The sequence below is a fragment of the Thermobia domestica genome, chromosome 4 (assembly GCF_964235325.1).
Source record: "Thermobia domestica chromosome 4, izTheDome1.hap1.1, whole genome shotgun sequence".
Taxonomy (NCBI): domain Eukaryota; kingdom Metazoa; phylum Arthropoda; class Insecta; order Zygentoma; family Lepismatidae; genus Thermobia; species Thermobia domestica.
Genome location: NC_137457.1, coordinates 58,204,901 through 58,276,989, shown reverse-complemented (window position 1 = coordinate 58,276,989; position 72,089 = coordinate 58,204,901).

The window sequence follows — 72,089 nt, the reverse complement described above, 5'->3', positions numbered from 1 at the left end:
CAGTAGAATGCTCTAGTTTAAAATTTTGGTAGTTGCAGAGGTGTGTCTTCAAGGTACAGAACCCTTTCCCCGAAATCTCTAATTTAAATAAGTTTTGCTAAATTTTAGGGCAAGTTTAAAACTTTTAATGTTATTATTATTATTATTATTATTATTATTATTATTATTATTATTATTATTATTATTATATCAACGCCGTGTATAATCTTTAAAATATTAGCGGTTTGCATCTGAATAGTAAAAGCTAATTGACTGTCGATCTCGGTCGTCGAGAAGTCTTCAGGAGGCAAAGGCATAGGTCACGTTCTGCGTTAGAGTTACGAAGGGACAAGTATTCGGGCTCGAGCAAAAAATTATTAAAAGTTATAGGCTTCAGCCAAACATGTTCAAAACAGCTGGGACCGGGTATAGGCTTCTCAACGGCTCGAGCGGCTCGGCTTAAAGCTCATTAACTACCGAACCGAACCGAGAAGTAAGCCGAGCCAACAGCTCACCCAAACGAGCCGATTTGACTGAGTTGAGCTTAGTTGAGCTGAGTCGAACCGTGCCGATCAACTAGTTTCACTTAGCTCGCTAGAAGCGGTTCACGTGAGCCGAGTAGGTGACCTATCCCAACCGAGAAAGGTCGAGCTATCGGCTCAATTGAGCCGAGTCTATGGATCGTTCCAACTAAGCCGGCTCAGATCATCGGTTTAATTGGGCTGAGCCGACGGCTCATCCCAACCGAGCCGGCTCGAGCCGTTCGCTCAGTTGATACTAGCCGAGCCGGTTGATATCACTACCCGGGTTCGTATTCTGCTTGGGATCAAGAATTCGACCGTGAAGGTCTCAGCCTTGATTTTAAGAACTACAGTATATTGATGGTTACGGCATTTGAGGCTGTCTCGTAATAATAGGAAAAACTCTTGTCCTCTCGTTATCTAGACGAGACAAGATACACTAAAATTGCCCCACGAGATGCACTAAAATTACCAGACAAAATACACCCCTGTCGTGAGCAACACTAAAAGTATTCCACATTATTGCTTACATTTCTCATGGCTTTCGCTTTCCAGTCTAATCAGGCCATTATTTCAAAACGAATTAAAACGAGCTGAACGAGCGAGCGAGCCGTTATCAAACTCGACTCAACTCGAAACTCGACCTCGAAAAAAACGCCTTGGCTCGGAACTCAACTCAAGAAAAAAATACCTTTGACTCGACTCGGATTGAACTTCGGCTCGACTCTGCTCATCCGTATTAGTATTAGTATTTTGTTTAGACTTCAACAATTTCTACTCTTTTTTCTCCGTTTACCTATTGTTTCTAGATTTCTCTGTCGGTGTCGTCCTTTATTTACACCATGCACTATTCTTATTCCCAGCTTGTGACCCGCTTCAATGTCTTATTCAGTTTAGGCTTTTCTCCTTACTTTGACTACAATTCTCACTTTCCGCGCCGGACCGATGAAAAATTATTATTATTATTATTATTATTATTATTATTATTATTATTATTATTATTATTATTATTATTATTATTATACTATTGACGTTGCACGGCGAAATTATTGTATAACAGTAAATTGCTGTAATTTTACTCCATTGTATATTATTTAGTTTAGTAATGGGCATTAAATTGTCTCCAGATCACCGTATAAATTAACTTCGGCATGCACTTTGGTGGAAATATCATTACACGAGCTTTCCGGTTCATTCCAAACATCAGAGCTGAACTTAGCAATATTTAGCTTATGATGTTGCATGAGAAGATAATGTAGGGGTGAAGTGATGGACTTTTGAGTAATCAGTATAGCTTCAAATCCTATTCAAGTTATTTTATTTTCAAAGCAATCATGAAGAATCAAAGAGTGACTTCTCATACTAAATGAGCAATCCTTAGGAAAGTGGACGCAAACACTTATATCATGATAAGGACGATTTACGCATGTTAATTGGGAAAGGGCAAGGGAATTACTTGGACATTCGAAACACTTCGTTCATCTGCAGTATGCACTATTTAAGTTATCGTTTTAAGGAAAATACACTACACAATTTGTTATTGTTAAACTAACTTTGGCTAGTGCAATGGGTGGAATATGAAGGTCTCTGTAATGGGCACGTTTTTGAAAAAGTTTGCCATTGTACAGAGACTCATATGTGTGAAATTCGGAACAATTTCGTTTTATCGATAACCGTCCTGTGATTCATATCCCTGATTAGATATACTTGCTTCCTCATTTTCATTGTATCACTTCTCTAATAAATATCAGTGGAATTTTTACCAAGTTTTCCGTTAACAACTCAAACGGGTAATACGCTCTGTTTTACCACCTCTCACGTGCTGTATGCATTATTAAAAAATCATTCTATTTGTACTGGATTCGAACTTACGTCCTTTGTATTTTCAATCTAGCGTCTTAGCCACTACATTCCTGCGTTCTAAACATCTAGAATATGAGAATTAATTCAGTAGAGAGAAAGCGGAGAAAAAGAAAGTAGAAATTGTCGAAATGGGAACATAAAATATAAATACTAACATATATTCCAACAACTAAACGTTTACCAAGCAACGATCTTCCTATAGTGGTTAAGGCGCTAGATTACAAATCCAAAGGACGGCGGTTCGAATTGCTCCAAGGAGTATATTTTTAGGTTTTAAAATAACGCAAAAAGGACATGAGCGGTAGCGAAAGAGAACATATTATCCGTTTAATACTTTAAGTGAAAAAGAGTTTAAAATTTCGGTGAAATTTATTAGAGAAGTAAAACAATGAAAACGAGGAAGCAAGTATATTTAAACAGGGCTATGTATCTTCAGAAATGTGCCTATCGCAGAGACCATCTAGCCAGAAAAACGGAAAGACAGAGAGAGAGAGAGAGAAAGTGAGAGATATTCCCGGAACTGAGAGTGAGGTGCTTCCATTCAAATCAAGTAGTTGACAAATAGACGCATACATAATGAGAATGTGGCATACAAACAACAAACATCTATAAAACATCAAAGTGATAATTGCAAGCATTATCACCTAAAATTCCGGAACCGTGACGGTTAGTGAAACATGATCCGATGTCGGACGTCGAGAAATAATTTGATAATGAAATGAAAACAGAACTTTAGAAAAGAAATTATTATGATGCACTAGACACAACATGATTGCCTGTTTCTTCTCCTCATGTTAAATTATTTCATTTTAGCGATGCGACACGAAGCCTGTGTCTCGTCTCGTGGCTAACCCAGTGTCATCTCGTGTTTCCGAAATAAGACAATTTGTTATCTCGTCTCCTTTCCTCTAATTTCCTTTCGTAAACCTCTTAACAATAGAAGTAAAATTGGAAGCCATGCAAATTCGAAATGTAAAGAAGTTTACAGGTCACAATTGATAATCGGACAAGAGAGGGCTATGGAATCCTTTCGAGACTTTTAAAACGCGATGAGTCCAGACAAGGACATGTCTCGTCTCGTCTCGGATTTAACAAAGCCTATATTGTCTCTCCCATGCTGAATTGGAAACCTCTCACCAGAATTGAAGTGGTTCTTGTGTCAAGTGAGACATGTGGGTCAAGATGTGTAAGTCGGTTAGTGGGTCGTGGGTCAACAGGATGTGACCCACTGCAATCCACCACCCACCGTTACCCACCATAAGCCAGCGATCCACCATAACCTACAGACTCACTACGACCCACGGACACACTCTGCTTAGTGCAATTGTATATAGCACAATCTGAACAGTAGTGAATATGTCAAAATTTAATTTTAGGGTCTCTATTTTCTTTTTTTTCTTTTTTGGCATTTGTTTCAATTTACTTACCTGAGATGACCATATCTTACAAGGAAAAAGCAGACTTTGTTAAATGAATTTTTGCGAGGTAGCAGTGCATATTTAAAGTGTTAATATTACAAACTGGGAGAACGCAATAACCAGAAATTGCCTAGAAAACGCGTCCTAAAGTTTCGACTCGCCGTATAAATTGTATGACGCCTAAAATTATCAAGTGGTGGTGTGGCAGAGTGTGGAGCTCTTATAATTTCTGTATAAATCCTAGTGTAATTTTCGGATTTTCTCTAATTCTGCATTCTCAAGCTATCTGTATTAAATCAATCTACAGTAAAACATTTGTTCATTGTCATCAAGCAAATTCGTTTTTAATTAGGACTAGTGGTTCAATTCGTGTTGCGAGCCCCTCATTAATTAATTAATAAGCTTTCTTCTCTTAATACTCAAAGAAACATATGTAATACTATTTCATAAAAGTGCCCAAAAGTAAATATATTTCCCCACTCAAATATCTCTGCCTAAAATACGTACACGTACAGTTCAATTCCCGGTCGGAAAAAGTGTATGTCTTTAACCAACTTTTCATCGTTTTTACAACAAAGAAATGTCAAGGCTCAGGCCGCTTTCTTCGAATCGTTAAAGGAAAGCCTAAAATATAAATCCATAACCATTAAGCTACCATTACAGATTTTATTTTCTTATTAGTTAAAGCTCTTCCGTGGTTAAGTTGTGGTGTGAAAAACCCCGGTCAATTCCCCCTTGGTATAAATTTATGTGGTTCTTGGCCTACATTAATATGTAGATTCACTTCTCAAATACCCTTGGTGGTGGAAAAAAAACTCTAAATTTACAATCAATTATATTATAGTCATCTTTACTGACCCTAGTTCCATTTCCAACGCGAACTTTTATATTTCCACATTCAATGTCAAGCAAAAGGATCAGGAGCCTCGATGTTAAAAAGTATATTAAACTAAAATTCAACTCAACTCTGTATGAAATAGTAACATCTGGTTCTGTCTATTAAACACAATACCCTCAACAATACACTTAACAAAACAAAAATATTATGCGCGTCATTTTTTTTAATTTTAAGTGTTCGTTCAAAATCAAAAATTGTTTTAAATATAAAATAAAATTTCAATTAAACTTACCGAAGAACTTAAACAGCCAATAAACAATTTAACAACCACTACACAGAGTAACACAATCACCAGTTAAAATCTTCCGATGCTTACTCTCCACGATCTAAATAGAAAGGAGGGTTGATTATCGTTGTACTATAGTTAATACATATTATGCCCTCTCTCAAAGAGGTGGGGAGAAGAAGATGCAGTCATGCTTTTTCATTGTCACATATGCAAGCGTTGCCGAAATGAATTATATTACTGACCTCTCATCTTCTTACTCATCCTAAGTAAGCTACGGTCTTCACTCATTAAAACCAAACAATTAAATGACAAATTGGCAATGCACTGAGGCCATGTACTTGTTTTCCATATACAATGGAAAATTTCTTCCGTGCCTGGGCGGAGCTAAAGTATAGTTTACATAGATAAGATAGACATGCTCTAACGTTGGTTTTATTTCCTTTCATTTAACTCGTGACTCTTAATCTATATGATTTCATCTGTTGTCCACGGAGTTATCGAGTGCTTTTTATCTTGAAACATTGTTTTCAATAAATAAAACAATATTTTCTTTTTTAAAAACCCAAGTTTATAATCCGATTTTCAATATTGTTAATATGGCTCAATCATTTAAATATATTTGATCTGTTTCAATAAAAAAACATACACCTTGTAAAACACATATGGTTCTCCTTAATCTATAAGTCACACTGTTAAAATTCAAAATCAATCAACACAATTCAAACTTCTCCATTGGTAAGCAAATAGCATACACCCCTTTGGCGTAGGAGATTCTGGTTCAATTGCCGGTGCGGCTCATGTACTTCGGGGCCTACATTAAGCTGTAGGTTTATGTCTCAAATAGCCTCGGTGCTAAAAGAAGCGTTAATTCACAATCATATGAATTGTTGATGTGGAAACCCGAATTCATTTCCATGCGAGAGCTCCTATAATTCATATTCTATGTTAATTAGTAGGTCCGTGTCTCATATAGAATTGGTGGTGTACTGGACGCTATACTCAAAACCAATTCAAACTTATCCGTTAGCCTACGCATCTTTAGTGTCAAAGTTTCCAATAGCCGTTAATAGGTCTATGTCTTATATAACATCTTTGTTTAAACTCAAATAAGCACAGCTCAAGTCCAGTCCGTGGGGTTTCAAGTAATCTAATTTATTTAAAAGTAATGTTCAATTTTCGAAATGGACAACTGCTCAAATATTTTATAGTGGGAGGTATAATTTAATCAGTGTGAAGGATACTCGCTAACGTTCTTGCCTTCGGTGCGAAAAGATCCAAATTCGATTCCGATGTGGCACTCGATCAAAATGTAAAATACTTTTATGTCCTAAATATTATTTTCTGAGGCCAAACAAATGTCTGTATAGAACCTAAGTTATGTACCTCTTACTTTTTCCCTTCCCGTAATAGTGTGTTTGCCAAGAAATGTTATACATAATGGTCCATAAAGCCAAATCTAAATCTTAACTAGTATTATCATAAAACATTCCAATACATGACAATACTAAATGCCATATGCCTTCCACAATATTAGTATTGTACCTCATATAGTATTCATTAATACGTAGTGTTATCACGTAATCAATTTAAAAGTACGTCCAGTGTCATATAATCTAGAAATAATTATAACTATCCGTGTGCATTTTCTAGACGTAATACACAAAAACCATATGAGAGAATGTTAATTTATAAATTTCAACTTAGCTGTCTCTAAATAAAAATGTAAAGTCTCTTCAATTTTTAACAAAGGGGCATCAATCAACAATGCAAATGTATTTTCCGTAGTTCATAACAACGAATCATATATGGTCATTAAAAGTAAATTTCGTTTATTAGAACTTAACAAATAACCACGTAGTTCAAGCTTTTACCGCTAGATGGATCTGTGATAGTAATGAATTTTCAGACATAGCAAATAGTTAGCGTTACAGGTCCTTTTCACTAGTGCCAAAGAAACAGTTATATTAACCATATGTTCCCGTAGCTAAACGGTAAGATGATGGATCAGTAATGCAAGGATTGTGAGTTCAGAACGTGTCCATGCCAACGAAAACTATTTTTATATAATTTAACGCTAGGATCGTTACCAATAATAATAATAATAATAATAGTTAGTCAAGTCAATACTAAGTCAATGTAAACCAATACATAGTTCCAAATAACATATGTGTAACGTGTAATTGTTAAAGCTAACCGTAGTGGCAGTGACGCAAAGTATGCAACAGTAATGGCGCCAGAGCAAAGCTAACGATTGGTACAAGGCAAGTGCCGGTCGGCGGATATACAAAGCGGGCGGGCGGGCAGAAAAACTCGTGACGGTAATGGCGCCAGCAAAAACTAACGTTCGGTGCAACGCGGCTGCGAGGCGGGCAAAGAAAAGTATAAAGACTAATCGCACCAGTACCAAACAATAATGGCGCTAACAGGAAGGTCAAAGCATAAACACAAACATGGACACGTAGAGTAAGTCTACACATATAAAGCTAACCACAGCAGATGTGGATAAACGTAAACATACAAAGTACACCGGTATCTATAAATAAAAATACCATGACCGGCCGGTGCTGTGTAAATGGTGGGTGGCGGATATACAAAGTGGGCGGGCGGGAAAAGTATATAGGAAACTCTCACCATGGTCAAACAATAATGGCGCCAGTGGCTTCATCTGACACGCGTTATCAATCCAGGATAATTGCAATATCATTACTTCAATTAAAATGTAATTAACCTATGTACATCATGCTATATGATGAAATGTCGCCTTTTTAAATAAAAGTTCCGGCTTAATTCCATGTTAATCTCTTGGTTACCTAACGTAATAAGAACATAAAACACAGTAATCATCGGTTAATCCCCTTAGCGTACCTGGGTCAGGTAAAAGAAGGAGACCCCAGTTTAACTCCGGTAACATACGTGGACGCAGTTGGGAAGGCGACGTTGGGACCCCCATACTACTTACATATCATCAGGGCCGACTCCAGGCAATTTGTCGCCCCGTGCAATGGCATAATTTGCCGCCTTCCCCTTTCTCCAGAAAGAATAAATCTTACATGTCCTGATTTTAAGTATGCTTTTCCAGTATGAACAAGGAAGGGGAGGAAGTAAAGTGCACTCGCACTCAGAAAGGCTTAAATACTTACTTAAAATGTGTTGTGTCTGTTTTTTCTTTAAATATAATATATTATGTTATTGAAAGATAAAGCAAACACACCTGTATCTCAATGTATCAGTTTGGATCAGCTTCAATCTCAATGTATCAGTTTGGAATTACAGTACAACTAGCTCTTTGATCTTTATTTCTTGATTTTTGTTCTACATCTGTTAACATTTCTTTAAAAACTTGTTTCTATCTTCAATGATAAGGAACTTGTTTCTGAAAGAAACAAGATTAGTTGTCATATCAATACTGTGATGACTTACTAAATGGAACAGATATTCGCTGCTATTCGAGAATTGAATTCTTGTATTTGACAACAATCAAGTAATTTGTGCTCTGATTTATTCGACCATTTACCTTTGCCATTGACCTTAAACTAATCCCCATCAGGATGCCGCGGTAGGCAGCCGGCACCCGTCCGCGGCGGCACGACGATCTACTTGTTCAAAATTGCCGACCTTTTGCCGAGGCGGCAAGCTGTCGAAAATCGTAAAAAAATGCCCTTTGCCGACTCTTTGCCGACTGTTGCCGACAGCTAGAGTCAGCAAAACAGTCGGAAAGACCTCTTTCCGACCCTCTGCCGACTTCTTATGCCGGCCTCTTTCGACGGCGGCGCCGGCGCAGTTAATGCTAATTACCGACTGTTTGCCGACTGCTCGGCAAGGCAACTTTCCGACGGCGGCGCCGGCGCATTTTATGCGCCTTTCCGGCTGTTTGCCGACTGCTGGAAAGGACCTCTTTTCGACGTCGGCTTCCCCATTCTCCCACAGGCGGCATCCGATTTCTTGCCGCCGTCGAAAAGTTGCCGCCGACTTGCCGCCTAAGTCTTCCTCCATGCTATGATTTCTCGACAAGGAGCACCCTTGGAAGTTCTTGAAGTATAATACTTGCATTTTTTTGTGTGTCCCAGTATAAAATTCGTTCCTTTTTGCTTTTTTGCAGCACTTTCAGCCAAAAAACAAGAAATTGAATAGGACATGGAAGTATTATATACTTTCAGAACTAGCAACTGTGCCCTTCATGAGAAATCATAGCACGGAGGCAAACTTAGGCAAAGCTACTGTAAAAAGTGGTGAAAATTTTGCCTTCCTGAAGAGTTGATATCCAGTCGGCATAGGGCTACTTTTCGACTGCGGCAAGAGGTCGCATGCATGTTGTGGGAGAATTGAGAAGCTGACATCGAAAAGAGGTCCTTTCGAGCAGTAGGCAAACAACCGGAAAGGCGAATAAAATGCGCCGGCGCCGCCGGTGGAAAGTTGCCTTTCCGACCAGTCGACAGACAGCAGAAAAGATGCGTAGCACTGCAATGAAAATCATGGTGGACTCCCACCAGTAATGAAAATGAAATGAAATCTTTAATTTTACGTCCCACGGTTATGCCGGTTAGGCTAAAGGAGACGGTGATGATGAATAATGAATGAAATGGTGGAATGAAGGAAGTGGGAGGAAGCGGGAGAACCCCGAGAAAACCCACGCACACGGTGTTTGTCCACCACAAAGTTCACTTGGCGGGAGCAGGGTTTGAACTCGAGACCCCTAACACCAGAGGTGAACGCTCTACCACTGAGCCACCGTGCCCCGCCCCCACCAGTAATGTCGCACTCGGTACATACGCAGTACATTTCTACAATTCTCAGTACGATTTAAGTGCTATATAGAGGGAAAGTATCTGGGAATGACTTACAAATGCTTAAAAGCGAACTAAAAATAACAACTGAGCAGCTAATGATGAAAGTTAAGAATAATTCAATTAACATGTCTGTGCGCCTAATGTGAAAAACTTATAACAGTCAGTACATTTTCCCCCTGAAAGCACATCTTTCACTATCACGACCACTAGGAACAACACTGTTCTATGCAATCAAAATTTGCTAGTTGCAAACGCTTTCTTCGAAAAAAAAAAGCCGCAGCAATCCGTCGGAAATACGGTCTTTTTAGGTTGTCGTTTTCCCATCAACTATTGGAAAAGGATTTTAAACGTCAATGATTTTCTAAATTTTTTAAAGTACAGGGGTCACACTCCCAATGGAAAATAAGATTTAAATGAAAATTAATGAAGTAAAAATTATAAACAAAAATACTGTAATAAAAGGTATGTGGTGGCGGAGAGATTCAAACCGAGCCTACACTCAAAAAAAAATTACTAGTAAACAAGAAAAAGGTGGACAGTAACCAAGTTAGTTTGTCAATATATGGAAAACAGAGACGTGTGTCCAAGCAGCCAAGCCAAAAAGGTTAACGAGAGAAGGTAATAATAACCTTGCGTTACAGGGTATTATTGCTAGGTTACAGTGTAATAACTCACAGGGGTACGCTAACCGATCACGTAGTTACCACTATCTATCATAGCCTGTAACCGGTAACCTAGTTAGTATGTTGGAATAACCAATTGCTCGGTTAATGAAACAGGGTGCATCAACTGCAGTAACCGAGTATTTTGGTTAATATAACATATTCAATTACTTAAAGTAACCCATTTACTGGGTTAAGGCAATACGGTAGGACAAAAGTATAACCAAGTAGATCGGTTCATATAACAAATTAAATTATTTAAGATAACATATTCACTCGATTAATGTAATAAGGTAGGGCAAATGTTTAACCGAGTAGATCGGTTAATTTAACCTGTTCAGTTAATTGATATAACCAGTTTACTCGGTTAATGTAATAGGGTAAATTAATCCTAGTAACCGAGTATCTCGTCTAATATAACCTCCTTTATTAGTTGAAATAACCATGACTCAATTTGTTATAACCTCTTTTGCTTTGTTGTCCATATATTGACAAAGTTTCCAGGGTTAAAATTGTGTTTAACCTTTCCGAAGGTTAAACTTTTATGCCCAATTCAGAACTGTTCTCGCTTTATAATTTTTGAACCAATTAACGTAGCGATGTGAAACTAACGTTTATATACAAAACTAAATTTTTCTCTTGTTTATAAAACCACATAAAGTGACGTACTTATTTTCAATATGAATCCGAGGACGGTGTCTTATACAGAAAGGTAAAAGCATTGTTTAGAATGATTCAGAATGAATAATTGGAAACGTTAATTAATAATAGTATAGAAAAGGATTATCATTGCAATTCGAAATGGTAATTCCTTAATTTCCTATAGTAATTTGCTAATTGAAATTTGAAAAATTATTTCGGCTGCAACATAACGGATTTCTAAAATTACAGTAGAGGGTCTATTTAATAATCCATAAAATTTTGTTACTACCTTTCTGTATCATTTAAAGAAAGACGAAAAATGTATAGTTTTATAAAAGGGAAAGAATTTAGCTTTGTGGAATTGATTTGTTTCACGTCAAACTTAAGCGGTTCAACGGTTTATACTGGGACACATTTCTGGGTTCGACATAAAAACTTAACCTTAAAATCAATACCAAATTTTAAACCTGAAAAATATAAAGCACTTTATAGTTCTGTAAAATATAAAGCTTTTATAGTCCTGTAAAACACAGTGGAATAGGAGCTCTGTGAGTTTTTACACATTGTGAACAATATGAAACAATTGAAATAAAACAGAACAATGTTATAAAGAGAATTGACAGTATCCCTCCGCGCTTAATGTGAATTCTACTTTCCATTTCCATACTGCAGAGTTTTTGATATTCTGTTCAATTAACTGCAAATAGATGGTGAATATAAAATTAACTCAAAAAATTATTCACAGAGTCAAATAAACTAATTAAAATATAATGATACTGCAAAATATCCGTAAAGCTTAGCCATTAGGGATTATGCGTATGAATCAAGCTTCAAATACTGGCCACAATGTTAAACATTTTTCACTAGCAATTAAACGCCTGCGTCTCTGAATGCATTCATTTTCTTATACTACACTAAAACCAAATATTTCTCTGCATTTGTTGTAACTTTGGTATTAAAAAAAATGGCCGGAGCGATCACTTGTCTGCTTGTCCGGCTATGGTCGAAATTGTGAGGCAATAATTTAAAATCCCCGATACTAATGCATCATGTATGTATTGTTGAAACCAGGGTCAAGGCCGGCGATCCTGGAGGACCTATCCCCCCCCCCCAAAGCTCATGTGGGCTTCCTCGCATTGTATTTATGAATATACCATATTTGATATAATTTGAATGCAATTTGTCTTTAAATCCCTATGTATGCCTTTTGCATGTGGATGCCCCCTCCCCCAAATTTACAGAGAAATCGGCACCCTTGGGCAGGGTACAGCTTTACTTGCACCCAGGGGTAAAAGTGGATTTGAAAAGGTAGGGAAACGCATGAATTCCCGCTTACCTATCTTTGCACATTGTAATTAAGTTAGAAAGTGGGGGGACGCCACGGACATTTCCTGGAAGTGAGGGGACGACGTCCACCCGCATTGTCCACACTTTTACCCCTACTTACACCCATGACTATATTCGTAGGAACCAAACACTTAAATGCACTAAACACAAGTTCTAACGACTAAGCTATCAGTTCTAACTCTATGCCTTAAATATTTATTTAAATACACTTTAAAAGTGGAAATCATATTAAGATAAAATAACAATTAAGTAGGTAACTAATTGTTCATTTAATTCGTTTCTATATGATTTATACATTAATTGTATACAATGAAACAGAAAAATGTGAGAAAATAATTAATATCGTAAATGAAACAGCCACATGTACAGTATACTCAGTGCATACCCATTATATAGAGAAAAAAAGGTCAATGAAGTCATTTACATAAAAAATGAAGTGTTTTAACATAATACTTTGCAAAGATCCTTTGCTTTAAAGGAATTCTTTAAGAGAATACATGAAGGGAAGATCACAATTTTTTCTTGTCTGTATTAGCACGAAAAACACACCAAATTGTATTAACAAAATACAATGCACATCGTATTAACTTATATACATTAGCCTATGTAATGAACCTTATCATCATTTACAAGTTATATGTAATATACCTTCGGATGTACTACTAATATTTTTTAAAACAGAAATTTGTAGCATTTCATAACATTGAGTTTTAACACAGATAGCCTTCATATAGTATGTAAAATCAGAAAAACAAATATATATGAAGTGACTACAATGTTCAAAAAAGCACTATATTATTCTAAAGAATTCCTGCTATCCATATTTTGTCTTGAATAACTCCGCCATTTTTCTTTTTTAGCCCATTGATATATACGAGGAAATCTTCCTCTGTTTCTTTGAGATTTTAAGGGTTTTAATTTTTATTATTTTTCTTCAGGTCTATTTAAATGTCTCTTACTTTGTGGAAATAAAATTCTGTGTTGTATGTTCTTAATATTCATAAATGACATCTAATTTAAATAATAATATACTTATATATACTAAAAGATCATTTTGACAAAGCAAGGGACATTTAAATAGATATTCAGAAGAAATCAGTAAAATCAGAACATCAAAAATTTTATTCATTTCAAAGAAAAGGAAGAATACTTCCCCTACAAATCAATGGGATAGAAAAGAAAGGAGGCGATGGTACTGAACCTCACCGTTAAGGAGCTTGTACTCTGAGAAATATAATTACACTTTCTGTCTTAACTGATTCCACGCAAAAAAAAAGTTAAGAACAATATCAAACAACTGTTGTCTTTATAATTGAAGAAAACTTCAAACCTATGAAATAGTAATGTAGAATTTGAATAGCTCAGAATCAGGATTGTGAGAATATAGAGAGATACAGAAAATTTTACAACACTGCATAGAAAAGATGAAGTAATAATAAAAAAAGAATTTAACGACAAAAACTGGGATAGGGAGACTAAGGTAATATTGGCAAAACAAAAATCAATTTCAAAGCCGTAATTCTCAATATTCGCTTGAAAGGTAAGTGATGACCAAAATTCCCGTGTGATTTGAAATAAACCGCATTAAAATGGGAAATTTTTTACAAATGTTATGATTGAATGAAGTTCACCCGTTCTAAAAGAAAAAAAAAACTGTAGTCCCACATATATCTTACCACTCTTCACAAATATATTTAAGGATGTTAGTACATATGATTTTTGTCAATACTCTCCGTTAGTGGCGTAGGAAAGGGGAGCCCAGAGAGGCCGGCCCCCCAAAGAGGTCCGACAATGTAGTTTGATGTTTGTAATTTTTTATATATTTTTATGTTTATATATATATTATTTCTTTTTTTTTTGAATTTTTCCATATGTACCTATAACAGCACTTGCCCCCCAAAACACACATCCTGGCTACGCTACTACTCTCTGTGGGTCTTCTTCCATTCCAACATTTCTGTATTTCTTGAGCAACATTTCCCCTTGCTTCCAGAAATAAATGAAGTATCTAAAATAGAACAAATATAATTCTTTGTAAAATATACTCTTCAATGTGTACGGCGTTGGCACATCACGTATCGAATATATACTTCATCACACCAAAACCAATCCAAACTACACAGTGTAATAGACCTTGTTGCAATGAACTGGCTTCAACGCTATATGTTAGACTGTATATGTTACAAGAAAACCTGTAAGAGTAATGAAAACTATAGTCACTGATGAAGAATTCAATTACGTCGAAACAGTTAATTTTCACTTAATCTTTATTACAACAGTACGGTCGCCACCCCAAACGAGAATCAGAAAAGAAAAGAAATCCTGCCGTATATCCAATGGTAGGAATTGGAGTTTCTTGAGAAATCTTTGAAACATTACAATGAAGCTGCAAGTTAAACAATAAATCCCTAAGTCCCTCACCAGACAAAAAGATGTATTAAAATAGAATATTATATTTAGTGAAGATAGCATTATATTACTTTGAAATAGAACTTCGATACGCGTCAGGGATTTGCGACACTATTGTATTGGCAATTGAGAATTTTGTATTCGGCTGAATACAAAATATTATATCTTAAAATAAAACCGTGTTAGTGGAACAAATAAAATGCACATATACTTAAATAAACTACAGGTAAAATCGATCAGGTGGGCAAAAATGATAAAAGTTTCAACACAAATACATTTTATGTTCTGCTTAAACACATATCGAAAGAATTCAATCGAATGAACATAACTTTGAGAAACCCTAAAAAACATCAAAATTTTAACTCGACAGCAGAGATACCAACATTTAAAGAATAAGACATAACACATAAACCGTATTACGTTATTAAAAGAATATATTTTATAGCAACGAGAGAACCCCGAAAAAAACCACGCACACGGTTTTTGTCCACCACAAAGTTCACTTGGCGGGGGCAGGGATCGAACCCGGGACCCGAAGCACCAGAGGTGAACGCTCTACGACTGAGCCACCGCAGCCCAAGGGGTTAACACTCGGGGTGACTACTGCAAAAGGTATTGTGGCCAGTTGCACACAACAGGATACCGTTGCGAAACATTCACCCACGACAACTACTAGAAGAAGGCCTGCAAGCAAAGTGACACCCGTAGTCCTAAGGGTTATCCATCGAGTGCTAAGAAAATCTCCCATCTCAACGTGATATGGTCCACAGATTTCACTTCGTACCCTCAACCAGGGTTGGCAAAAACCATGTTTTTTATTGAAAAAAACAAAGAAAACGTTTATTTTTTGTTTAAACCAGGTCTTTTTGGTTTAAATAATTTGCTCTATGTACCTACACCTCATATGGACAGAAAGAAGTTTTTTTTCCTTGGTGTTATTATGCAACAACCGGGTTATGCTAGAAGGGGTCACATAAGCCCAAAGTGGAATCCAAACCACTTCTCTGCTTACACCCGAGAGAAATTGTCCTCCGTTTGAACTCGGAACCAGGACTAATTGACCACAAATGCGATACGTCTGCCGACTCACTCACGAAGGACTCCTGATTAAAAAAAAAAGTTGTACTAATCTTTATATACTTGTTAATATAATTGTCAAGAGTCATTTCCGAAGGAGAAAAGGTAATCAGTTACACAAGTGAAACCATTATACAGAATTACATATTGACAATTACAAAGTACTGCAGAGTACCGGAGAACTAATTTAGTCCAAGTTAGTTCACTACGACTTTTATTAGTCCAAGTTAAAGAAATACAACGACTTAATTTGCATATCAGTAAGAAAAAATGAATAAAGGTACGAATTATTTGAGTCCACTTTGGCTCTGACCCATTTATACATAAATAGTTAGAAAAGATACTTCTGATTTCAATAAATGCCTCTCGTGGGGTTTGTAACCCCCCAATGTATGGCATTCCAATGTATTTTATCAATAGTAAAAATTATTAAAACGAAAAAATATTTAGAATTTCTTTGATTGCAATTGCATAACAATAACAAACTATTAAAAAATCACAAAAGAAACATTCATAAGCTTATATATTTAAAAAAAAAGTTGCTTTTGTAGTATAATCTCTTTGAGTAATGAATGGAGAATTAAGGCCTGAGTATAATACGAATAATATACGGGAGTGAAATGTGATAACCCACAAATGTGTGTTCATCAAGATTTTCCGAACACTTACACTTTTACGAACATTTTTCGTTTTTTGGTTTAAACCAGTTGGTTTTATTGAAAAAACCTGTGCAGGGAGTTTCACTCGTGGATTTATGGTTGTTACGGGATTAAGATATGAGGGTACGTTTATGATACGCAAGGTCGAAGAAAACCTGAAGGTGGATGCCAAATACTTCCAAGAATCCATTCCGATATTTACCTACTGGAGAGATATCCTACAATTGTATCTAACAGACGCGAAACAGGCGATGACCCATATGGACAAGGCTTTGACTTATACGGTCAGAACATCACTACGTTTTAATGAGGAAGTGGCAGAGGAATTAGGTATTCGCGTCATTCTGTTTGAGACATTTGCTGTATTCTGTTTGAAAAGTATTTAGCTGAGACTTTTTTTCTTACAAATTATATAAAATCAAAATTTAAAAAAAAATCTTTTACTTTTACCTCCCACGTATATGCTGACTAGGCTAAAGGAGATGAATCAAATGGTAGAAATAAGAAAGTGGGAGGAAAAGGAAGAACCCGAGGAAACCCACGCACATGTTGTTTTCCCAACACAAAGTTCACTTGGCAGGAGCAGGGTTTGAACCAGGAATCCCATGCACCAGAGATTAACACTCTACAACTGAGCCACCGCGGCCCGCAAAAAATCAAAATAAGACAGTCTGGTGCACTACATTTTGGAAGATTTACAGGTAAAATTCAACACTTTCCATGAAAAAACATGTTTATAAGGAACGAATTTCTACAGGTAACTTAAAAACATACAATGTAATACAACTGTATCTTAGGTTTACTAATGTTAAATCATTACAAGTGCTTTACGAAGAATAAAAGATGAGTGCATATGAAAAATGGCTCTATTAGATGCTATTCTCCGCGGGCGGCTTATTTGTGCACCGTGTACACCGGCATCATATTTCTGCGCAGTATTTTGTTTACAAGTGGAGAGTTACTAATACGAAACCAAAACACGTGCTATTGAAACTCGATCATTTTCAAAACGCACTTACTTCCACTACCCTCACCTCTGCATGTACTCACTATCGCTGACGCGCCTGCTCCCTTCGGACGTATCCCCGCGCGGGCCCACCAGCTTCGCCCTATTAGACTCGGTTAGATAACATTCATGCTATTTAGTGGCTACCCAGCACAGATTGATTTTTTGCGCTATTTTTAAGCTACGTATTTGGAAGCCGTATTTATACGCAAATCGTAAAAGAAATGTAATTTTTCAACAATTATTTCTAGAGGTCCCCTTGAATATTATTTATGCCAAGTAAAATATATTCTGCCCAGTGGAAACCGTCTAGGGGACAATAAAAAGGAAAATGTTGAAACAATTATAATACCAAAAATATTTTAAACACCAAAAATATTTTAGAGAAGCTCAGTTTTATAAAGTCCCGATTTCTAAGATGTGGATAAAGCTAACATATGCTTTGCAGAACAGTTTTCTAGTAGTTAATAAGACACCACAACTTTTAAGTTATACTTATTCGGGTAATTTACATAATGAAAAGCTAACAGGCTTCCAGGTAAAGTTGCCAGATAAAAGAGAAAATCAAGAAAAGTTAATAATGTTTGTACTTTCTGCTTTTAGTTTAAATACTTGCCTATTAACTATATTGCTATAGAGGAGTGTAAGAAAGATGGAATTTCTATCCAGCATGAGTGTTATTTAAAAGAGTGTATACATATTGAGCATGACTGTATACATATTTTACTAATATAAATTCTCTCTTTCTTACTTTTTCAAAAAATATTGATCTTGCACTTCATGGTCTATTGGATATGAGTAATGTTGTTCCAGATTTGTTTCGAAAAAGGGTTTAATATTACCAAACGTTTGTATCCACTAACTTTTCGAGAAGTATCTCCACCTAATAAGGTTTATTAGCAGTGTATTAAGAAGAGAATGCAAGAATTGGAAGAGCTGAAAATACAACAAATGCATGCAGAATATAGAGATTTAAATACGAAGACTGTAGAAGAAAGAAAGGGTATATATCTAGAATTATTAGCCGTTGTAAAAGAGAGAGAACAGCAAGAACAAGAGCTTAAGAACTTGTTTTCTAATTTCTGGTGCAAACTTTATATTGAGTCTTCTTATTATATCTTTGCTTTTACTATTAAAGAGATTGGGTCTTGTAAATATGTAAGACCATTCGTAGTTAAGAAGAACCACCCGTCTAAAATAAGCGTGTTTGTTGTCTAAAAGGTGGTTATAAGAGTATGATTGTAAACTTATATTTCCATATGAATTACCTAAAGAAAGAAGGATTTTGTTTTTGAAAGCATAATGAGCTTACTGTTGTTTATTTAGTTTTGCTACTTTGGTACCCGGTGGTTTAACACTAGAACGCCCAAAGGGATCAATTTGGTCCTTTTGCGAAATTCATATTTTCATATGTACAATATTTTAAGGAATTGTAATGTGGCATTACCTGACTTTCCTAAATTGTTGATGCCGCATAGCGAGAAAATGATATTGTGGTTGTGCAATTTAATAATGTGATATCGATCGATTTGCCTTAAACGCCCAGGGGATCAAATTGATCCTGGAGTTGAAAATATTATTATACTTCCTCGTATCGATTATTATTTTGATTTTCCCTGAGTTGCTTTTATAAAATGATTTAATTTGTCAAACCAAACTTTACGAAATGTTCCTTTCCCGGTACAGGACATCTGTTAGGCACTATTGAGTTACAATGTGCAGTCATAGCGTCATTTGTCATTACGTGGTAGTCACGTGACAACGGGTTTGGCTCAATGCAGCAGTTGACATTTTGTTCGAAGGTGTAACAAATAAAATCTATGAATAAGTAACTTTATAGTGAAGAAGCATCTACGAGAATGGCAAGAGTAAACAATTAAATCCTCGTGAAGTTCTTGAAGAGCTTCAAAGAATATGCGAAGACGAATCTGATTGGGGTGGAATGTCATCGAACTTAAAAGACAATTTGGAATGGGATACTTATTGTAGTGAGCAATCTTCTGAAGAAGTAAATCTTTCAGTTGAAAATGAAACTACCGAATGTGAGTAAATTTTATCTCAATTTGTTTTATTCAACATATGTTTAAATTCTCTACAAGTCAATAAGAAAATCAAATCATTTCAGACATTTATTGAAGAAATGTGATGAAATATTCGTTACATAGTACTGGGATCAACAGTAAATTTTTAGATTTCACTTTCCTGTAATACCAAAATCATAATGTATTACAGGATTTACCTATCATAAAGTTTAGCTAAAATTTCAAATCTTTACTTTGAGCAGAACTGTGCAGTTCAGTTTTATGTACAAGGGCGAATATGCTAAAAAGAAAGCTGCTATCTATCATGTATGTACAGTACTAGAACAACTAACAATCGCCCTTATACAGAAAACAAACAAAAATAAGCACACTGTCACTAAATTGATTCGTATTACTGCTATGTTCAAAGTAAAGAGTTGCCACTAAAATAATATTACGTACGTTGATATATTATATTATTTTTACATTACTCGTAACCATCTCTAACACATGACTGATTCTTCCTATGCAATATATCGATTCCAGGTTCGTCGCGTTGTCTCAGTTTATTTTATAAATGCTAAAACAACCTTACTCATTACGAAAGTAATAACATTTCTTCCTATTTGGTCTCTTGTGAAGTTACATTTTATGGATCAATCATATACTTTACATGAATGTTTTATAATTTCATAAAATAATATAATAAATTTACATTATCTATTTGTAAAATACGAAATTTTCTCTCTGCTTTTTCTGCAGGCGTCCAGTACATAATGAAGTGAGATTAGAACAAGGTGGAAACATGTGTGGATGTTCAGGTGAAGGCATCAGTGCGGCGGCGAAATAATATACAGCTCCGGACGGTACTGTATGAGAGGAAATACCTGCTAATGTTAGAAACGCGGGTCGAAAATGTCTTCATAACATTCTAAGAGAAATTCCAGGGCCAACCCCGCATGCCACAAGAAATGTAGGTAGTTAATCTGTGTCAAGTGAATAGCGCTTATTCATAGACAAACGCATACTTACCCACATAAAGTGTACCGAAGCAGAAGCGCGTCTTGTCCTGAAGAACGATACTTGGTCACAAAGTTTATCTCGAAGCTTTCCTAGCAATTCTGTATGCTCGTGGCGTTAGTGGCATTGAAAGTATTGAGGTTCATGCAATGTGGTCGAAGCCTTGAGGATTGCCATTTTGTCCCGAGACTGTGAGCAAAAATCGAATTTGCGAAATAATGAGGTTCCTAAGATTTGATATTAAAGCTGACAGATTGATTCGTGAAATTTGCTCTTGTCTCTCAAGTTTGGTGTAGCTTCACTAAAAATTGTATTGCATGCTATAAACCAGGACAGAACATTCCAATAGATGAACAGTTGCTTCCTAGTAAAACTCGTTGTCCATCGGGCAAAAATTCTGGCTGGCTGGAGTTGTAGATGCGAAGTATATTTTGAACGGCTTCCATTGCGTTGGTAAGGAAGAAGAACGCCCTGCAAATCAAAGAATTCCGGAGTACGTTGTCATGCGTCTTGTGGAGCCATTTTCTGGCAAATGTAGAAACGTTACTGCAGACAACTATTTTACGTCACTAAAGCTCGTTGAAAATCTGAAAGCAAAAGTCATCTACCATTGTTGGGACAGTGAATAAAAGTAGAAGAGAAATACCGAAAGAAATTAAATCAGACAATGCATCTTTGTGCTCGACAGAGATTTTCAAAAGCAAGGACGTAACAATAACGGTTTATCAAGGTAAGAAAAGTAAGAATGTTTTGGTACACCGTGAACATAATCGACAATAATAAGAAAGTTCCTGAAACCATTGCTTCTTATAATGAAACAAAATACGGAGTTGACATTGTAGACAAAATGGCCAAGCAATATACAGTGAAAGTTTCGTCACGAAGATGGCCAATTCATACTTTTTATAATGTACTTGATCTTGCAGTAATTAATGCAGTTGTAATATATAGAGCACTCAATGGAATGAAGATATCACGAAAGGAATTTATTCAAAGCCTAGCAGAAGAATTCCGGACATAATACCTGCTGCTTCGGTCTGAGGATTCAAATGAAGCCACAAGAACAGAAGACGACATAGATTCAAATTCAGAAATACCGCGTAAACGACGTAATTGCCAAATTGTTGTAAACTGCATAAGAAACAAGGCGTATGCAAACAGTATCACTTACAAAAAGGTATTTTGTGGAAAATGTGCTCCTAAAGTATGCAGAAAATATGAGTAATCTCGGTCACACCGGCACAGTATTGAGTATCATATTAGTGAACAAAGACGAAGGAAAGTTGTAAGCAGAACCATAAATAGAAGTAGTTACAGAGCTTCCAAAATAAATTTTTTAATGAGATGTAAGTAATGACTACTATCTTCTTATGTGGTAAACACTCCAAAGATATATGTTCACATTTTACATGCATACACACACACACACACATATATATATATATATATATATATATATATATATATATATATATATATATATATATATATAAACTTGCTAATAAAACTTTACTGGAACTTGGTTTTGTTTTCTTAGACAGTGAAGAAAGAAAAAAGCTCGAATAGTGTTTAGCAGAAAGGTAGGTATATACAGAAAGAAGCTAGATATCAAATTGATCCCTACGGGCGATCTAGGTGAAACGAATTTCCGGGCGTTCTAGTGTTAAGTTATTTTAATAGTTATTATTTTACATGCATTAGTAGTGTTATTGTAGACGATAAAGAAGAATAATGATAAGTGTAATTGGAACCTCGACACATTCGACGAGATCGATACTCTATTAATGGGAAAAATACAAACTAATTTTAAACTGAGTTAGTATTATTCGATGAGGTACAATATAGGTACCAAATTTCACAAAATTAAATCCCCACGATGAGCGGGTTTGCATATCCAGGCTCCTAACTACGAAAACATTTAGCTCAGTCCAACCTCAATCATTTCACGAATTCAAACTGTTTTACGTATGTTATTAGGACATAATATCGATTGTGATTTATTCTAAAAACACTTTTATACATTGCAAGAGCTGTAACGTTCAAATATTTACTGAGAACTCATAGTCGTATCGGAATAAACAAAAGTGAGTATGGAACCGTAAACTGCTATAACAAAAGGCAAAAGAAGACATACAAAGGCATACAAAACGGTCGAGTGGTTTGGGTCGATACACTATCAATCACATGTTTGTGTGTTCAAACCCGATAATAAGTTGTTTCTTTTTTAAGTGTCTTCCTATTTTCATCCGGAGGCTGAAAATATTTTTTTAGTAACTCATTGAAAACTTCTTTTGTTTCAAATTCGATTAGAACGGAACATTATATGAATTGCGAATCTTAAATCCATAGCTAAAAAAATGAAGTATACTCGCTACTCTATTCTCCTCTGATTTGTAACGAAAAACTATTTATAAACAGTGGTGACTTCAGAAAATTATCCTCGGGGGGAATTTCAATATGCGGGGGGAGGGCAAACATTGGTAGTCCACATTGAGCACGATCGAATATATGGTCCTGAAGGCGGAAATTTCTTAGCTCGAGAGGGGTCTCAAATTCTCCCTCAGATCACGTCCTGAAAGCATCATTGCTTAAAAGCTTTTCGTAACAAATATAATATTACACTTGTTTCTCGTTCACATTTAGAATTGGTAAAATCATAACTTATAGAGGATTATAATAAAAGTATAAAAACTACAATACCAATCATGTATAAATTGTCTTGTAAGTTACCAACTTTGGGTCAGATTAAAACTCAAATATTTGTTTTCGGATTGCACTTAGAAGTAAGTCCTCTCTATATAATTCTGATTGGAAAGCCATGTTTAACACTAATTAATTAATCAATATTTATACAAATATTTTTTTTTATTTTACTATTTTTACTATTCAATATTATATACACTTCATTTCCAAAATCAAAATCTCGAAAATGTATATTGCACGAGTGCAGACTCGTAAATAAATGATTATTTATCATATATATTGGTCTCTATTCGAAATTCTATTTAATCGAATCCGACAAGAACACAGACAGAAACAGGTGAAAAAAAAGAGAGAAAAAGGCGTTATAGCCGGCGGAGACTCGAAGTAAGTTCGAATGGTGCTTTAGAAGCCGAATGCCTTAGACCACTCGGCTATGGTAACAACTAGTGACTGTAGCAAAGGCTTCGAGTAGTAGTTCTTATTACAGAATAACATTTTCTATTGCCTAAAATTTAAACCTAATTTACTTTGATATAATATATCTATTAATTTGTTACATGAACACGTTTTCGTTACTTTGATGAATGATGTATGTTGTTGATATAGATTCTATTATTACACGTTCTTTCGTAAATATTATAGAAAGTATCAGGGTTATTTATGATCTTTCATGGTAATTGACTGGCGCATGCGCAGTACACAGACAGTTCAATTGGAAGGCGAGGAAGGAAACGCTAACACAGTGTTAGAATGTTTCATCGTTGTGAAGTATAAAGAACAGCTAAAATGTATTTTACGCTTGTCATTGCGTAAAGAATCACCAGGTTAATGTTTGTCCAAGTTCTTACTAATCAACTGGACTCATGAAAAATAATTAATATTGTCATTACTGCACAATATGAAGAATAAAGAACGTATATTACACCACATTGTTCTCGAATTCGAACTTAGCTAAGGAAGGGACAATAAACAAAATGTGACTTATTCATTCGAATTGAGATAATTCAATGAAACTAGAAATTACACAATCAAAAGGAAAAATATCGTTAAAAGACAATAATACTTTTATCCGAGATGTGAAATAAAGTTATTAATTAACTGAAATGAAAGTAATATTGGGCATGATATAGAGTAAGAAAAAAAGTAAATGTATTCATAGAAACGTTCAAAGTAAATTCACAACTACTTTTTGAAGATATACTGCTCTTCCTTTATGTTTTAACGAACTAATAAGTAAACAAGCAAAGGAAAAGAATGAAAAACGAAAGTATTGCTCTTGAAAAAATATAATAAATAAATGAAACTTAAATAAATGTTTACACAAAAAATAACACACTAGTAATTCGTATAGTCACCTCCAGAGTCAGTAACTTCTTGAAGTCTGGAGGGGATACTAGATACAAGTCTCGAGCAATACGACGGCGTGTCACGAAAATGTTGCCACAGTTCCATAACATGATTTTGAAGAAACGTTTGGTCTCTGTCTTCACGTCTCTCTTTCCATTCTTGCACCATGTAGGCCCACAGATGTTCAATTGGGTTCTAATCTGGGGATAGAGGGGGCCACTCAATACAAATTAACTCTGGATGTTCACTTAGCCACTCTCGTGTTTGCCGGGAAGTTTGAACAGTACTGTTGTCATGCATAAATATATATTCTTCCGGTTCGGGGAAGTTTCTTTCTAAGGACGGTAACAACGTATTTTCGAGGATATTAATGTAAACACTGATGTTCATTCTCTCAGGCACCGCAACCAAATCTTCAGGACCAGCAGCCGTCATGTATCCCCAAAAGTGTGCTGATATTCGTCCTGAACAAGAAGTTCTGATAATATTTTTTTCAGCATACCTGGTTCCGCGCGGTCTATACAATATAACTCTACCTTGTTGGTTAGACTTGAAAATCTTCTCGTCGGTCCAGATGACTAAGTCCCAATATGACTGAGGTTGGGTTATGTTATTCTGTGCCCATTCCATTCGTCTGGCCTTGTGAGTCAGAAGAGTCTTCCTAGCGGGTCGTGATCAGTGTAGACCAGCCCCCAATAATCTTCTCCTTATTGTTTTGTGAGAACAATTATATTCTCTGGCTTTGTCGAAGAGGATTGACGTGTGGCGTAGAGGTCTGTTGATTACTTCTGTAACTAAAGCTTGATCTTGAGCTGCAGTTGTCACTTTTGGCCTTCCACTTCTTGACCGAGACCTGAACCATTCACCACCTTCTTCATGTCGCTGAACCCATTTCTTGACCGTTTTCTTGTCACATCCCAGATCTCTAGCAATCTGAGGCACAGTTTGTCCCATTTTTGCTCGGCCTATGATTTCTCCTCTCAGAGCAACAGACAGTTCTCCACAACCTTTAGAACGAGGCATTTTGAGAACCTGTTAGAAATTTGCGTTATGGCGTGTATGACAAATGTCGGTAAAGTGCATCTTTCTGTTTCTACTGCGCAGGCACCAGTCAATTTTCATGAAAGATAATAAATAATCCTGACAATTGCTGTAATATTTATGAACGAATACGCAATAGAACCTATATTAACAACATCATTCGTCAAAGTAAAGAATACCGTAAACATAAAACAATTTCAACAGACTATTACATCAGGCCAAAATAGGCTTAAACTTCAGAGAATACAAAATAAATTTCATACTGTAACAAAAGATTGAACATGAAACACCCTTACTATATTTTTAACTTGTCACATTAGCCGAGTGGACTAAGGCATTCGGCTAGAGATTCTGAGGCACCATTCAAGAGTAGTTCGAATCCCACCACAGTACATTTTGGTTTTACCTCTTCTTGACGTTTCTGTTTGTGATCCTGCCGGATTCTATTAAATATAATCCCGTAATACGCTAAAATATACGTAATATTTGAAGTTCTTAACCTCTCATTTTTACATTTTTCAAGCTCAATTGAGAAGAAAGAGGGAAAATGAAAGTACAAAGATTTACAATAATTACTTAGCATTTACTGTCATTGTAATTGTGGATATTTTATTTATGGAAATGTATAATGAAATAAAATATATTTAGTAGGTTACATGTCTCAATTTTTCGGTCCTAACTTGAAAGTTACAGTTTAGGCGGTGACATATCGAAGACCCAGGGGGTTGAGGGGGTTGTAACCCCTCCCATTGAAACTTTCATATTCTATTGAAATAAAAAGTGTTTCAGTTTATAATCTTGGAAAAGCAACAATCACTGTGTGTGGAGGACGGTTTATTTATACTACGATTTATCACTTCCAAATGTGTAGAAGATGTGACTGGATATTGTGTATAATCATTCAAGAAATATAAGACAACGGAGGGACTTCGTAAACCCTTCACGCCACCCCAGGAGGACGAAGTGCGTCCCGCCGTCCTTCGGTTGGGAACTACTGCTTGCGAGGGAAACATTCTAACAGTGTGTTAGCGTTTCCTTCTTCACCTTCCAATTAAACTGTCTGTGTACTGCGCATGCGCCAGTCAATTTCCATGAAAGATCATAAATAACCCTGATACTTTCTATAATATTTACGAAAGAACGTGTAATAGAATCTATATCAACAACATACATCATTCATCAAAGTAACGAGAACGTGTTCATGTAACAAATTAATAGATATATTATATCAAAGTAAATTAGGTTTAAATTTTAGGCAATAGAAAATGTTATTCTGTAATAAGAACTACTACTCGAAGCCTTTGCTACAATCACTAGTTGTTACCATAGCCGAGTGGTCTAAGACATTTGGCTTGTAAAGCACCATTCGAACTTACTTCGAGTCCCCGCCGGCTACAACGCCTTTTTCTCTCTTTTTTTTCACCTGTTTCTGTCTGTGTTCTTGTCGGATTCGATTAAATAGAATTTCGAGTAGAGACCAATATATATGATAAATAATCATTTATTTGCGAGTCTGCACTCGTGCAATATACATTTTCGAGATTTTGATTTTGGAAATGAAGTGTATATAATATTGAATAGTAAAAATAGTAAAATAAAAAAATATTCGTATAAATATTGATTAATTAATTAGTGTTAAACATGGCTTTCCAATCAGGATTATATAGACAGGACTTACTTCTAAGTGCAATCCGAAAACAAATATTTGAGTTTTAATCTGACCCAAAGTTGGTAACTTACAAGATAATTTATACATGATTGGTATTGTAGTTTTTATACTTTTATTATAATCCTCTATAAGTTATGATTTTACCAATTCTAAATGTAGAACGAGAAACAAGTGTAATACTATATTTGTTACGAAAAGCTTTTAAGCAATGATGCTTTCAGGACGTGATCTGAGGGAGAATTTGAGACCCCTCTCGAGCTAAGAAATTTCCGCCTTCAGGACCATATATTCGATCGTGCTCAATGTGGACTACCAATGTTTGCCCTCCCCCCGCATATTGAAATTCCCCCCGAGGATAATTTTCTGAAGTCACCACTGTTTATAAATAGTAGGGTGGTCCTTGGGTATATGGGAAAAAATAAATTTTCGAATTTCTTCCGCCGCACCCCCTATTTCTTTTCCTTTGGTAATAGAAACATCATACACAAAATTTCACAAAAATCCATCAACGCTAACCCGTGCCGCAAAGCAGTTGTTTTCTGTAAAAAGAAATCCATTTGAATTTCAATGGCACTCGATTTACTATTTGTCAATGAACGTATAATAATTATCACAAATGTAAATAGGACAATATAAAGCTTTCCTCTGTAATTCAGAATTGACTGGGTTTCAAATACAGTTGGTTGGTTATCAGGCAACAAGCTACAAGCATCATGATCATCGTCCGTATATATAGTACTTATGGTAATGCACAGTGTTATGAACCACTGTGGAAAAGATCTTTGGGTCTGTTTTTCATGCCACTTACTTCGTTAGTAAAATTTACCTGAGTTATAGAAATCAATCAGCAAATAAATACAAGTAAAAAATTTAATGACAATGGCTGATATTCCAAAAAATGGACAAAAAATATATTTGAATCGTAGATCGACTTAATGATAACTTTTACTTTTTACGCAAGGTAGGTTTTCCACATCCTGGAAACAAGTTTCTATAGTCTTTCACCATAGAACTGCATTGTGATTTTCCATTTACTTTCCGCTCTTTCCGCTGCGTCATTTGTAACATGCAGCTTATCAACTACTTTTTTCAGAAAAGAAATTCATCATTTGTCGACCAACAAACCGGATCAAGGTCTAGAAAACCTGTAGAAATCCGAAATCTTTCGAAGAACTTTTTCGAGTTTTCTATCACAAAATCAGCAATCTCTTTTTCTTCAATATCATCTATTTCACTAGCGTGCAGTTCAAATCGATTCTTCGTTTCATATGAACTGTCACTATTTTTAATTTTTTCTGCTATTTTGTGTTTTGTTCATTATTGATATTCTCGTCAAAAAATAAAAGTGCTCACACTCCTCTGAGAGGTACCAAAGACGTTAGGAAAACTTCAATAAAGTCACTCTCGAGACATCAGAGTTTATTTGTTTGTACGTTTGAAGGCTCTTCAAAAATTGTAAATCTTGATGTGGTGAACGAGATGCACTGGGACAAGAAAACCAAGTAAACCAAGCTTTTCAGAACAGGAAAAGTGCACACTTGACGCAGTCCTTCTTCTTCCCGCTCATTTAATTTAAACTGATTACTAAAGAGAAATATTTTTAAACATCATAAGGTTTTTCCCATCCACCTTGCCTGATGTACAGCTCCAGGAAAACGGAAAGAAATACCTCCAGGAGGCATACTTCCTAGAAAAATTACTGTAAGCTCCAAAAGTTCTCCGTAATCTTCTCTACATTTCCAAATTTTGAACAGCAAAAACTAGTTTATCTTTCTTCTTATTCCAAAGAACTGAATTAACACTTCGATTAGAAATTCATGTAACAAAATTGTTGTGATGAAATCTCGGCCACTCTTCCTGGAAACTTTTAACAATTGGCACCTCTGGACCGGAAGAAACTGAAACACATTCTTCAAATACACACTTTAATATCAATTCAAAAATGTTATGCCTAAACAAGATATAAAACAGAAGATATAAAAGATCTTTTTCCAATTTTTGTTCAAGAAGAATACAAGCTCCATTGATACGTCCAGTATTATAAGAAGTTATGTCCCAATGCCTCTGCTGTTGCGACTAATATGCGTATGGAGCTCTATCAATCAATTTATAGTGATCAACAGCCACAACGAGTCGTGGAGTAATAAAACGTACTTTCCCTCTTCTTCTCGAAGATCCTGTCACTATCTCATCAGAATCTACTCCTTCCATTGGAATCGTATTTTCTGTGCTGTGGTGAGTATCCTTGATCGGTATTCTTGCTTTAGACCAAAACATTTCTGTTTCACGAATTGCTAACCGAGCATTCTCTCTTAAAGGTAATTTCACATTCGTATGTTATAAAAGAATGCACCAAGTATTTGTATGTTGGACAGTAACTTACAACCCAATATCTGTTCACTCATATTACCAACAAGATAAATACCACTACGATAACTGATTTCACTAGACACCCAACACATAATGATTACTTTGTTCATTTAATCACATGTAATGATACAAGGCACAAAATGAAACTTCAATTCCCTAAAAATAACAATCATATCAAAAGATGATAAATGCAAAACGAAAGAACGCAAATACATATTACAAGTAGTCTAAAATTATTTTATTTTAAATAACAGTTGTAATTAAGAACAAAGGGGAGAACCATTTAGTTATAAACGGTCGTGAAAAATAATTGTTTGAAATTTATTTATTATTTCCAATTTAATTTTGTTCATAAATCTGCTCCAAAGTACTTAACAAATGGGATTAAATAGAATAATCTAGGTCTTTGAATGTATTGCCATCTATTGAGCAACATAGGAAACTACTGTTTTCTAAATCTTATTCTTATAAGGATTAAAATGTCTTTGCGGCACCATTTATCGTTGTCATAACGAACTCAAATTTACAGATAACACTTTTCTCATTAAAAGGAAAAAGATTAAGGGGTGCGGTCTCAGATATACACAACTCGAGAAATAAGGACCACCCTAATAAATAGTTTTTCGTTACAAATCAGAGGCGAATAGAGTAACGAAGTATACTTCATTTTTTTAGCTATGGATTTAAGATTCGCAATTCATATAATGTTCCGTTCTAATCGAATTTGAAACAAAAGAAGTTTTCAATGAGTTACTAAAAAAAATATTTTCAGCCTCCGGATGAAAATAGGAAGACACTTAAAAAAGAAACAACTTGTTACCGGGTTAGAACACACAAACATGTGATTGATAGTGTATCGACCCAAACCACTCGACCGTTTTGTATGCCTTTGTATGTCTTCTTTTGCCTTTTGTTATAGCAGTTTACTGTTCCATACTCGCTTTTGTTTATTCCGATACGACTATGAGTTCTCAGTAAATATTTGAACGTTACAGCTCTTGCAATGTATAAAAGTGTTTTTAGAACAAATCACAATCGATATTATGTCCTAATAACATACGTAAAACAGTTTGAATTCGTGAAATGATTGAGGTTGGACTGAGCGTAAATGTTTTCATAGTTAGGAGCCTGGATATGCAAACCCGCTTAACGTGGGGATTTAATTTTGTGAAATTTGGTACATCCGACAGGATCATTATAGGACTAATATAATAGCGCATTAATTGTACTTAAATCATATCATAAGGTGCAATATACGTAACCACGTTACCCACTTCCTCTATCAGAAACTGACCTTAAGAAATACCATGAAGGAGTACTAGCACGCAGAGCCATGGAACAATTCCTGTGCGAAAATTTCATGCTCACATCCTGCCAGAGAGCAGCGGCGGAAATCTGGTCTCAACATTCGGTAGTACGTGTAAGACCGTTCCCATATATATAAAGCAATGTTCAAAATATTTATGAAGTTGATGAAGCAGTTAACATCGGTTTTAATTACCTGGAGAGTTTGTTGTAAAGGTTTGGAAAGCAGTCACCATGAAGATCGAGAATTGTTTAAAGATATCACATACAAGAACTTCCGATAACGTAAAGTCAGTTACGTAGAATACTACTATGTATAATGGAGCTTTGAACCAATAGTTGAAATTGAAGTGTTTTAACATCATAGAAAAAAATAAAACTTGAAAAAGGCTGTTTTAGTATATAATCGGGACTGCTAGGAAGTTATTACTACTGATACTTCCTCCCTTCTAAATCTATTTAAATTTCATACTTAAGTAGATGCCGGAATAGATTTCTTCTTGGAAAATAAATTACGAAAAATGATGGATAAAGAAAAATAGTTTGAGAGGGGCTTCACTCAAAAATGCTTTGCTTTCTTTAAATCACTAGACTTTTGGGAAGGGGTCTTACGCATAGAAATGACTAACATTAGAATCTTATAAAGAAATCCTGGAATTAAGGTGGGCTTTAGCCTGAAGGCCCCAAACCCGGTAAATCCTCCACTGACTTACTGGGTTCTTGGTGACATGATGTTCTTAGACATAAAAAGTAACCAAGATAAATCTATTCACGGGGATTTTTTCTGTTTCTGAGTTGACATTTTTGTCGGAAATGTGATTACCTATCAGAATGTAGTTCCTGTGCTGTAACCAGAAAATACAAAGACATAATTTTCTGTACAAATATCGGTAATTTACACTAAGTACCGATACCTATACCATCATTCTAATATCAATATGTGTAGACTGCATGCATTTTTGTGTATTATGTGAAATCTACAAACGCTGGACTTAAATATTGCTTTGACATATTATGATCTTACTTTGATGCATGCGGTGCAATGTATCCTCACCTACGTGGTAACTACACCAAGTTTAAATTTCAATAATTATGTTCATATTAAAGGTTTACTAACCAATTGGATAAATGTTTTCCTTATATATATAATCATGTTATATACAGTGCTCTAAACCATTACCTTTATAAGTTACATGCGATTTTCTTTGAAAATCCGAGCAAAGTAACACCGTTAAGGTGAAACAGTCAAGCCAAGAGAAATCAATTTCATCTCACTTTCTTTTGAGACAGTCGGACACAAATTATCACACTTATCCCCAAAAAACACTTTTCAAATCGGATTATTGGGGGCAGTCTCCTCAGTTCCAATATTGGAGGGGACATGTCTCCTCAACCCCGAGAGTTGTGCAATTGCCAGAGAGATAGATATATATTACGAATACACACTAAAATAAGAATTATATATCAACAATTACAGAATGTTATAGATTGGTTTTAGTGCCGGCGATCTATTAGCAGAAAAGCAATTTAAAATGATGCAAGCTTCAGTTAAGTATATCATTTGAAAATATTAATTTCTTAAATTTTGATTTTGTTGTAGTTAAGGTTACCTTTCATTAGGAGGGATATTTAAGATTTATATATACAGTTTAATAAGATTTGTTTTAGAAGAGTTCCGCTGAGAACAAAAACTGACTCTCGTTTGAAAGATGCAGAACTGAAATCCATCAATACGGTATATTCAAATTAAATATGTAATTATAATGCTTTCATCAAAGTAATGCATATTTCAAATAATGATGTGAGTTCAAACTACTAATGATAGAAGCTAGTAATGGAAAATCTCGCTAAAATAATAAGAAGTTGTAATTCGATTGCAATAAATGTGATATTCGAAATTTGCTAGCTATAGAGTTCAAAATAATAATAAAATCATGAATCTCTTCTAATACTCTAAATTGGTGTTTTAAACTTTAAATCTATATGCTTTTTTTTTTACATTTGAAGCGAAAGAGCACCTAATTTTATTTGAGAGGTATAATGGAAAACGAGCTTGTGTTTCACAGGATATATGACTGCGATAATAAATTGCCAAACGGAGCAAAGCATACGAAATATTCGCTGGTAAAATAGTAGACATTTTGCTAAAATTAGCTAATATTAAATTTTAATTTACTTGGTTATTTATTTATTGCAGATTCCTATTGACGTGTGTTAGAAAACTGATATGTTCATTTTACACATTCAATTTTGTATCGTATCATATATAAACATTAATTTCGTCATGAAAATTATTTTTGCTTGTAAAGTAGAAAGGTTAAATGCGAACAATGCCTCCTCAGCTCCGTAGATTAAGAAGTGGTGACCACTATGAGAACTAATATGCTCTCCTATCATTTGTAACATTTATATTTTATATTTTGTTTCTTCTCCCATTCCATTCACTTTCTTTATAAGTATTTGAACACATTACTAAGATGCATACAAAAATTATTAAAAAAAACATTTACGTTGCTCTTAATAGATTCGTAAAGCAAGAAATTTAACTTAATTTAAACCAGCTCTCAAATGCTGAATTAAATAGCAGGTTTCCTCTTTAGAAAAGGAAAATGTTATCTGAACCAAGATTGAAAATAATAACTTAGAGTGTCATACAGGTGGAAATTTTATAGTAATTTGAAAATATTTTTCTATCCTCATAAAATTAATGATTTAAGAGAAATTAATTAGCACATTATTTTGTAATGAAACAATTGTTCATACTCACCACTGCAGTACACTGTAACACATAGAAAACAAATAATATAATATAATATTATTAATTTTAAAATTCCTCGCTTTTTCATGTATTATAAATGCAGCTTAATACTTCCCTTTGCACAATAACACATATCCTAATGATACACATACAGTTAATGCACAGCCACATACACACACACACACACACACATATATATATATATATATATATATATATATATATATATATATATATATAATTTAGGATACAAAGTTAGTTACAATTATGTAAAGACCACAGGCCTAGCTTAAAATGATACTTACTTAAAGGAAACACGAACATAATCTTTATTTACAAATACAGGCTTCTTTTTACTTGATGCACTGTTCAGTGACGTTAAATTTATTCGAAACTACATTTACAGAGCAAACCTTCGAAATACTCAAACAAATTTCGTACTTTTTATCTCTCAATTTTGTCAAATATTTTACCATCATGCAAGTGTCTGAAATTTAGAAACAAGAATTCTACGTCTACGTCTGACAAATATTTGCATGAGGAGGGAACTCCATCCTTAATTCATTGATTGATTTTTACCATCGTGATTACACATGTGTGTATTGATGTATTTTCATCATGAGACACAGCTTCTTTGTTGTCCAAACATGGAAGTGATTTTGTTTGAAGCATTTCTGAAACCCTTCAACAATTTTCCACGATAGTTGGCATTCATTATCTTCTTTTTCTTTTAAAGAATAATCAATATAAACCATACCTGGTGAATTCGAAATATAATGACGCTATGACATTACTACCAAGTGAAACTCCTGTTTCGTTAAGCGGTGTTACCAATTTTCATAGGAGCTTATGGTGATTTTGAAAAATGATATTTATTATTAACTGCAGGATTTTTTTTACTTCAACATAATTTCTTAATGATCGATAATAACTTTTTATTAAGTGATGTCGCATATTAAGTGTATTTAAATAGGAGGGAGAAGAAAGGGAACCAGTAATGACTAATTTGTTCGATATATCGTATCTACGTAGACTGCGTAGGAGAATCAGTATTACTAAAGAAGTACAGGTTTTCAGGAGACGATTTTTATTTCACAATGCATAAGTATGATTTCCATATACTAACATTACCAAGACACAAGTATTCAACTGACGTTTAGAATTGACTTATACCAAGCTAACTGGAGGTAGAGCATGACACGTAGATCTAGAATTTTGACTTGTCACATTTTGACAAACTTCTGACTTACACTGTTTATCCCATGTAGTCTAGATACAACTTCGTTGCTTAATCGGACGTTAAAATAAAATTCAACTCAACTCCTTATTAGATATAATTTTAGAACTTCATATATAAGGTAAAAGGATTGTGTTGTTAAAACGGTTCTTATGATTGCCGACTACTAGAATTGAGCTTTCAAAGTTCCGCACAACTAACTAGGCCTACATAATAACACACATTGGGAATGTACACAAAAATAGTTTGACAATTCAAATTAACTATCGTCTTCACATAATGATTTGAGTAAATTCTACGAACAATGTTAAACAGTTAAATGAAGGAAATAAACTCAGATGCGAGTTATAAGAAAAACCCTTTAGTATTACATTCTCGAAAGACTGATATCTAAATCAAAAAAAGATTATATAATTATATGCTTCTTGTACATAATTTGTGGTATATAATTACTAAACAAGATCAAATTCCAATTATTACAATACGTCATAATACTGTCGACTGTGTCTTCTTAACTAAATAAAAAACTTCTACATCTTGGATTAAACTGCGTAGGCAGTTTATATGTAAAGAAAATTAATTATAAAAGAAAATCAAATTTAAAGATTTAAAATTCAAATTTGCGTACTAAGCAAAGAGAAAGAGGCTCAGTAGTTATTCTCCAAACCGCTGATTGGCAAAGAATTAATCACAGGAGATTGACATGGACTCTCCTGTGATTTATAATGCAGAATAAGTAGTAAGTAAAAATATAATTTTATTGATAATTTTTAACTTCAAATTACTTTAACGATTACTTAATACAATGTAAGTATATACCAAGTCTTTCTGCACGCTCCTAAGAACAATTAGTAAGATGTAAAGTCAATTATTGGGATCAATTACAGAAAAAAACTGAAAGGCCACTTACTACAATAACAGTGTAGACAAACATGATGGATATAAGCAATTTCATGTTTGTGATTGGCTAACACTGGAAAATGTAAACAAATCCTTATCGCTGATTGGTCGAACGCCTGTGTACGATGTTTTGTATAAAGGAAACTTCAACAGATATTTATATCTTTATTTTTTATATAAATTGGTCTCCTTAACTGTTTTATAGTAAATATTTGCCAACACTTATTCAAATGTTTGTAAATAAGGGTTACGAAATTTTCCAGAGAGCAAATTGACAGTGCAGCTAAAGTTAAATAGTATTATTATTATTATTATTATTATTATTATTATTATTATTATTATTATTATTATTATTATTATTATTATCGTATATGCTTTGGAATCTTCATAAAGTACATGTGAATCAAAATTATTCACAACCTTAATATAATACCTTCTAATGAATGCATATTTAAAAAGTAAGTCAATAAATAAATAAAACAATAAAAATAGAATGAAATCCTCTGAAAAATGCGCAAAACCTAAAATAAGAATTCTTCATTCAGAGAAAAATGAAACATAAATAGAAAACTAAAATCTGAATATTATATTTCATTTAAAATACTGGTTAACAATATTATTTGACAATTTCGTATATTTGGAAACAAATTGTAAACTATAAGTTGCTTTTCATAACACTCACATTTAATTTATTAATTTTCTTTCATCTCAAATACAATATCCAAAATATATAACTATTTAAAATATAATACAAATATATGAAGCGTTGGAGGCAAAGTCGCGTAAGTTAGTTTTGAAATACTTGGAGATACTGTGACTTACGCCACTTTGTTGTGAAGGGTAATCGTGAATTCGAATTTACGATGTTCCTTATGTTTCCATGTGTTGTCTTATTTTTAACTCTGGGAGACGGACCTTTGCATCTAACAGATTATTCTTTCAATTCGCAGAAACGGCTTAACACTAGAAATGATTGCACGAGTCAAAACGACTACTTTCGTTTTTCAAAAGGCAAATATTGTTAATGTTTTTCACTTGGTTCTTACGACCTTTCCTGACTTTATCACATATTTTCTCAATATATTGTATATGTATTTTAAAAAAAATATTTCAATGATTAGTTCTCGAGATATTGCTATATATACCTACAAGGACTGTGAGAGTCGTTTCGACTCATTGTTATTAGAATAGGAGTTTTTCTTTAAAAAATCAATTATACCAACTAGAATCTTTAGTTGCGTATAGCTTTGATAGGAGAAAGGCCTACGCATTTTATTATTATTATTATTATTATTATTATTATTATTATTATTATTATTATTATTATTATTATTATTATTATTATTATTGACAAAGAACAGAGCATTCCATGTTGTAATTTTTCATATTTGTCAAATGTTGAACTATCTATGGTACATGCATACCCAAGCAAAAAATATACATATTTTTAGGGACATATATTGTAAAGATTCCCACATCAGAACAAAGGCACCTGCTTAACACCTGCCATTATTAACGACCGTAGACGATACACTAAACAGGAAGACACGAAGGAAGCTGAAAGGAGACGGAACACGCGAAAGGAGGATCAGCCCCCGGAGGAGGACACATAAATGAGACACCACTGAGAGACATGGCAACAGTCGACCAAATAATCGCAACCTATCCTAATAACCTTGAAAGCTGCTTTGAGTCTATTTTTCTCCTAGCCGCAACTAAACCCTGGATCCTGCTATGAAGCTAAAAAGTTCACCTTCGGTATTTCCGTACCTATTGAAGTCTGCTATGAGCTGAGGTTACCTAGAACCGAATTCTTGAATAACCATGGAGGATGCTATAAAACAAAGGGTTTCCTGTACAGAAAATTTCAACCTAGAAACCCAGAAACATTATACATATTTTATAAAAAAATCGTAGACACAAAAATAATAACTTTATAATAACATTGGTGAAGGGATAAGTCTTGTTTTATCATTTATTCTATGCATAAAACATTTCATGGTTATAGGCTCGGGAGGATTGTACGTGACGCTCTTTTTATTAACTTCTTTATCAGCCACAAAACTAATGAAGTCAGTATCAAACTTCATCTAAGTTTCATTGTATTTCCTTGTTTCCTTTGCTTACCTTTCTTGTGTGAGATTTTAAGTCGGAAAGAAGGCCTGAAAAAACAGACATATAAGTCAGCAGGAAATAACAATACAAACCTTTATATGACAGAGGGTGGATCTAATATGTCTTTTGGTATGCCTCATCTTACAAATTATTCGAGCCACGTCCATCAGGACCCGGGCAGGATTTTCATGTTCTTCGATCACATGACAATTATGCAATGATTGTCACCAACCAAAAAGGACGAATTTTTTGAATATACTTACAGGATACAGCGCTAGATTTAGTGTTACAACTTATGAACGAAAATTAATTCGGAACATTGTCTTACGAAACTTTAAAATCTAAATCAGTTTCATTAAGCAGCCCGAAGTTTTCATCATACAAGACAGAGCAGGAACTATTGACATTCTAGCAGGGAATTGATGAAACCCTGGATTCGCTTTTTTTTTTTGTTTCGTGTAAACTCCGTGCGATTTGACATTGAATAACAGATGCGTCAGAAGAAAAGAAGATCCTACACTTATCTTAAGGATTACAAAGTGATTTCCTCAGGATTTGACATTAGAGTGATTTGAAACAGTAGACGCTTTACAAACTAAGCTTAACACAGTAGAACTCGCCCTATGACCTTTTACAAAAAAAATCATGCAGAGATGTCACAGACCCTGCACACGCTATATGGCCAAAACCTATACCACACCCACAGTATCTATCAAAGAGATTATTAAAATTGCATATCCTATTCAACAATCATACTATCATACGTATTCTATACAGACACAACCTGGCTTGCACCAGATGCGCAGTTATGTACGTTTGTCCCAAAAAATTTAACCCCTACCAGTCTAATCCGACTTACCCGTCTTTCTCCTTGTAGTGAGGCAACACAACCTTCGCTTGCGAGACGCTTTTCTTTAAATTGAAGTAAAAAGCGAGCGCGAGTTCGATTTTCAGTTGTTCTCAAAAACCACGTGGTGCAGACCTCATAACTTTCGGCGACAAGGTAGAATTCTCGTTGTTAGTGCCTTTTAGCATTCACCTTGAATAAAGAACAAAATTTAATTATTTTTTTTTAAATTGTGTCGATCTACTCTATCCAATCCTGTACTCTAGTCCGATGTCAGTTTTTATTTCGTCATATTTCGGTAAATATGAGGCATAACGTATTCTGGTATTTACGTGTAAGTCAAAAATGTGAACATAGATAGCAGCAGATTTGAGCCTACTTATTTCGCGAAAGAATACAGAACTGTTGCAGATATTTTAATATGAATTTAAAGTTTAACTTACATTTAAACTTTATATGAATGCTTTGTTTAAAGTATAAACATTTTTCTGCGTTTATATATAGAAAGGAAAAAATTTCATGTACTTTTGGCTAATACCGCAACATAATGGATATTGGAAAAAAGGAAGGTCGCGTTCTTAGATACTTTCCAGAGCTTGTCTGAAGCATTATCAACTCCATGATAACGAGTTACGATATGTCCTTCCTGTTCCACATCCTGGGATCCTTGTCTATCTATTTCTTGAGATCCTCTCGTCAGACTTATCCAGTCAAGGGCGGTCGGGTCTACGAATCGAGCCAGGGGGCTGCTGCACCTGGACAGTTATCCAAACGGGTTGTCCTACCTTCTTCATTTCATTCATCTTTCATCAGAATCTCATCGATCAGAGTCACGGCTCTCCCGTTCTGCAAGATGGCGGACCCCTATGTTTCTGGTGACCCATAGTGGATGGCCGAGACGCTAATTTACCACAGATTTCCCCTCTCCTTCCTCTTCGGCCACCAAGGTGGTCAAGCGGAAGGATACAGGTAACAGACAACGAACCCAGTCGGGCTGTTCAACTGCTCCTACTACATCAAACATTTCCACGCGGTCCAGATCACCACGAAGCAAGCAGTTATATTCTGATACTATAATGCAGCCTCGAGATAAAATGTCAGACTCTTCGGATATGGATGCAGCCGATGACCACACTGCTAACGCCGACAACCATAATCAACCATCTCTCATGGACAATCACATCATGGATACCAAGTTCAGCAACGAAAAGTTCATAGCAATTCAACTTCGGAAATATCTACCTATCATACCTTTAACAGAAGTCGTTTAAAAAAGAAACGGATATTTTTTCAAATCCCCAAACACACATTTCGCCATTACAGTCCGGAACAAGGCTTCCTTCGAAATCTTCGGCAAACAGGCTACTATCACATCACCCAGCTATACTCGACGAAAACAAGCACACCACCAAAACGACCTCCACTACTTTCAGTTGTGATTCGAGGATTCGACCCGACTTACATTGATGAGGAGATTCATGAGGTACTTCAATATGAAGGACACACGATCAGCAATATCATACGTATTCGAAACAATACATGTCCTACTTACATGGTACATGTCCTCAACTCATCTCAAGACACCTTTGATAACCTCCTCATGGCAGGGCACTGAACGAACGAAATCTATAAACGAGAACATCGCGTCCAACCTTCGCGTTCTTCTCCACCTTTACCAATCCGGTGTGATAAATAACAGATATACAATTCTCATCTCACTTCACAGTGTAGACACTCTGCTGTCTGCGGTAACTGTTCTCGGCCCCATCAAACTCGCATCTGCCCAAACATGACACAATCTCCGAAATGCCCGATCAACACCCCGCATATAGTTATAAATCTAAGGGCAAATTACAGCTCAACATTCTCATCCAGAGTTGGTTGTACCCTTAGGGACTGCAGAACAGACAGCTTCTACCAATCGCACTGTTGAAGATCCTGTCACCTTTAGCAAACTACTTGAATTCATAGCTCTGACATTTCCAACGTCAACATGTTCTTCAACATATATTTTTTTTCCGCCAAATCTACTTTTCATGTGTCATTATACGCTACATACTCCTACAGCTATGTCCGCTTCCACACCACCAAACTCGAAGCAGCAGTGTAATTTATATCAACTATGGATATTATTTTCTTAATTCTCAATATTCGTCCTCTTCTTAAAAACAAAACATTCTTAAGACTCTTTTACTAGAAGAAAACGTCACAGCTAACTAACGAACTAACTAACTCTATGGTCTATGGAACCCGGAGGTTCAGTGCCGCGTTCACAAAAGCTCTCCACTGACTTTTATCCATAGCTAATTGCGTCCAGTTTCTACTTTGTATTCCTATCTCTTCGAGATCTATCTTAATATTATCCTCCCATCTGCGCCTAGGTCTTCCTAATGGTCGTTTACCTATGGGTCTTCCAGTCAAGACTTTGAAAGCGGTTCTACTTTCTTCCATTCTAGCTACATGACCTGCCCACCTAAGCTTCCTAGACTTGACGACCCTAACAATGTTGGATAAACCGTATAAACTATGTAGTTCCTCGATATGAAGTTTCCGCCTTTCCCCATTCTCGATCCTCTTGGGTCTGAATATTCTCTCAGGATCCTGTTCTCAAATACCTTCAGTCTATGTTCTTCCCTCAGAGTAAGCGACCATGTTTCGCAAGCATACAGAACAACAGGCATGATTATCGTTTTATATATTTTAAGCTTCAAATTCTTCGACAGAATTCGCAACGACAAGAGATTTTGAACCGAATAGTAACACGAATTACCTGCTTTTAGGCGACATTAAATTTCTTCGTGAATATGATTTTCGTTTGTTAATATTGACCCTAAATATTTGAAAGTATCCACTTTATCAAAAGTATTATTTAATGTATTAACGCATCCACAATTTGCCATATTACGGTCCCGACGCACTTCCATGTATTTAGATTTCTCTGCATTTACTTCTAAACCCATGTCCCTGCAAGCGTTTAGTAAGATCTCTGCATTTATTTCTAATCTTCTCCTATCACCCCCTATTAAATTTACATCATCAGCATGTGCCATAACCTGGTCAATACCGTTCAACTCTAGGCCCTGGTTGCTATCTTTGATTTTCCTTATGGCGTATTCCAACACAAAGTTAAATAATAATGGCGACAACGCATCTCCTTGTTTGAGGCCATTTTCGACGTGAAAGCTCGTGGACAAAAGTTATCCTATCCTGACTTTACTTTGGGATTCACTTAAACATATCTTAATTAATCTAATTAGCTTTCTCGGTATTCCAAGTTCTGTGAGAACGTTGTATAATGTTTCTCTCCTAACCGAGTCGTAAGCCTTTCTAAAATCAATAAATAGTTGATGTACTGGGGTATTGTATTCCCACTTCTTTTCGAGTATTTGGCGAATGGTAAATATTTGGTCGATAGTTGATCGATTTCGTCTAAATCCGCACTGATAATCTCCAATAATTTCATCTGCGTATGGGTTCAATCTTGCTAATAGAATATTTGAAAGGACTTTATAGGATGTTGACAGAAGAGAAATGCCTCGATAATTATTACAGTCAGTTTTGTCGCCTTTCTTGTGAATTGGAACAATGATTGATTCTTTCCACTCTGGTGGCAATTCTTAATTGTTCCAGATAAGTAGAATGAGTTTGTGTATCTTGTTCCACAATTGTTCGCCTCCAGCTAAAATTAACTCAGCCGGAATTTTATCTACACCCGGAGATTTGTGTTTCTTTAATTTCTTTATAGCGGTTTCTACTTCTATTCGGTTGGGTTCTGGAATATACGGTTCTGCGGTGTGTATCTCCTTTTCTCCACGCACATTAGTTTTTGGCTGCGTGTTCAGCAAATCGTCAAAGAAATCTTTCCATCTATTTAAGAGGCAATCCGTATCAGTGGGAACTGTTCCGTCAGCTTTCTTTAATATATAAGCACGAGGTTGATAGCCTTTCTTAAATTCGCTGATCCCTTATACATGTCCCGAATATTTTTACTATTGTCTTCAAGTTCCTTAATTTTAGCTTTCAAAAAATCGCGTTTCTTTGTTCTAAAAGTTTTGGAAGTTTCCCGCCTGATATCTGCAAAATTTTGTGTAGTTATTTCATTCGGATTTTGTAGCCAGCGTAATTTTGCTGTTTTCTCTTCTCTGCTAGTTTAATGCATTCTTGGTCGAACGATGGTTTGTTCCTACGTATTTCCGCGTGTCTCAATTTTCCTATTGCTGAACTTTTAATGCTATCTCTAATTTCAATCCAAGTATCCTCTACACTAGTGCACTCCGAGACTTCTAAAACCGAGAATCTATTCGAAACTTCGATGTGGTATTCCTCTCTTACCTGGCTCTCTTCTAATTTCTTTAAATTAAATCTCTCCGTTTTCGGGCATTGAATATTACCTTTATTGAACGATAATCTCTCCCGTATTATAGCTACTACCAGGTAGTGATCGGTGTCACAATCAGCCCCTCTAAACGACCGAACGTCAATTATGCTAAATTGCCTTCTTGTATTTACTAAAGCGTGATCAATTTGATTATGTGTTTTTTTCCGTCTGGTGATGTCCAAGTGTATTTATGAACGTCGCGATGTGGGAATTTTTTACTCTTCACGATTAGGTTTTTGGATGTTGCAAAGTTCACGAGTCTAACACCGTTGTCATTACTTTCCTTATGCAAACTTTCGTTCCCTATAATCGGTTTGAAAATATCCTCTCGTCCTACCTTCGCATTGAAATCTCCTAATATAATCTTTATATGATATCGCGGGAGTTGGTCAAATATACGTTCCTCTTCTTTTATATCGCCACCCTTATCTGCAGTTGGAGCATGTACATTTAAAACAATAATATCGCACCACCGTCCCTTGAGAGTAATAAAAGAAAGTCTGTCAGAAACAAATTCAACCCGTTTTATTGCTGGTAATATTCGTTTATGAACGAAAAACCCTGTTCCTAACTGGTGATTTTTATTTCCTTCCCCGTAAAAGAACGTAAAATTTACGGAATTATCAGATCCATTTCCTTCCCACCTAACTACCTGAAGTCCTACTAGATCCATCCTGTATTTCTCTAACTCACTCGTTACAGATTTTAACGCGCCTGCCCTATAAAGACTTCTAATATTCCATGTTCCAAATCTCATGTCCATTTTCTTTTGCTGAGGTAGTGCCAAATTATCAGTCCTTGTCCGAGGCTTTTGTGAATGGTTCTGAACAAGGGCCTTCTTTTACAGGATGAGGGTGTTAGCCTTACCTAAACCCTCAAGCTGGAGGACCACTCCTAGTCATCTGTCCGCGACTTCTTATTCAGTATATTCGCAGCTAACCTCTATATCTGGAGGCCTTCTCCTCGATCCGCAACCTGAGGACGCGCCATGCCGTGATGACAGGAACCCACGTTACATGGAAATGCCACAGCATTTCTGTTAAACGAAGCCTTTCTCAAGCACACTACCTTCTGCACTATCCCTCGATACACCTTAATACGTCATTATAGTCGCATCGCAGAACACAGAGCCAATGGCGGTGCTGTGATAGGTTTTCGTCATTCAATTCCATTTCGATCATACCAGTGTCCTCTGTTACATATCCCAGAACACGTAATCACTACCTTATATTTCAAAAATATCGCTCTTAATATCACAACAATCTACATCCTCCCCGGCTTTCCCATTCCTTATGACTTTTCTTCACATCCTCTAAATCATAAATACTTTACTATACTCACCGACATCAACCTTCATAGTCGTTCTCAAGCAGAGTGAGATGACTTTACTCACTTCATTACGGTCCATACCACCAGTACTGTGCCTGCACTACCGTCCCCAACTCGTCCCATAAGTAATACTTCACTCGATAGAGCATTGGTTTCCAACACTATCATCAGCCGTTTACAGTAACTGTTCTGGACTTAATGGGGAACGACCATGCGCCTATCAAGCTCACTTATAACTCCGGTCTTACCTCTCCTACATCGTTACCTTTACCACGTCTATCACTACGTTATGAAAAAGCTGATTGGTAACGTATCACTCCTATATATCAAAAACACTGGCACATTACGAATCTGCAATTAAACAAGACGATCTAACGCACCAGGACGATACTATCACAACTGCAATTCAACAGTCTTCTTCTCTATATATTCCACAGTCTGAATCCATCCCGTACCGGCCGCGACTCCCACCACAATATCTAGCTCTTGTCCGTCGCTCACGCCTGCCATATCGGGAATTCCTGCGCACCCGGGATCCTGAAGCACTCCGCCTTCATCATCCCCTCCAAAGAACAGTTCATAACTACATTTTGGCGTATAAATTACGCCAGTGGGTGAAAACCTGCAATCATCGTTCTGACACAGCTCATCCTACCCTGTACTGGAAGTGCTTGAATGCATTGTGTGGCAAACACTCCAGGGTTCCATACTCTCTCCTACTACATGATGCCCCACTTCATTCAGACACAGATAAAGCAAACGCCTTTCCTGACTATCTGCAGGAAATATTCACCGCATCCGATTTGGACAACACAGGCATACCTCATCCAGTCGATCAACTGAATCTTAACTCTATATCTTAGCAACCGAACACCACTCATGTCCATCCCGACTATTTTTTTACTAGTCCTATCACAGTTCCGAAATCTCATCTGGCATCCAGCAAAAACGAAACACTGCACCTGGCTTGGTTCTATCACTTACAGACACATTAAAGAAAGTCCTATAGCACTACTTACACTTTTGTAATTTATTTATACGTTTATCCTCCGAACGGGAGTTTTTCCATCCGACTGGAAAGTGTTTAAAATGTAATAAGTCTCCATCAAATGTCTCGTCCTATCGCTCCGTACAGTTTACGTTTACATTCAGGAAAATATTCGAACGATTACTAGTGAAACGCCCCCATCCTTATTTACTCGACTGCCAACTACTCCCAACACTCCAAGCCAGTTTTCGGCCATCATTTTCTATCAATGATCAACTACTCCGCATCATAACTCTCATCACCAATCATTACAATTCCATTCAACCTTCCGTTCTTCTTCTCTTTGATCATGGAAAAGCATTTGACAAGTTTTGGCATGAAGCACACATATACAAGCTCATCAAATTTAAGTTACCGATAACCTATTTTGCCATTATTTATCACTTCCTCGTATGTCACATCTCATACATTGCCATTAATGAGCAGCTTTCACATCCTATTTTTCTAATGTTTGGGGTACCTGAAGGCTCTGCTCTTTCCCCTCCCTTATACATCCTGTTTGTTGCAGATCTTCCGCAGCTGCCTCCCAACGTTCACCTCTTCCAGTATGCTGATGACACTGCTTTCCTTGCTCTAGACAAAATCATCCAAGTCATAAATATTTCATTACAAGAAGCTATAAACAATTTCACCCATTGGAGATCTAAATGGCAGCTCAAAACAAATGTCTCCAAAACTCAAGCAATTGCTTTTTTTTCCACCTTGGAACGTACTAAAGTTCATCGCAACCCATCCCTCCTATGGCTCACTGTCCATGATACACTCATCACACCAACACGCACTGTCACATACTTAGGACGCACTGTCACAGCCGACTGAACTTGCTGAAACGCTTAAGTGGTACTACCTGGTATCTTAAATCCAACGTTGTATTAAACACCTACAAAGTCTTCCTCAGGCCAATTCTTACATATGGCTTTCCGGCTTGGATTTCCGCTTCATCCTCCCATGAGGACCAGCTAGTCATTTTTGAAAGACATGCCTTTCGAATTTCTCTGCCAAGTCCGACTAATGATATCTATTCGTTGATCTCATTTCCTACCATCCGCTATCACTTTCAGGCACTGCGTTTAAAGTTTATCACTCACCGTTACAAACACTATCAACCTACTGCTATCTAGCACTTCACTCCGCTCCCGCACGATACCGTTATACCCCACTTCACCTTCTGTTTACATTATACTGCTACACTGTACCACCAGACCACCTCGGTCGACATCTTTTTGGCGACTATCACCTGCATGTTCGTCTCCCTCATATTTTTCCATCATTTTGTGCACAGTGACAAGGCTCACCGCGTCATCAGCCTAGAGCAGTCTCTAGGAAGAAGATAACAGCATTTGTCCTTCTAACATTCCTCATGATGTATTGTGCCTTCAAGTGCACCTCACTTCATCTCTCATATCCATCAGTGCTTTAGATTTCGAATTTGTACATTAGTCATTGTCTAATCTCGTCAGTTATTGACGTTTTCGTTTTTTTCTTATTTAACGTTCATTCGCTTTTTCTATTCGCCATTATATATTCTTAATTTGGATAGTTTTGTAACCTCTCGTTTCTTTTTCGTTATTGCTTCGTTTACTGTAATATTTTTGTTATGTCGATAGTTGTGTACAATATGTAGTTCCTTCTACCTTTCTGTATGTTTATGATCGCAAAGATCATAAAGATCCCAAAATAAAAAAAATGACTAATTAAAATTATCAATCAAACAGCCCATCCTTCCTTTTCCCACTCCTCTTAGACCTACAAATCCTCTTCCCTAAGAGAGTATGTAGCCTTCTGACAGGTTGCTAGCTGATGGCTAGCCTTAAAAATAAGCGCGTTTCTAATCATAAGAAACAGTCAGGATTATTTTGACGGTTTGTAGCAGCAGATCGGAGTCGTGTATGATTTTATGGCTGTGCATATTCCACCTGAAGCTCTAGCCAGGTTACAAAATAAGGTATCCGTAGCTAGTGGAGAAAAATAAGCGAGTGACTTAGTATTTCCATTCCTATTGGTTGAATCGCGAATTTCATAAATACAATTAGATTACTTACCTCTCTGAGGATTAAGGAAACAACCGTCGAGTTTATTTTAAGCTTCTACGAAGTTAACACACCAAATTTATCTTTACTGCTGACGAACTTGCTATTCTCTTGGGTTAACGATTTGATTTTGGTGTTCTTCTCTTCGATGGCTGATATCATCGTAACTAGTTGACGACTTTGGCTTCTCCACCGGTTAACGATTCATATTCGTGCTTCCTCTTCGGAGTAGTAGGCACCTTAATAAACTCCACCTTTAGAGCCTTGCTCTAAGCATATACAGGGACTGTCAGTACCCTCTTTTGTGGTAAGCTGGCGCCATCTTCCACTTTAGTTATAAAGACGGCTTCTCAGAAGACACCATCAAAATCAGTTAAAAAAAGTAATCACCCTGGATTCCAGGTCTTAGGGATCCACGTGCAAACCAGAAGATTTTCTAGTGTCTTTAGGTAACAAGAAGCAAACAGCTGCCCCTGCAAAATCGAAAACCACTACATTTAAGCAGTCCAGTGCTTCGCAACCATCCACCTCGGGTAAGCCAGAAGATATGGATTTCACGGTAGTAGGAACGCTAAAGTGACGTAGGTCTTCTTTAGCCGCAGCCAATCACATAACGCTAGTACTAACACTAAAACTGCAACGACAAATCACACAGTTTGAAGCCTCCACCGATTTTCATCTACGGAATTACCAAAACTTATACATTTATTATGACCTTGTCACGAGCATTGAAGGAGCCCCCTCTAGCCCAGCTCAATAAGGAGCAAATTCAAATTCAAGCGGAAAACAAAGAAGATTATAATTCTATCAAGACTTATTGCGAACAAATGGAAACTGAGTATGCCACAGGAGTAGCAAAAAATGAAAGTCCTATTCAGGTGGTTGTCCAAAAAGTACCTATTGACACTGACTTAGACGATCTCATGGATGAATGTATCTGACTGAGCTATAAATCAACAAGCGTTCATCAAATGTCTCGCAAAAGCAAGACGGACAAGAAGAAAATTATAATGCCACTGTTTTTGATTGCTTTGGACCAAACTGCAGCTGTTAAGGAGATACATGCTATCAAGAACCTACTTAATTACAAGGTCCAAATCGAACCACACAAGCATTCCTCGGTGTTACAGTGTTTCAGATGCCAACGCTTGGGGCATTTACAGGACACCTGTGAAGCGCATTCGCGCTGTCTCAAATATGGGCAATTTCATTTTACCTAGTCCTGCAGTAAATCAGACACGTCCACATCCGCCACTTGCGCAAACTGTCAGGGAGATCGCCCGAAAACAAACAATCACCATAGATAGTTCCCAGTCCCACTATTGTTAATATCCAAACTATGGCTGCTTACAATGAAGACGCTGAAGCTCCCACTGCTCCCCATACCCATTCAGCTTCTGCCAAAAAACAGGAGAGCCCTAAAGAAGACCTTGACCTATAGTCCATTCTTTCATTCCTCAGAGTGTTACATTTCCACAAAATAATAACGCATATTAAACGTGGTATTACCCATTTCCGCCAAGCAGCAAATTCAGCTTCCATACTGCATCAGTAATAGAAACAACAAGGGAATGGTTGACTATGGCTGTTTCTATCTCCAGCGTCCTACATCATACACTTAACCTTGCTACATGGAATGCAGATATTCTCGAGGTGCAGAATTAAATGCTAGTTAGATTTCTCACACACCATAGAGCTGATGACATCCTTCTGCAAGAAACACAGTTTAATGCTTGGATCACTACTTGGCGACTACCCAATTACATTGTCTATCGACAGGATAGAGTGGGGAGACAGAAAGCAGGATTACTACTTACAATCAAAAAGGCATTCCCAGTCAGATGGATTACAATACCACCCCTATTTACTTTGGTGACGTTCCGTTAATATTGCTCACCTTGTACAGATCCTCGGCAACACAACTAGAGCCCATTGACTTCGATGTTATTTGTAACGTAGCACCAAGACTCATCTTAGCTGGAGATCTATTCTAAACAAGGAGAATGGAACTCTATTACTTCAAACACTGCAGGAGACGCTTTACACCAATATCTCCTCATGTCCAACATCATCATCATTGCTCCGCCAGACCAAACTCATCATCAGCCAGATCGAAGTTCGGCGGACCACACGATGTGCTTGACGTGGCTCTTAGTAAAGATGTATCGTTTACCGTCCATCCTTATGTCATCTCAGATTTTTTCACGTCTCACACACAGCATCGCCCATTCTGCCCCTATCGTTAAGCAAAAAGAAACTGATTGGGACACATTTCAACAAAAAATTAACACTATGATCGATCTACGAGATAGGCCAGCCACTATTGAGGACACCGACCACGCAGTTTCTCCCATCACATTAGCACTTCGAACAGCAGAGGCAGCGAACTCCACTCTAAATATCTCTCAAACGCACATAGGACAAAGCGACAGATCTATCTGCAGATCTTTCTTCATTTAAACCATTGACGCCGATGGCAGCACACACTACATCCATCATACAAAACATTATGGAATAAACTAAGTGCGAACCTCAAGATACTCACGCAGCGACAAATTTAACACTATTGGGATCATACTTTTCGAAATATCACAGCAAATGATCGTAAAATTCGGACATGCTCTAAATCCTTTCAGCGTGCTACAAATGCCTTCAGAGCTAGAGTCCTTCAAGGACAAAAAGGACTGACTCAAGACACTCAGTCGGAAGCGAATACTTTCGCTGACTCTCTGGAAGAACATTTCCAGCCTAACAGAGCACGTCTCGATCCCTCTCTCATCCGAACACATCCGAACCACACTATATAGCATAAATACACAAAACCCTGCCATCTTAGTTACACCTCGAGAAATAGAAGGTCGTATCAAATGTCAGCTGGCCAAAACAGCATCTGTGAGACACTAATACACCCAACCCGAAAATTACTTGTCTTCTTAACTTATTTATTTAATGGTATCTTTCAATTATGTTATTAGCGGAAGACATGGAAGGAAACTCGTAAAATCACAATCCCTAAGCCCGAGAAGAATCCACTTCTTCCGGAAAACTATAGGCCGATAAGGCTTCTGCCTCACCTGAGAAAACTCTTTGAACGTTTTTTTCTCTGGAGGCTAAAACAGCATGTAGTTACTAGAGATCTACCATTCCATCAGTTCGGGTTTCGTGCCCAACATAGCTCTCCTATATAGCATAATTGAAAGACACCATTAAATCTGCCCATGTACGAGTAGCGCATCAACAGAAAAAACACACCCTTGGAGTATGTCTCAAAAGCCTTTGATAAAGTCTGGTTAGCTTTACCTTTATATAAACTATGCACGCAAAGAATTTCAGATTGTCTTCTGCATTTACTGCGTTCCTACCATATTGGTAGAAAATTTCATGTGTCTGTTGACGGTGTTAAATCCACGTCCACACATATTAAACCATGTGTTCCACGAGTTGCACCTTCAGCACCTTTTATATAATTTGTACACAGCAGATATCCCGACAAAGCCTCATTGCTTTGTTGCAACCTATGTCGACGACACTCCCTTTTTCACGACCAGTAGCTCACTTGCGCAGTGTTACATCTACATGCAACGTCAACTCATAGGTTTTATGGAATAGGCAAGACGTTGGAGAATTAAATCAATGGAGACAAAAGCTGTGCTGTCATCCTCATGCTACGCACGCCAAATACCTGGGTGTAACTTTAGATCGTTCGCAGCACACACAACTGAGAGCCTTACGAAAAATCTCAGCGTTGTACCCCATCTTGCGCTGTAGCTCCCTTTCTCACGAGATCCGAGTTCACATCTTTAAAATGATAGTCCTGGCTAAAATCTCTTATGAATGCCCTGCCTGGCAACATGCTTCACATAGTCACATACAAACTCTCGAAAGTGTACAAACTCAGGCTGGTCGTATAATCACTGGCCACGACAGATATACACGAAACAGCCAGATTCTGGAAGACTTACAGCTACCCACTGTCAGAGACGTTTTACAACATCTCCACAATAAGTTCTGGCGTACTTAGCACAGACATTTAAATCCAGCTATAGCTAACGTAGGCACAAATGCGCTCTGCGGAACGTCCATCGAATATCAAGCATTTAACATCTCTGCAGATCTGGTAAAGAAGTCATAATCAGCTATTTAGGGACAGTTGCAGATGTAGTCTCCCATATAAAACAAAACAATAGTAACACTCAACAAACCACCAGCACAACTTGATATATTCTTTATAACACATTACGCATGTAGTCAAGGGCTCCGGCCCGATACTCTGTAAAAAAAAAAAAACAACAAAATTACCGTGATCCTGAGCGTGTTGCTAATCATAAGAAGCCGTTATGATTATTTTGATGTATTGTAGGAGCAGATCGCAGTCCTCTATGCTCTTATGGCTATGCATTTGCTTCAACCATTGGGAAGGTCAGGATATATATCTTTCATAGATGTTTTTGATGTGCTCAGCAATTCTATATAATTCAGTCAGACGATCTACAGTATATATACGGATTTCTTACCGATTTATTTCTTAAATCAATATTCGCTTCCAACAAGCTTGCATATGGTCTGTTTGGGGTGTACTTTACTTGCAATAAGCTTAATAAGGCCTGCCATTGATGAATAAACCTGCGTTAATAAGCATCTTATACTTGGCTTGCGTTTGAGATAACTTGACTTGCATTTTACTTGTGAAGACAAGCTTGCGGTAAGCCTTCCTCTGATCTAACTAACTAGCTTGCACAAGCTTGCAGCAAGCTAATTGGATTGTGTAATAAAGTTTGCGGCAAGCAAATTGATCTGTAAAGGTAAATTTGCTACAAGCTTGCAACAAATTTAAATTGTTGCCTGGGTAATGATCTCTCAACCATAAGCCAATAATCAATAAGAATATCTTAATATAAGCCAAGAATAGAAGACCTCTCTCTACTACAAACGAAATCCTCCTGAGCATGACATATGTACCTTGGCCAATAATATTGGAGAATTATAGTTATTAATAGCGCACACAAGCTATAGAAAGCAACATGATCTACGAAGAAGAATAATCGATACTCTAATAATGGTTCCAGCTGTTTCAAACACCAAAACATCGGACCGGCAGCCAACATCATCCGAACAATGATGAAGAAAAAATAGAAAGTAGAAATCTTAATTACATAAATTATGAAATTCCTGTAATGGAAAAAAATAAGATATTTGAAAGAAAGAACCGAAATCATCACTCTAGAAGAGGGGAATAACAGATCAAATTTAACAGTTAAAACAAAATCAGGAATCCAATACGCAATAATAGATACAGGAAGTACAACTACAATAGGCTCTCAGAATCACTGCCACCTGGGGCAGATTAATTCCATTTCAAACAGTACTAAATGGAAATTCAGGAGGGAATACTTGTTTAAACCAAATAGCACTAATAACATTTAAATTAGGCCAAGCAACATTAAGTCATTAATATCGAATAATTAGGAAGACGATGCCAATAACTTTTGGAATCGACTTCCTCCGACGTTCTCATGCCACAATAGAACAAGAATATAATTTATTTCTTTAAACATACACTGAAGCCTCAATTACCAGTTGGAAACACAGAGAAAGTAGTGACATATCGCCTAAGAGACTGACGAAAAGTGAACAGAAGTCCAATATTTGGCAGAAAGAATTATAAGCTCTTATATGTACCTTTCGGAAATTTAACTACTTTTTTTTTAAATACATTACAAAATCCAGTCCCTGTGTGGATGTCAAATGTATAACTATATTAGATACAGAAGTCGTTAAGGTTTGGGAAACATACGAGATACAAATTATTCCTAGCCGACTATGATTTTAACATACAGTATTTGCCAGGATCTTATAATCCCCCTTAGGTAATTAGTAGATTAAAACAAACAGAAGACATCATAAAGGAAGAACAAAGTAAAGAAAATAGTTAAGAAAAAAGTTAAGTTTATCATGCCCTACGATCAAACAGTCTTTAAGTCAATACTTTACAAGTTAAAAACAACCTTCTAGCAAATGCTGCAAAAGAGCAAGGCAATCAGGACAATTATAAGAATATAATCCCTGTCTTAGAGGGAAAAGATCCAGAAAAATCTCTATAGTCAAATCAGCAAAATTCTTTTTTCCTAAAGACGTCATATTATACAGGAAACAAAATCATCCTGATTATGGTTTTTTACATATTGTATATATACCGAAGTCTCTAGCAAACTTATGGTTTACTACGTTTTACCGACAAGAAACAAATCCACACTTTGGTTTTACAAAATGATTTTAGAAAGCTATAAAGAAATTATAGATGCCAACCTAAGAACTATCTTGCTTAATATGTAAGCACGCGCGTAGACTGTTAAAAATGTAAAAAAAAAGTATACCAGAGGGGAAACAGGTCTAGCTACTGCAGCACCCTATAGAACATATAGCAACAACGTATAAAGTATGAAGAACAGGGGCCATTTAGAAGAAAAAAAAAAGATTCAACAAATATATATTCGCAGCCATAGAATTAGCTACAAGTTACCTGGTCGCAAAAACAGTGGACGCAATTATGCCGCACACATAGTGATTATTTTAGAACGTGACATCATTTACGACGTTTTATTGGGACTAACATGGAGTCGCAGGTCTACAACATCTAGCTCAGAGTTACGATTTCAGCTATAAATACTCTCCAGCATACAGAGTTTGTATAATCACGATACGATTGGATTGGTAAACAAAATTTAAAAAAATGACTAAAATTTCTTTTACAGGAAACCCATTCGAATGGATACCACACGTTATTTTCGGCATTAATACGTACATACAAGGTGGGACCAAATATAAATCGAGCTTTTCATGATTTGGATATGAAGGATAGTAGGTTCAAAGCAAATAATAGAGAGCTCGATCAATATTTAGTTCCACCTTGTATGTAAGTATTAATGCCGAAAATAAGTCTGGTTGCCATTTCTCACAATCCGAATGGCTTTCCTGTACAAAACATTTTAGCCAATTTTGTATAATGTTGTTGGTTTGCTCTACAAACCCTATCGAATCGTGATTATACAGATCTATGTCGGGGAGTATTTATAGATGAAATCATACCTGTTAGCTAGATGTTGTAGTCCTGCGGATTCTATAGTCAAATCCTGAAGTGGATGTTGCTCCCAATACAACATCGTGAATGCTCCGAATTTTAGAAGGGTGTCAGGTCCTAAAAAAATCACTATGTGTTCGGCATTAATTGCGTCCACTATTTTTTCGACTACGTAATATGTAGCTAATTCTGTGGCTACGAATATATACTGAGTCCTTTTTTTTTCTTGAAAATTGTCCCAGTTCGTCATACATCCCACGTTGTTGCTATATCTCCTACAGGGTGATGAAGTAGCTAGACCTGGTTCTTTTCTGGTATATTTTTTAATTCCTAATAATCTGGGCGCATGCGTATTTTATGAGTAAAATAGTTCTTAAGGTTGGCATCTAGAATGTCATTATAGCTTTCTAATATGATTTTCGAAAACTAAAGTTTGTTTTTGTTGCTTGTCGGTAAAGCATAGTGAACCATAATTTGGCTAGAGACTTCGGTACATATAAAATATGTAATAAACAATAATCAGGATGATTTTGTTTCCTGTATAGTATGTCGTCTTTAAGAGCAAAGAATCTTGCTGATTTGACTGTAGAGAATTTTTCTGGATCTTTTCCCTCCAAGACAGAGATGATATACTTGTAATTGCCGTCTTTACCATGTTCGTTTGCTGCTTTTGTTAGACGGTTGAGGTTTTTAACTTGTAAAGTATTGACTTGGACACTGTTGGATCTAAGGTCATGATAAACTTTTTTTTCACTATTATCTTTATTTTCTTCTTCCATTATGATGTCTTCTGTTTGTTTTAATCTACTGACTACGTAAGGGGGATTACACTGGTCGACAGTGAAAAATTTTTCTGCATGAAAGCAGGTGTTCCTTATAGTTTTCGAGCTGCTGAAAACGAATCTGATCTTAATTTTGGCTCTGCACCCTCAGATTTTGAAATAATGTCAATTATAGCAGATTTTGGTTAAAATTTTAAGGAAATCACAGAACTGTAGGTATGAAGCTTCTCTATTCCTTTCCTAACTATCCCAGAATAACAAATAATACCTCGTTGGAAAGGGCATGAGACAAACATTCCAACGGTAAGCATTTATTACCTATCGCACTCAATGTGTAGAAGAAGAGGAAGAAAAATATTGAAAAAACTGGGAAAAACGGGTTTTTTGAAGAATTTTAGAGACGTTTGCAACACTGACAGTCACGGTACGCAAACATAAGCTTAGTAACTCATATCCCATACATTCAGGTGTGTTACATTAAAAACTCAAAGAGATATCTCAAGTACAAGGGGAGTAAAACAGTGTCAAAGTAATTTAAAAAGGAGGGAAAATTTAATATTTGGAGAAATTCAAAAAAGTTTGCAACACTTACACTTGCGATACTCACACATAAGCTCAGTAACGAACACCTAATACATTCAGGTAAAATACTCACAGATGTTACTTGAACAGAAGTTTAGAAATTCTGACCACGTATGTAAATTGTCAACGATTGTTTTGAAAAATTTTAACTTTTTTTATGGCAAAAAGGAACATGGTCAGAATTTCTTGAATTACATCCAATATTCCAATTTGTGAGAAAAAAGTGGCCTATTGAAGCCTGGCAACATTGTATTTTTCTTCCCTCCCAGTCACCACTCTACTGTTGCTCAGTTGTCTGAAGGTTTGAGCGTGGGGCAGGGAGTTTGTACACGTCTTCCTATCGTGTAAGTGTTTTTGTTACTGTCACAATGCTTCGAGATTTTGTTACCCACTCGGATAATTTTTGTTATGGCTGTGGAGAATACATAGTTAAGACTAAGAGGGAAAATTAATACTTTTGGCGTAGAAGGCTTACGAACTATATACTTCGACAGCAAAACTGATGAAGATAGGCAGTTGGTACTTAGTACAATATGTAAAAAGTGTGTTTGGCATTTCGGACGTGGTTGAATAACGAACGTCAAGGTAAAATGTCATTTGGTGTTCAGAAGATATGGCGTGAGCCGCCAACCATCTAAGTGACTGCTACTTTTGTGCTGTGTACATTCAAGGCATGAAAGGGAAGGACAAAAAAAAAATCCTGACAATATTTCGATTGCAATAAGACCTGTCAAACACGGTGATAATGTTCCAATTCCTGTACCTCCAGCAACATGGTCTCTGGAAGAGGAGAAAACAAACGTTGCTTCTTCAGAATCGGAAAGCTCAGAGTCAGATTTTGAATTTGAAGAGAGAAACAACACACATTTTGTAACACAAAGTGATTTAAATGACCTTGTTCAAGATTTGAAACTAACCTAGTGGCAGGCTGAAATTCTTAGATCCAGACTTAAACAATGGAATTCACTTGACATAAGTGCCACCGTTTGTTCATACAGGAAACGACATGCACCATTCAGAGTTTTTTTTTCAACAGGAAGATACACTTTGTTTTTGTTCTGATGTCAATGGTTTGTTTACTGCTCTTGGTACGACACATGTGGCACGGGAGTGAAGAGCAGTCTTAAGGCAGTTTTGATACATAATGGCAATATCCTCCCAACTGTACCAATTGCTTATGACACACAGGTGAAAGAAACGTATGACATAATGAAACTTATATTAGAAAACGTTCAGTACAATGTTCTTATGTAGCAAATTGTTGCCGATTTCAAAGTTATAGCACACTTACAGGACTACAGAGTGGATACACAAAACATTGCTGTTTCTTATGCGAATGGGACTCTCGAGCCCGAGATAGTCACTACCAAAGGAAAGAATGATCACGACGCAGTACAATGCAAGTAGGTGTTAAGAATGTTGCAACCCCTCTCTAGTTAAATCTGAAGACACATATCTCCCTCCACTTCATATAACACTTGGCCTATGAAATCTGTTGTGGTTGGAATGGACAAGAGTGGAGCTGGATTTTAGTATTTGACACTAAATTTCCGAATCTCAGCGCGTAACAAAGTGAAAGCTGGTGTGTTTGTTCACACCCAGATAAGAGATCTAATGTGGGACCATAACTTTGATGCAGCGCTTAGCCCTCTTGCAGTGCTGCAGTGTAGGGTATCATTCAAGAGTTTGTGTTCCGGTTTCTTAGGCAAGACAAAGGATGAGAACTACATAAACACTCGTGGACAACTTTTTGAATAATTACGGAAACCATGCATACAACATGTTGCTGAAAATTCACTTTCTACACAGTCATCTAGGCTTCTTTCCACCGAAGTCTGAATGACTGTGCGACGTAAGTGATGAGCATGGCGAAAAGTTTCACCAAACAATAGCAGCAATGGAAAGACGTTAGCAAAGTGGATGGAAAAAGAATATGCTTGCGGACTATTGTTGGGGATTGGTTAGGGACACCGAAGACACCCACACGAAGAAGGTCAAACGCAAAACAATGTACTAAATGAATCATATGTAGTGTTCTTTGGTCACATCTATATTTCTGTATCACAATGTGAATATTCGTATTGTACATATATTTCTTTGTTTACTCGAGTTAACCATTTTTTTCTCGCCTAGTACAAACGCAATCTCTATGACTCTTTTAATATAATGAATGTATTGGATGTGTGTTACTGAGCTTATGTGTGAGTATCGTAAGTGTAAGTGTTGCAAACTTTTTTGAATTTCTCCAAATATTAAATTTTCCCTCCTTTTTAAATTACTTTCACACTGTTTTACTCCCCTTGTACTTGAGATATCTCTTTGAGTTTTTAATGTAACACACCTGAATGTATGGGATATGAGTTACTAAGCTTATGTTTGCGTACCGTGACTGTCAGTGTTGCAAACGTCTCTAAAATTCTTCAAAAAACCCGTTTTTCCCAGTTTTTTCAATATTTTTCTTCCTCTTCTTCTACACATTGAGTGCGATGGGTAATAAATGCTTACCGTTGGAATGTTTGTCTCATGCCCTTTCCAACGAGGTATTATTTGTTATTCTGGGATAGTTAAGAAAGGAGTAGAGAGGCTTCAAACCTACAGTTCTGCGATTTCCTTAAAATTTTAACCAAAATCTACTATAACTGACATTATTTCAAAATCTGAGGGTGCAGGACCAGAATTAAGATCAGATTCGTTTTCAGCAGCTCGAAAATTATAAGGAACACCTGCTTTCATGCAGAAAAATTTTTTGAAGTTGAATTTTGTCGAACAGTGTTATTAGATCCTGGCAAATAGTGTATGTTAAAGTCATAGTCGCCCAGGAATAATTTGTATCCCGTATGCTTCCGAATCCTTAACGAGTTTTGTATCTGATGTAGTTATACATTTGGCATTCACAAAGAGACTGAGTATTTAGTAAAAGTATTTAAATTTCCACAAGGTACATATAAGAGCTTATAATTCTTTCTGCCAAATATTAGACTTCTGTTCTCTTTTCGTCAGTCTCCTAGACAATAAGCCACTACTTTCTCTGTCAGTATTTGGGCCATAACAAGCGAGTATTCCTGCTATTCGTATCTGACTAGAGTCAGAATACTCGACAATTCTAGAGAATCGTCAAAATGACAGGGTGGAGAAACTTGTAGTAATGGCTCTTTTTATTGTGTAAAGAGAGTATCGTTATCATTTGTCCATTTAAATTTGGATTAAGAATTTACTAATTATTGCAATGGTTCAATTTTTATTGCGAAAACCTTGGTATGTGCTCTACGATATGAAGTAATCCAATGAAACTTCTGAGAATCCGTTTTGGAGTTGGTCTTTTGAAATTTCTTATTTTCCTAGCTATTTTTGTTGATATTATAATGGATTTTCCACTGTCGAGTAAATCTAACATATGAAGTTCCTTTTACCATAAATGTGTTTCCTTAGGTTATGCACGATAGTCGTGTTTTCTAAGATTCTTGAATATTAATCATAAGTCCTGTAACTGTTGCTGAAAGTTGTAACCGCTGCAAATGATATCATACGCATTAGTAATCTTATTAGTTCGGTCCTCAAAAATCATCTTCGTTGCGATACTGAGTACTTGACCTAAGGGTCGATGGCCAACCGTGCAGCTCAAAATCTTTTACGACTTTCCGAAAAGATTTTACATCGAATGTCATTTATTTTCAACTTTTGGGATGCAGCAAAATTTGTTGGTAACTTCCCGAAAGCTCCATGCTGGTTATATAGGTTTTTTGCCTTTAGAGAGCTTAAAGTGTCTTCTATAGATGTTATGTTTACCGAAAGCTACTTAGTAGAAGTGTTACATTTCTGAAAGTTGAGTACCATTCGAATCCTTGGGAGTCTAGTTTCTGCAGTACCAAAATTTGGAGAACTAAATTCATTGTTATCCTTCGGTTTAATTGTTTTTGCATTAATGAGTTTTTGGATCTGTCTGCTTGATGCCGTGTATGAAGTGGAATCGGCGGTTAACGGTCTCGAAATACAGCCGAGTATATTAGGAACCAACGGCCATAAGAAATTTCTGTCAGCTATTGTTTCCTTGCTGTCATTGGAATTAATTTATGTGAACGGGGAGATGGGGTAATATGTTTAGTTACGTAAACACTCTAGTTGTAGTTGCATTATAACTCGAGTTGTAAACGACGACAGTGTATCTTCCGTGTTTCTAACTCGTAGCTGAGGCTTCAGTGGATGTTAAAAGAAGTAAATCATATTCATGTATAGTCTATTGTGGTATGGGAATGTTGGAGGAAGTCAGTTCCAAAAATTATTGGCATCGTCTTCCTAATTATTCGATATTAATGACTGAATGTTGCTTGTCCTAATTTAAATGTTATTACTGCTATTTGCTTTAAACAAATATTCCGCCTTTAAATTCACTTCACTACTGTTTGAAATAGAATTAAATCTGTCCCAGATGGCACTGATTGCAACGGCCATATTGATATTGTACTTCCCGTATCGATTATTGCGTTTCGGGTTCCATTTTTTTGTTTTAACTGTTAAACTTGATCACTTATTCTCCTGTAGTTCAGACCCACCCTATAAGTAAATTTTGATATGAAATCCATGGCCAAAATTATCTTATGCGAATGATTTTGTCCTTTAACTAAAGCCATATTAAGCCATAATCTATGGGACTGTCTGCTTGAGGTTTCCACATGACAACAGAGCCTAATGACCGGCAAGGTTTCCGTGAGTGCTCCCCCTAATGTTTGTGTTCTAACTTTTGAGCGTATTCTTTTTGCAATGGAAAAGGTCGTGGGGATTAGATCCTCATGAATAATTCTAATTTGGGCTCCCCTATCCAATAACCCAAAAGTTTTACTTTTGTATATGTAGTACTTCAGGGAGCGCATTCCCTTTTTTATATGGTACTTTCTTTATTGAAGGTGGTTGGTTATCATAAAATATATCTCGGTAAGCATTACAACGCGGGTTACGTGTTCGTAATTGGAATTCGTATTTCGATTCCCTTATTCTTAATCCGGTTTTCTCCTCATTATTAGGATGTGGTGTTCTGTAAATCTCCGCCTGGCGTAATAAGCGTAATTTAAGAATAGCAACATCTATGGTTTGAACCTCGTTCATTATTAGTGTCTCTACATATTTGGATGGCAGGGATTGATATAGCTTCGTCATTAACTCCCTCTCTGATATTTCGACATGCACTAATTTCCAATCCCGAACTAGCGAATAAACAATATAGTCAGCTGGAGTGCCCGCTTCTAATTCTAACGGTTTAGTTCGTTTTCCAATTTGGCATTATACAAGTTGTCTGGAAAGGTTCTATACAATATTTGTATAGAAATAACAATTCAGAAAAAAATATTATTCCCAATAAGATATCCCGTATACACCAATACCAATGAGCTGCAACACCACTAAAACAGGCGACAATGCGATCCAATTTTTCTTGTTCTGTCTAACAATAGCTAAAAGCCAAAACTTCATATTCGTTAATGAACTTAGTCACTTATTCTCCCGCAGAGCCCGAAAAGTGTGGGAATTTTAATTTTGGCACGAAACATTTAGGGATCTGAGTGTCAAAAGAGCTTTGATGTACAGCTGAATTACTATGTTGACTCATTTGTTCTTCCACTACGCTATCCGTGGTTTGAATACATGGATTCCAAATTTCATTCTCTGCCTTATCCTCAACTACACTTACGGATTCAGCGATCAATTCCCGACTGCTAGTATGAGGAGGTTCGTTAATTATAGTTTCTTTATCTCGTTGCTCATTACTATATTTTTCAAATGCACCTTATAATTCTCTAACAACTTGAGTTGACGTTTCGCAACCTTCTAAGGGAAAATGTGTGGGACGAAGCCACGTATAATCATCCGGAGGTGGCCAACTTTTGTGTTTTACTCTTGAAGCATTAAGTGGTTCTCCTTGCGATACAGTTCTGATTTTAATGGAGTAGATGTTGCAGTAGGTTTATCCCACTCAGGAGTAGTAGATAACTCTATTTCATCTTTTCCTAAATACTGCGTTCGAGGGGCTACGTGTGGGCTCTCTCGAGAAGGAGTGGACAACTCCTTGTATTCTGTAGTATTTAGGCTACTAGACTTAGGAGTTTTTAACCTTGTCTTCCCTGAGGACAAAACTTTCTTAACGAAAGACATTGTTGGTTTCTTTTAGAAAAACGCTCCACAATCTAATACAAAGTCTCTAATAATCTAATATATTAAAAGAATAATCAATTTTACGTAATACAGAGCACATAAAAACATCAGCAACAAAGTAAAATGTGGAACAGAACAATCTTAATCTAACATGCATATTAAAGAATAATAAATGAATGAATATAATATATATCGCTGCTATGAGTTTTGCTTGCCATTGTGCCACACGTAAGGTGAAGGGTAACGGAATTCTAACACTGCAATTATTTTTTATGTTTATCATCCCGGACTAAGAGCCCCCACATGGAACGAAATCTTCCGCTGAATGGTGAAGTTACGGAGTCACCCAAATACAGAAGCGCTACGAACCCAGGCCCTCTCTCATAAGGACCTGTTCGGAGTAGTTTCTTCTAAGCTTCAATTACCTCGGGGAAAATAAGCTCTGACTGTTAGAATCATACAATGAGACAAGTGTTAGACATGATAAAGATTATTACATGAATGTAGTGAACAAAATCAATAATAACAATATCAATAATAACAAAAATATGAGAATTAAGTGCAACAAGAAAAGGAAACACTATACAAACAAATATATTCTAATATTTGGGCGTAGAATATTAATTCATAAAAACTTGTATACCATTGCGTCTGTACCTACAGTTTAGCAAGCCATGTAAAAAGATCTTTTTCCTTTTTAGTTTAGTTAAAAGATTTGAAGTATTGTTTGAGTTTCAAATAACACTTGAAGGCATTTTATCTATGCAACATGTGCAACACATCTCTACAACTTTAAGTGTGCAACACATTTCCCAAGCGAGCCTGTTCTAGTTTGTATCGAGAAATTTTGTAATACATTTTTCAAAAACAGTAATCTTTGCTCAAGATTTTAAAATTTGATGTCTAGGGGAATTGAATTTTAAGTGTCATAGCAACGATAATGATTTAAATGAAAATCATAGTTACCTCCTGCAGTAGAGCACTTCGGAGTTGAAAAAGATGCCTGGCCACTCTTCTGAAATGTTTTTATGTCTAGCAACAAGGCATTGGCAAGAACACATAGTCACACAATGTTCATTTACGTAAACAGAAATATAAAAGGTGGGTCGAATAGTACAATTAAGCGGAGTTTATGGTGATTCTTTTGACATGTTTAATCGTGATTGGTTATGAACTTGAGCATCAGAGCATAGGTGGGATGATGGCATAGAAACGTAGAGGTTGGAAGAATATCCGCTTTCCGGATTTTTTTATTTTCTTACTGTCTGTGATGACAAAACTCCTGTTATCGATACAACCACATTTTCCGTACAGTATGTTTCCCGTAGGAAACCACTATAATCACAATTTAGGATGACAAAACCCTTGTGGTTTTTCTTAGTGAAAAAAAACTGTTTCCCGTAGAAAACCAAAACCATTCTGTTATTCTTGGAGCGTGAACAAAACACTAAGTCCAAAACCAATCAAAATTAATACAAGCCAATGACTTAAAAGTACTTATAATTTCTTATATTTATATTTATAATTATATAACTAACAATTTTGTTTTGAGCTTATGAAATCGCGTTAATTAGATAGTTTTAATTTGAAAAATGAGCGGCATAGAGAGGCAATCCTTTCAGTCTCCCGGACTTTAATGGCGGGAGACTGAATACAATCAATTATGATGATTGAAGACAATATTCTAGACTTTGAACGATTTATGTGGCAAACAAAGAAAATAATAAAATTAAATGAATATATTAGAACAAAATCGCTATGGAAGTGAAGTTCGTGAAATACCTTTTGATCGCGCCCTATTACGTTACATCATTTCAAGACAACATTAAATCATAAGGGCATATGACTTGGCTGTGCGATAAGGTAGTATTGTTGTGTACTGTTAGGTGAACATACAGTTAATTAACGACAACAAGGTTTTAACATAAGGGCCAATGATATAGTACTAGGATCATTCATATCATCTTTAGTCTATACCAGAAAATGATAAGCGGCATGGCCTTGAGTTGGCTTCACGCGGCGTCCAATTGGCTTTGAGCGGTGTTGACAATTCGCGACAAGCAGTCCTGCACGCTGACTTCTCACGCTACTGCGAATCTTGACAATACCAGAGGCGCTTATTAGAAATATTGTATTAGCACATCAACTGCTCACTTTACGAAGTAGAGAAAAGAATTACGAACACATACGTGAAAACTACACCTTTTTATGTCAACTGGTTGTTATGATACACGCTTTTAAAGGTTTCCATATAAAACAATTAGTAAAACGAGCGATGAGTCCCGCGTCTAATTTCCAGTGGATATTTCTTCAATTTGGAAATATAACTCAACTTTTATTACAGAATAATCAGGGGTGTAACCAGCAGGTTGTTCTAGGGGAACATTACTTTCAGGGGGAGGAAAGCTTTTCACACATTTACAAGAGAACAGATGACCTCTTTAAGAATATGAAAGCATTTTAACTCACCATACATACCATACACATGTTATATTTTCACGATGCTACCTTATCAAAAGACGGATATTGACAGTACTAAGTTGAAAACCGGATTGTAGATGAATCAATAATCTATTCATAAGAAAGCAAATGCTGTTTATGGCAGTCTGTTTATCTGACTTTGTATTTATATGGGCTAAAACAGTAAAGGAAAAAAAACTCGAAAAAATATCAACTCAGATATTATTATGCAATAATCTAATAGAGAGTTCATACGGTGTGCTTCCAGTTAGGGAAATGAGAATATAAAGCATATGGTTAATTTTAGTTGTTTTAATTAGGTACAAAAACCGTATTGATGATGTTTGATTTTTTCATATTTTATTATAAACGTCCCTCATTTGCATTAACTATTAAATAAGTTTATTCAACACATACCACGAACCTCATTTTGGAGTTGGAAATAGTTTGGAAAGACAGGGCCCAGTTTTCTCCCGTGGCTACATGCCTTTGGAATGTGATTCATTATATATATATATATATATATATATATATATATATATATATATATATATATATATATATATATATATATATATATATGCATGCCTAAAATCGTAAGAACAAAGTTTGGGAAGTTCGTAATATTGTTTTGAAATTTACTTCGGGATAAATTCTTCCTTACTAGACAGAAAAAACACAGTATGTTTTTTTCTTTCTTTCTTCACGTTTCACTACCTTACATATATGCTACCACTTATTCCCGCTTTCCTCCTCCAGCAGGGATTCAAAAGCACCAGGCGTCTGAATGGCGTCGTAAATTATCGTAACCCAAAACAAACTCGATCTTATGGACTTGCTAAGGAATCAGACGGATTGTTTTTGTGTGACCTAGACCAAGCCCAAGAAAGTTATTTGTTATGAAAACTGAGAAGGAAACAAAGCTGCTAGTTGTGTTGGAACGTAAGTTCTCTTCTAGCATAAACAGAATTCATCAGTGTCTGGGTTACTTTCTTTCGTGGTATTTCGTTTCTTCTCCAAAATTATAGGTGACAATGTCTTTAAGCAAACCGAGTACAAGTGCGGAGCCTTCTTTAAAAAAAAGTGCTACGAAATCAGTCTCGAAGAATTAGTTTTTGTGTTTACATTTTTTTAGCCCATGATAATAAATTTACAAGACTCAGATTCAGACAATGACGAAATATTAACTGACATATAGACGATAGTGAAAGTAGTGTTGAAGACGAGTGTTTAGCATATCCACTGGAAAAGTTCATAGGTAAGTAATTTAATTGCTATATATACATCTAGGATGCACAGTCAAAATTCTTGAGATTGCTGGAATAGTATGTTTACATTGCGAATAATGTTGCAAATGTATGTGTCATAATCTCAACTGGAGGAAGAGTGAGAAGGGAAAGGGGAGTCCATGATCCGGCAACACCGCGCGGAATATCTCGCACCATTGGCTATTGCCCGTGATGCTTTACATCTGAAATACACAGTAGTACATCCAATAAGCATATTAAATATTATATTTAAATAATATTTAATAGTAGTAATATTAGTAATATTATATAAGTAATAAGTAGTAATATAAGTAATCTTTGATAAGGACAGTCTGGTGATGTAATTGCAGCCTAATGATATAATGAAAAAATAAAAATAACGATAAGAATAAAAAACTATGTGTGCACACATGGCCGGTAATCTTTCTCTCTCTTTGTATTTTTTGTAATTCTTAATATTACTAAATATACCAAATGGTTATTTACTTGTCTATGATCGATTTTATGTACTAAAACCCATTAATATTTACGTTAACCATTGATTATGATTCGACGATAATACAAAAGCTTATAACTATATATTAAATTGCATAAATACATATGAATGGCACATTGCTTGGCACAGATTTCCCGATGTCATATATAGCTATCATGATAAATATTTAATTCAGACACAACACTTAGGAGGTGATTACAGGTCAATGCTTTGTTATTACAATTCAGATCATTGATCTAGAAATATATATTTTTTTCAAGGACTCCAATAGCTCGTGGATAGGCGGATTCATGCGTAAAACGTTGAAGAGTTGGATATTTTGCATCTCGTGGTCTGCCAAGCACAGAGAAAAAGAAAAGATTAATACACAATAATTCTTGCTTTTGCCAAAGTGGTTATCTTTTTGGAAGGTGAACACTCACCAGTTACTTCCGGTTTCTTTTGTCTCCTTCCTTGGGAGACGACTCGTTTCAGAGACTGTCGTACGGAAGTGGGTTCGTTTATCATTAGTGCAGTGCGTGTAAAAAGGCGATGAGATAGTACATTGTGCAATGAAAATATTTATAGTAACATTAATTAATGCGAAATTAAAACTACTCCTTGTTTCTTGTGCAGCAGTCCCTAAGCAATTATTCAGTATTCGCGACACGATCGAATTGTGCTTGTTCGTGTGCGTGTGTTTGTAAACTTAGTGACTGTTCCAGTTAGTTGTCAAATATCAATTTAAATTATAATATAATTATATTCAGTGCAAACTAATTTAATCTTATTTCCTAAAACTAAAATATTGAAATACCTATGACACTAGGTTAAATAATTCTATATTAGTGTTATAGTAGGAGGAGGACTTATCGATGCGTATTAACTATGCCTCGATACGCCCTTCTTCGAGGCGGAGATATAACAACATGGGCATCTCCAAAGTGAACAATTGGAGCATCTTAAGAATACTCGAATAAGAATGTTCCTTTCAATACCATACCTTATTGTTGTAATCGCATATTTGTATGTTTTTACTCGGCTTTTCCACACATTAGACCTCGATATAGAAGATCCTTCATCTCTCACCTACATTGCTCTAATTTTAATTGTGTCCTTGGCTCTGGAAGACAGTTATTGATTAGAATACATAAACATAATATAGATATGACACTATACCAGAAATCGTATCAATCGGGATAGCGTAAATCAACGAACCAAACACTCATTTGGTGGATGAGGAAGGGGTTTAGTATATTTCTTACTTTACTAATGTTAAGCCAACGTTGCTTACTTTTATGCTCAGTTTTTTTTGTTCCTGCTTGTGTGTGTGTGTGTGTATGTGTGTGTTTGTTTTTATTTTTTTTGTATATACATTCATTTTAGTTTCTGATAAGTGGCGATTGTATAATGTACGTGAGCTTCGTCCGGGGCTCGACCCCGGGTGTACCCCGTAATTTTTTAGGAGTATGACTGCATGCTGGCCTTGTACTACCTAAAGGATTATTTGGTGCACGTTGTTATTAATATAGATACATGTATCTAGTAATTGCATGACAGTTAGTCTTGAATTAGTATGAGGATACTTGCTTAAGGTTAACTCGGTAGAAAGAATAGCAAAAATAAAAAGAATAGCTTTATTGATACTAGGTCTAGGCTAAGGAATCCTCTTCAGTATCGGCGCTTTTGGTGGTTTGTGGACTTCTGGCCCTGGCACTCTTTTCACAAGGGGACCTTATGTGAGTGTATTTGAAATCTCACACTTGGCCTCTTGCGTTTATAGTAGCATGTGCATACAGCATGGATTTTGTGAATGCAGTTTTAATCACGCACAGAAGGAGTGTTGGCGTTTCTATATCCTTTTTAATGGTGTTATTTACTTTATTATTATTACTGTATTATTTTTGTGTTAATTTCTTTAATCTATTGGAGTCAATCTAGTGTTATTTACTTTAATATTATTACTGTATTATTTTTGTGTTAATTTTTTTAATCTATTGGAGTCCCTCTAGTGTTATGATCTATTTTTAAGGAGTGCATTAAAGGAAAACTGAGCATATTGCAACAGCATTTATATATATATAATTTGGTATCAATCTATCGATACAAGCAAAATACACAAAATAAAAATAAATATAAAATTTAATTAATACACACATTAATATAACTATAATGGAACTGAAATATAAAGAAACTAGAATAAAATAAAAAACAAACAAAAATAAAAACAAAAGAGATACAAGTCAACAGAAACTAGCAAGCTACAAATTGAATTGAAATTTGTGACCACGACTAGCAGTACACTCAACAACAGCTATATACGCTATTTAAGTTTTTTTTAAATAAATGTAATTGTACACGTAAGATTAACAAGCATTATCAATATATTTCATGCTTCAACAGGGGAATGGAAAAAAGAGGTGGAGATTGTCAACACAATACTTTCTGTTATGTTTTCTCTCTTGTTTTTATATCACGTCACAGTAAAAGGGATCAGGTTGCCTAGGAGAACGAAACGATCTTTTTCTCTTATTTATATACAGTATGCTTGTTATTGACAAGATGATAATAAAATTAAAAACTCCAACTAACAGGCTTATTATAGCTAATATACTATTCTGTATAATCGGAGACTCTTGTCTTGCTGTTTGTAATTGATATTTTGAGATTTCTCCTGGGACGTTAGAGGGGAAGTTATCTAGCCAGCTGACTGGTATCATCTGATAGACACTACCGTGTTTGGTTGTGATACAGAGACATGGGAATTTTGGCTTCAAACTTACATTGTGGAACATAACTTCGCAAGCGCAAGACATATCAATGTATAACAGTCCCACTGAAGGGGCAGAAAGAAGGGGAAGATTAACTATTAGGCATGGCACTCGCAAATAATCGCTATGATCAGTTATTAAGTTTACTGCTATAAAATTTACATACTGGTAAGGCAATACATTTTCTAAAGGCAAACAAGTACACTTGCAGTGTCTTATGATATCAATGCTTTTTCCTGAAACTTGTGCACGGATACAATGTAACTGATCTACATCATCCAGTTGAATTCTTTGTATTAGGCAACAATAGTCCTTTAATATGTCACAGTTACTGGTAAATAGTTGTGTACCGTTTGTTTGTTTGATAATTAATTGTGGCCGACTCAAAATATAGCAAGCATTATTTTTCAGTCGAAACAATAATGGGGAAAGCATTATTGTTTGATAAGAGACTGTCTGTAAAACTACAGAAATGTTAAGGCCTACAAGAGAAAAATTTCTACCTATTAAGCATTCCATAAGAGGAAAGTTATATAGGCCGCTGGGTGAGAGAGACCCAGCCCAATACTTTTTTGTAGATCCCTCAACTGCGCGTTTAATTTGTATGTGATATTATCTATTTCTCCGAATCGAATTAATTCATTATATAAGGTTTTTGTCTGACAGGTATAAATAAAATGTTGAAATTCGAATTGGGTTCGCAACCATCTATCAGTAGCTGTCAACATCCATGGTTCTTTAATGAAGTAAAATACTCTTTGTATAGTATGTTCCAAATTGCTTATAAATAGGCGTTTGGTATGCTGACGTTCTATGATTTGAAAATAGGACCTGGTTAATGTGGGGTCAGCTGTAATTGTATTTTCCTTAATATATTTTGGTAAATTTGTCCAATAAATATGCCTTGTATGGTTCGTATCGTAATGTACTAAAAATAAAATTGGTACAGCCGTCACATAAAGTAATGAACTATGGTGAAGAGTTACTATCAAACCTGGATGTGCTATTGTATGCACGTCTAGGGATTGGGCTATTTAAGCGTTGCTTAAGAGGGTGATTACAGAACATAGTCATAATTGGGTGAATTTATTTGTTTGACTAGCTGCTATGTTACGTCGAGTCAGCATGAGTGTAGGCGGGGAAGACGATAAGTTGACTGTTTGAGTTTCATCTGGATTGCTCATGGTTGCATTACCCATATTTAAAAAAAAACCGTTGCATTTCTTACAGCATAATATATAGAGAAAGTAAAGTAAAAGTCCTGTAAGACATAAACTGAGTGAATATAGCTTGCGAATCCCGTCTCTTAGTGAAGAAATTGTGCACTCGCCGGTGGAATCATACATAACGGAACGCATATTATGGTTTGCAATTTACACAACATCCAGATTAAAAGGACTGATATTATGGTGTTCCAAATAGAAAGAATAGATATATAGGGGCGTTTTGGATTAGCGATTCCTGGCATGAAAAAATGTTGTACGGGTTCATTTTTCTGCGTCTGTCCATCTACTTTCAAATAAGGGGTTTTAAAGGTCCATGTTTAGTCTAAACACTGATTTAAATGTTGAAATTCTGTATTTTCCGAAAAACTATTTGCAATTGTGAAACTAGGAATAAGGGTCCAAGAAGCCGGTATTATCCGTTTTATGATAACGTTTGTCTCAGCTACTGCTTGACAAGGAAACAATGACGGAATTTCATGATACTTGGTTAGAATAGCCCTGCATTCGGAAGGAAGATATAACTGGACACCGCTCGCTGAGTTCCAATTTAATTTTATTACTTTTTCGAATTTTGGACATTTCACTCGAATGACTTCGAGGGGATTGGTTATAGCATAAAGGTTTGCTTGAAGCTGGGTTATGAGAAGACCATTTCCTTCTTCACATTTGAAGATGCAATACTGGCTGATTCTTTCAACCGTAGCCCCTTCGAATACAATACGGGGACAACCTGATGAGGCCACGGAGTTACCTAAAAAGCGGGGTAGATAGCAAAGCAGAGGATTATCTTGCTCGCATTTCATTATTTCCCAATATAGAAATAGTTATATCCCTCTTAATTAACATAGTAGTTCGATGAGAAATGAGACAAGTATGGTTTTGGAATTTAAACGCGATAGTAATTAGCTCGTAGGCATCTGCGGATGGCCAGGTTCACTGTATAGGTATCTTAAATACAAATTGTACTTTATGTCCCGAATAGTGACAACTTATAGTAGGAATAGTATAATATTTTAACAGATCTGCAATAGGTATAGCAAGCTGATAATTAAACCGTTTAATCTCTCTTGTCAATGATACCAGATCGTCCCGTAACAACTCAACCGGTCGTGTTAGTGGAGTTAACCGTTTTACAGCACATGGTAACGTAAGCTGTCTTTCAATCTGATTTTTAGTCAATGAAAATAATGACGTTAAGATTCGTACCGTATGCAACAATTGATGCGTGGATTTTTCTGACAAATGCTGGAAAGTTATTGAATTTACGAGTTTTTGTGTTACTTTCACTTATTCTTCCACTTTCTTAAGAGCTGCATTAAGACGGACATTGAATTCATGAGTACCCTCTGAAATAGTAATTAATTTCTGATAGTCCTCATGGATTTCATGTTGTAGTTCGGTAATAAATTTCCCCAATTCGTCCTGTCGTAAGCTGACTTTATCGTCTAAATCTTGGGTTGCCAAATTGCAGCACCATCGTCCTGCCAAGCATAGAAACGCCAGCCGACTTTTGTTACGCGAAAAAGGGCTTATCTGAGTGTCAGAGTTATCATAATGTAATTCAGTATGCCTATGAGAAGAGAGGATAGTTGTTAGTTCATCGGCATGGCTTGTGAGGGAACAGAAGAAATCCTTGCTGTTGTTTTAATTGCATTCAGTACTTCTAAGCACATTACTGATATTTTTATATA